This window comes from Camelus bactrianus, chromosome 18 (genome assembly GCF_048773025.1).
Source record: "Camelus bactrianus isolate YW-2024 breed Bactrian camel chromosome 18, ASM4877302v1, whole genome shotgun sequence".
Classification (NCBI taxonomy): Eukaryota; Metazoa; Chordata; class Mammalia; order Artiodactyla; family Camelidae; genus Camelus; species Camelus bactrianus.
Genome location: NC_133556.1, coordinates 27,446,159 through 27,501,217, shown reverse-complemented (window position 1 = coordinate 27,501,217; position 55,059 = coordinate 27,446,159). Strand labels below are relative to the sequence as shown.

General features: G+C 59.3%; 3 protein-coding genes, 1 long non-coding RNA gene and 1 other non-coding gene across 15 annotated transcripts; 2 read left to right on the top strand and 3 right to left on the bottom strand.

The window, feature by feature from the left end:
- Positions 1–1,304: 1,304 nt before the first annotated feature.
- RAB26 (RAB26, member RAS oncogene family) lies at positions 1,305–9,675 on the top strand. Of its 2 annotated transcripts, XM_010949882.2 has the most exons (10): positions 1,306–1,461; positions 2,792–3,861; positions 4,882–4,992; positions 7,441–7,482; positions 7,570–7,636; positions 7,837–7,889; positions 8,264–8,329; positions 8,430–8,486; positions 8,577–8,653; positions 8,765–9,675. In XM_010949882.2, exons 2-10 carry the CDS (start codon positions 3,667–3,669, stop codon positions 8,865–8,867), a joined length of 771 nt encoding a protein of 256 aa, XP_010948184.2. In that variant the 5' UTR covers positions 1,306–1,461; positions 2,792–3,666; the 3' UTR covers positions 8,868–9,675. The 2 variants fall into 2 exon arrangements, with proteins under 2 accessions (XP_074202623.1, XP_010948184.2); XM_074346522.1 differs by having other exon boundaries at positions 1,305–1,461; positions 8,430–8,653.
- Positions 9,676–9,933: 258 nt separating this feature from the next.
- LOC123615292 (uncharacterized) lies at positions 9,934–17,414 on the bottom strand. Its single transcript, XR_006722886.2, has 3 exons — positions 17,122–17,414; positions 15,123–15,460; positions 9,934–11,724 (listed from the first exon to the last, which is right to left on the bottom strand). It is a non-coding gene; the product is annotated as an uncharacterized LOC123615292 (long non-coding RNA).
- Positions 16,990–17,072, bottom strand: LOC123615302 (small nucleolar RNA SNORD60). Its single transcript, XR_006722896.1, has one exon. It is a non-coding gene; the product is annotated as a small nucleolar RNA SNORD60 (small nucleolar RNA).
- Positions 17,415–17,712: 298 nt separating the features above from the next.
- TRAF7 (TNF receptor associated factor 7) lies at positions 17,713–36,112 on the top strand. Of its 7 annotated transcripts, none has more exons than XM_010949877.3 (22): positions 17,780–17,868; positions 23,035–23,251; positions 25,403–25,539; positions 25,778–25,835; positions 27,412–27,503; positions 29,992–30,108; positions 30,516–30,608; positions 30,795–30,828; positions 31,464–31,647; positions 31,751–31,879; positions 32,534–32,751; positions 32,827–32,900; positions 33,088–33,136; positions 33,220–33,347; positions 33,506–33,588; positions 34,320–34,359; positions 34,486–34,602; positions 34,697–34,819; positions 35,020–35,139; positions 35,230–35,361; positions 35,444–35,563; positions 35,734–36,112. In XM_010949877.3, exons 3-22 carry the CDS (start codon positions 25,441–25,443, stop codon positions 35,746–35,748), a joined length of 2,025 nt encoding a protein of 674 aa, XP_010948179.1. In that variant the 5' UTR covers positions 17,780–17,868; positions 23,035–23,251; positions 25,403–25,440; the 3' UTR covers positions 35,749–36,112. The 7 variants fall into 7 exon arrangements, with proteins under 7 accessions (XP_010948181.1, XP_010948178.1, XP_010948179.1 ...); XM_074346521.1 differs by having other exon boundaries at positions 17,783–17,868; positions 25,403–25,521; XM_045512796.2 differs by having other exon boundaries at positions 17,783–17,868; positions 31,751–31,885.
- Positions 36,113–36,336: 224 nt separating this feature from the next.
- On the bottom strand, positions 36,337–54,177 carry CASKIN1 (CASK interacting protein 1). Of its 4 annotated transcripts, XM_074346516.1 has the most exons (20): positions 53,783–54,177; positions 47,988–48,039; positions 47,783–47,880; positions 47,455–47,600; positions 47,277–47,372; positions 47,020–47,150; positions 46,426–46,534; positions 46,234–46,342; positions 46,049–46,143; positions 45,763–45,880; positions 44,672–44,773; positions 44,496–44,584; positions 44,335–44,419; positions 44,158–44,249; positions 43,253–43,363; positions 43,078–43,179; positions 41,589–41,727; positions 39,447–41,510; positions 38,395–38,812; positions 36,337–38,029 (listed from the first exon to the last, which is right to left on the bottom strand). In XM_074346516.1, exons 1-20 carry the CDS (start codon positions 53,874–53,876, stop codon positions 37,933–37,935), a joined length of 4,347 nt encoding a protein of 1,448 aa, XP_074202617.1. In that variant the 5' UTR covers positions 53,877–54,177; the 3' UTR covers positions 36,337–37,932. The 4 variants fall into 4 exon arrangements, with proteins under 4 accessions (XP_074202617.1, XP_074202619.1, XP_074202620.1 ...); XM_074346518.1 differs by having other exon boundaries at positions 46,049–46,342; positions 53,783–54,115; XM_074346519.1 differs by lacking the exons at positions 43,078–43,179; positions 43,253–43,363 and having other exon boundaries at positions 53,783–54,175.
- Positions 54,178–55,059: the final 882 nt, after the last annotated feature.

Here is a 55,059-nt window from a genome sequence, read left to right as displayed (position 1 = left end):
ACCCACCCTGGCCCGTAAGGGGTCTTCTCTCTAGATCTGAAGACCCGAGAATCTGGACATCACCTGGTCCAGCCGGAGCCACCCTCCTGACCATTCCCATCAAATTGGCCCCTTTTCCCCCTTGTGTCTCTATTCTAGGTATCTCTTGCTGTATAAAAGACATCCCCAAATGCTTGAGTCTGCACTGTGGGCAAGGCTCAGTGGAGATGGCTTACCTCTGTTCTGCATGGAATCTGCCAAGTTGTCCTCTTTACTCACGTGGCTGACAAATGGGGTCCTTCCCACCTGGGCTTCTCCATGGGGTGACTTGGGCTTTCTTACAGTATGGCAGCTGGGTTCCAAGAATGAGTGCTCCCGGAGACAGGAAGGGAGAGCTGCCAAAGTGTAAGGTTTGGGTCCTGAAACAGGCATAGGTTCACTTCTGCCGTATCTATTGCTCAAAGCGATCACAGCCCCTACCCTGACCCCAGGGCAAGAGATACAGATTGTCCCCATCTTGGGAGAAGTAGCAAAGAATTTTCCCTTTTTAATTCATCTCAGCACCCCGCTGTCTCTGCCACATGGGCTCTAACTCTTCCTTGCCTCACCTCTAGGCCTGCAGATTCTGCCTCTCCTGGAGGTTCCCTCTGTCCCCATTATTTCCCCATGGATTACTGCAATCCTCCTCAAACTCATTTCCCCATCCCCAGGCTGCACCATCCACCGCCTCCTGGCCACTCCCTATATTCCTAAAGCAGTGCCCTCTCTCTGTTGCCCTGCTCAGAAACCACGCATGTCTCCCTACTTCTCACTGAACACTTTCCAAGCTCCTAGGCAAAACATTCAAATTCACCTTACGATCTAGTCCCGTCCTATGTTACCAAATGGAATACCTCCCATTTCCTCCAAGCACCTGGACCACACTTTGGCCTCTTCTGCTCAAAGTTCCTACCTACTGGCACTCCAAGCCTGCACATATTCACTCTCGCCACCTGGCAAGTTTCTGTATCTCCACTCCTGTTGGACTCCTGCTCAATCTTCAAAGCCCACTGCAAATGCCCCTGCTCCACAAAGCCTTACTCTCATTACTTATCACATTAGTCTTATTTTCATTGCATGTTGAGGCATGTTCTGCCTTAAATCCTCATTAGCAATGACGTGTTCCCTTGAAGTTGGGCCCGTGTTTCTAACTCATATTTCTTTCACCAATTTAATTGTTTATTGAGGCCTGGAGCCAGCTGCTAGGGATATGACAGTAACCAAGACAAGCTGCTTCCTGTGTCCAGAGAGCTTACATTCCAGAGGGTGAGACAGATGGCAAATAGAAGAACCAAGAGACATAATGATCAAAGATTAGGAGATCTGCTGGAAGGCAAGAAAGGCAGGCGGGGTGCTGTGACCCAGGGACCCAGAATTCCCTCTTTTCAAGAGCAACCAGAGACCTGGATTTCTACATACTCTCCTAATTTTAAAGGTTGCAAGGTAAATTTTTTCTCCTCTGCTGCTCTCAGCTTCCCTCCTTTCCTAGCTTCTCACTCTCTCTAGAATGCCTGCTTCTCTTCTTCCTAGTTACCCCACCAGCACTCCTCCCCCAACTTAGGGTGCCCTACCTGCAGCACCACCCCTAAGACACTCAAACTCCTCTGTGGCTCCAAGGCCCTGGGCATGCTCTGGCAGCAGCTGGCAGGAGGATATCCGCAGGGAACCCACTGCCTAGGATGCTGGGGTCAGTGAGTATTGGCTAGCTGAGATCCTGAGCCAGCCACCCTGAAGTTGGCCTCCTGGAGGTGAGACACCTGGAGTCCCCAGGGCCACAGCATTGGGAACCCAGCATCCCGAGGCCTCTGTAGACTAACTATACATCTAAACATCGGCCTGGAAGAAGTGGGGAGCCAGAGGAGTGAGACAGGAAAGGAGGTGGAGGGCCCTCAGAGGACTTCCTCAAATTGGCCCCCCTGCTCTGATATGGCCATGAGGGATAGGTCTCCACCTTTAGGGAACCCCTGGGCAAACCCTGCCAGGGGACATTTTATGCTCTCCGGAGCCAGTTCCCAGGTACAAATCCTGGCTCTGCCACTTCCTGGCTGGGACCTTGGACAGCTCCCTCCCCCTCTCCAGGCCTCAGTTTCCCATCTGAAGATGGGGAATCATAGCAGCACCCACCTCACAGAATAGTTTTAAAGATGACATGTACCTATCACACAATGGTGCTTGGTAAAGGGCAGCTTTCCACAGCCTCTCCTGTGCAGGGCCCTGCCAGGCCCTCTCGAGGAATTGCTTTGCTGAGCAACATCCTTCCATCTATGTTTTCCCAGACCTCTGAATCTGAGAGGTAGCTTCTGCCCATTGTAATTATTTTGGCTCTGGGCATTGCCAGCTGAGAGAGCTCAGGCCTCTGAAGGGCCCAGGATCCTGGTGACAGCTGTCATGTCTCAGGCCGGAGGAGTACAGAGCAGGGGTGCTGCCCTTCGTCTGCACCTGATACTCCCAAGCCCTAGGAGAGGGGCATCTTGGCTTACCACTCCCAGGATTGCAAGACCAACTCAGCCTCATTCTCAAAACCCAGAGCATCTTGGGTGGGAGTCCTGGTACAGAGCCCCAGGCAGCCCAGGTAGGGAGCTGGTGTCAGGCCCTGGAGAGGGGTTTGGATGATCAGCAATTGGAAGCACTAGAAAGTTAAGGGGCCAGCCACAGCCCAGCCCAGGGGCCTCCGATCTCCTTCACCTCCCAGACCCCCGAGGGCAGAGCCCCAGGGGAGGGGACCCTCAGAGGGCAGGCTGCTAGCTGTGACACTGACTTCCCTTTCCCCAAGGATCCTGAAGCTTCAGCCCCGCGAGCAGAATCTGCGGGGGAGAACGCCCTTCAGGCTCATCCCTGCCGCTCAGCCTGGCCGCTGTGTCCTGTCCGTGATAACCAGCTGTCAGCAGAGCCCTAAGTGGTGGGGCGCACCCGGGTTTGTTTGCCAGGCTCGAGTGTTGGAGCTTCGTGGACCCGCCTGCCCTGGAAGAGAGTGGGGCGGTGCCTCAGCAGGCCAGGTGGCATCTCTGGTTGAGAAGGGACAGAACGCCAGGGTGCCCACCCCATGCAGGCCCACTGCCTCACTGCCTCACTGCCCCCACCTCAGGGCACTTTCCTCGTCCCAGGCCAGGAGGGGATCCAGTGGAGGTCACTAGGCAAGGGGCAGCGCGGGGCAGAGTGGCGCACAAAAAGCAGAGAAGCTACAGAATGCCGGGTGCTCCGTCACCCAGGTCCACCGCCCCACACCCGCACCCAAGCATAGACTCAGCTATGGAGCTGCGTCGCGGCGCCTAGGGCGGGGCGGGAACTGCCCCCAACCCGGCAGAGGCGCTGAGATCCCGCGCACCCAGCGCAGAGCCTGAGCCTCCTGACCCCGCCCCAGGGGCGGCCAACTTATTAGCATGGCCCCGCCTCAGGCTGGCCATTGGTGGCGGCGGCGAGAGGCCTGTCCTGAGTGGCTGTGGGGTTGTGGGGCGGCGGGGGCGGGGCGGCGCTGAGCGGGGCGCCCGGGATGCCGCCGCCGCCGCCGCCGCCGCCGCTGACCCCGCCGGACGGCTTCAGCTTCGGGACCAGGTCTGACTCTGAGGGCGCGGGGAGCAGGGCGGCCCGGGGGGCGGCGGCTGCAGCAGGAGCGCACTGAGCGCCCGCCAGCCCGCCAGCCCGCCAGCCATGTCCAGGAAAAAGACCCCCAAGAGCAAAGGAGGCAGCGCGCCGGCTACCTCCGCACTGCCCGCAGCCAACGGGCCCCGGCTGGTGCGCCCCGGGACTGCGTGCCCCGGCTCCAAGACGTCGCCCAACGGGCTCCTGCAGCAGGGCCAGTCTCCGCTTGGCAGCGGCGGCGACTTCTACGACGTCGCCTTCAAGGTGAGCCGAGTACCCCTAGCCCCATGCGAGAGCAGCAGGTGGCGTCCGGCCCGAGCCGAGCGGGGAGGGGGGTCGCGGGAAAGGGAGCGGGGCCCTGCGGACCTTCAGCGCGGAGCTGGCTCCAGCAGCACCCCGCAGCTGGCACGGCTGGTGCGGTGCATCGCACGCACACACATACACAGCTGTCAAACCTGGTCTTGGGATACCCAACATCTGGCAAGGCCTGCCCCCTACCCAGCTGGCTGGGCGGGACAAGAGGTCTTGCGGAAGTCAGAGCCTGGCAGGTGTCCTACTCCTTAATACTCCTGCCCCCACCCAGGCCCGTCTCATCATTTCCCATATGCTGTGTTCTGTTACCTCCCAGGGTCTTTGGGTCTCCTCTTTTTAGTGGGAGAGACTAAGAACAGCTTTGCCAGCTGGGTGGGGAGTGCTAGGGCCTCTTTCAGGCCAAGGCAGAAGCTATTATGAATTGTGGGGGACTGGGGTGGCAGGACCATCTTTGGGTTTTGGAGATTTTGGCAACAGGCCAGGGGATGGGGCGGGGGGGAGGCCTGACTGCTCCTCCTTGTCCACAGACATGGCCTCGGCCCCTCCTCACACCAAGATTTGACCCTCATTTGGCAAATTCCTCTAGAGTCTTACTGGGATTGGAAGAAGCCTCCTGGCACAGAGGCCTCTCAGGAGGTCCCCAAGTTCTGCTCCCCACTAAGCCCTAAATGCTCCCCTTCTAGATCACGCAAGGTGTCCAGGTAGCGCCCTGGATGTAGGCAGCTGCTCCCACACCCCACTGATTGAGATGGGCCATTTTTCAGTACAGAGGGGATAGAACCTTCTAGAGGTGGAAACTGGAGGCCCAGGCCCTGTGTCTCCCCCAGGCCCTGCTGAACCTGCCAACCTAGGATACCTCCCTCTACTCCTGCCCCTCACCCACAGCCCCTCTATGATCAGGCCAGCTTTGGGAAGACTAGATACCTTTTGGGCCAGTCCCCAAGTCCTGTCTGCCCCTCCTTCGTGCCCCAGGTGATGCTGGTTGGGGACTCGGGCGTGGGGAAGACCTGCCTACTGGTGCGCTTCAAGGATGGGGCTTTCCTGGCAGGAACCTTCATCTCCACCGTGGGCATCGACTTCCGGGTAAGAGTGGAGGCTGATGTCTCAAGCACTGACTGGGCCCATCCATGCCCTGGGCCCTAACACCAGCTCACTGGGTTTTCACAACACCCCTGGGCATTTGGTTCTCCATTATCCCTGTGGCACAGACAGGCTCAAGAGATGGAGCTGGCTCCCACGGTCAGTGTGGTTGAGGTGGGACACCTTAACCACCAAGCTGCCTGCCTCCTGACACCCCAAGTGTCTTGGAGACAGGTGGTGGCTGTATCTGACTGAAGCAGAGATGATACCCCTGTGCCCAGGACTGGCATGACCTTGGGGGCTGTATCTTGTGCCTTGTGGGGAATGGGTGCTGGTGCCCCTACGGTGGTGGCTATCAGTGGGAACTCAAGATCCATATCCACTCAGGAGGACAGCATCACTGTCACATTGTATAGGGGGCCCTCAGGTGCCGGGTGGCCTGCCCAGGACCTAGAAGACAGGTGGCTCTGGCACTCAAGCACACACCCTGTCCCAGAGCTGGGGAGAAGTCCCTGCTCTTGGTTGGGTGAGGAGACTCATGGGAAATGCTCCCACCTGGCTGCTCTCCCCTGCCAAAGCCAATCACCACCTTATCCCCTGCCAAAGAGCCATGTCCTGGGGTCCTTCTGAGGGGTGACCCTGGACTCTTCGCTCCCCAAGAGCCACTCCAGCACCCCAAGCAGCCTGTGGAGTCACGGGGGAACGATGGTGGCCACAGCCCTAGGCCTGTGGGGCTCTGGCATCAGTCTTAATTCCGCGTGCCAAGGTGCTGGTGTGTTCTCAGCAAATCCCAAATTTGCATTTTTCTCACCCTTTAATTAGACCCAGTCAGCAGAAGGCTGGGAGGGAGGCCCATTGGGGGACTGGGAAGGGGGGTTCCCTCCAGTCTGGGGAGCTGCTCTCTGCCCTGTGTGGGGAGGAAGAGCCCCTCAAGTCCTCTCAGGTGAAGTAAGGGTTGAAATACCAGAAGGGGGAGGTGTAGGCCTGGCCCTTTGCCTGTTCTGGCCTCACCTCCCCGCTTCTCACTTCCCTCTTGGCTCTGGGGGCAGGTGGTGAGGGAGGTGAGGCTGTGTGGTTCACACCCCTACTCAGGGTGCCGGGGAAGGCGGGGTGTCCTCCCCAGCCTTCCTGCAGCTGGGCAGATGGCTGCTCTTGGTTCCCAGGAGACCCAGAAGCACCCTGACAGCAGGAGCTCAGCAAAGAGGGAGGTGGTGAGGATCCTGCCACCTGGGGCCTCTGCTGGTGGTTAGCAGCCCCCTGCCCCCACCCTGGCAGATAGGAACTGGGGTTGGGCCCCTCCCTGTCTCTAGTCTTGAACTGGGAGAGCCCAGTTAGGGAGCATCGCCAGCCAGCAAGCACATATCAAACATCCACTGGGTACCAGGCCAAGTTCTGGACTCTGCTAACTGCCTTGGGCCCCGTCCTCAGGGAGCTGCCTGCTGTCTGAGCTGGGAGAGGGGCTATTAAATCACAACAAACCCTTCAGCCCTACTCTGGGCCAGACTCAGTTCTCAGTGCTTTGCATATAGTAGATCTGAAAGTAACTGGAGCAGTCATACAATGGGCACCCTGTTTCTCTCCATTTGTGGGTGGGGAAACTGAGGCAGAGTGTTAGTAATGGGCCTGGGGTCACACACTGGTCAAGCACGTGGCTCTAAGCAAAAGGAGCAGCGCGTGCAGGGCTGTGAGAGGTGCCTGTGGCCTGTGAGAGGGGCTGGGGCAGGGCCTTGAGGCCTATGAGCGCAGGGGTCTGCATTCTGCACTGAGCACAGGGGAGAGGAGAGGTGTGTAGGGTGCAGCTGAAATGGGAAGTAGGCACAGGGAAGCTGGGCACCAAGGAGAGGAGGGCAGCTGGGGTGAAGGAGAGCAGGGGGAGGGGGCTGGGCTTCAGAGGCGCTGTGGGAGGTGGCACAGAGCAGCAGGACTCAGTGACTGATGGATGGATGGCGACAAGGGGCCCACAAGGGCAGTGGAGCTGGTGGGGCTGTGTGCCAGGCCTCCAGGATGGGCAGAGGAAGAAACACTTGGCTCAGAATTGGACACAGCAGGCCAGGGAGGGTGGCAACCTTCAAGTCCATCAGGATGACCATCTGAGCTGGAGTGGCTTGGGCACCCTCCATGCACAGGTCACCAGCAGGAGGTGTAGCCGGTATAGGGGGAAATCTAGGTGGACTCTTGGACTTAGATCCAAGTGGAAGCATTATTTGCAGGTAGAGTGCAGCGAACCAGGAGGTGGGCATTGGAGGCAGAGCCCAGCCAACTGAGGGACCCACAGGATAATGAATTCAGGGGCACACCAGGGGCCCCCTGGCATTGCCTGCCTCCCCACCCTATCCTTGGCCCTCCCGTTGCTCCCCCCTCCTCTGATGGAGGGTGGCATGGGTCTAGCTGCTGCCTAGGATGGTGCATTTGGCCCTGGGCCCTCACTGAAGCTGGCTGGTTGTGTTTCAGAACAAAGTGCTGAATGTGGATGGCACGAAGGTGAAGCTGCAGGTGAGGGGTGACTGGGGGGAGTTGAGGGTAGGGGGCACCTGGAGGGACTGAGCAGCCCTGACCGCTGGACCATACCCCTTGCCGCAGATCTGGGACACAGCCGGCCAGGAACGGTTCCGCAGTGTCACGCACGCCTACTACCGTGACGCTCATGGTGAGCTCGTGGGCATGCAGCCCCAGGGAATTGGGGCCATGCTCTGTGGGTGTTCTGCTCCCTAGGCTTCTGCTTGGAGGAGGGTGCCCAGGGTGTGAAGGAGGCAGAAGCGCCAAGGGTGTGACATGTGAGGGTGTGGGTGATGGATGGGGAGCCGCCATGGGCTCCAGGGGGTATCCTCATTTGCCCTCTGCCCCCAGCACTGCTGTTGCTCTATGATGTCACCAACAAGGCCTCCTTTGACAGCATCCAGGTCAGTGGCTTCCTTCCTGGTTGGGGTGACAGGTCATAATGGAGCTTGACCATAGATGGCATCAGGGTTCCAGAGTTCTGAGGGCCCTACTGATAGTGGGGAGGAGGAAAGAACCCTTCTTCATGGCCCAAGTATGGTGGCTCAGGTTGACCGTGAGCTGCAGGGGGCCTGAGTGACTTTCCAGTTCAGCAGCCCAACACCTGAGATAAGGTACCTGTTGGATTCCCTCCGGAACAGCACACAAGGAGCACTGGTTCTGACCCTCTTAGCCAAACACTGAGAGGCACCCTGTGGCACCCTGTGAGGTGTCCTGGAGGGGCCAGGGGTTGCTGGGAGCACTAGCTTCCAGCCTGGCCTCAGCTCTTCCCGAACAGGCCTGGCTGGCAGAGATCCAAGAGTACGCCCAGCACGACGTGGTGCTCATGCTGCTGGGGAACAAGGTGGGCACCCCAGCCTGTCTTCTCTCCCCTGGCTCTGCAGGGGGGAAGGGTGGTAGGGAAGTGAACCCGGGGCCAGCTCTTACCCAGACTCTTGTACCAGGTGGACTCTGCTCAGGAGCGTGTGGTGAAGAGGGAGGATGGGGAGAAACTGGCTAAGGTGAGTTGGGGTTTGCAGCATGGCCAGGGGGTGCCCTTGAGGCTTCAGGGCTGGGGCTGTCCCCATCAGTCTGCAGCTGGCTGTTTGCAGGAGTACGGGCTACCATTCATGGAGACCAGCGCCAAGACGGGCCTTAACGTGGACTTGGCCTTCACGGCCATAGCAAAGTAAGTCCTGCCAGTCACCAGGAAGAATCGCCCCCCCCCGCAGACCTAGGGTCTGAATCCCTTTGTTGGAGGCATAGGCCACCCTGTTCCATGGTCATCCCTGCCCCACAGGGAGCTGAAGCAGCGCTCCACGAAGGCCCCCAGCGAGCATCGCTTTCTGCTGCACGACTATGTCAGGAGGGAGGGCCGGGGGGCCTTCTGCTGCAGACCCTGAACCTGGCTGGGCACAGCCACTGGGGTATCCTTCTGGAAGGCTGGACAGAGTCTACATGTCCCTGATGTCATCACCCAGCAGTCAACCCCAGGGTATCTGTTTCTAACAAGCCCACATCTGGGCAGCCATCTAGACCCTTGGTCCCAATAAATGGGCCTCAGGAAGCCAAAAGGTCCACAGGCCTCCTTCACCTTCTCCTGCCTGAAGGCCTTGCCATCAAGGCCCTCACAGAAAAGCAACCATCTTCTGCACCAGATGGGCCCCCACAGTGTATAGACTGCCGGGTGCCTCCCACCATGGCACTCTGCTGCCCCCTCCTGGGCACGCCCAGCTCTGAGGAGCATGCATCCAGTGCCTAATTGCCTAGAAAGCCATGTCTTCTGTTGCATATGCTGCCCAGGAAGGAAAAAGCCTAATTCCTGTCCATGCCTGGGGCAGCGGGCCTCACTGCAAATAACATCATGCATCTGTGCTCCAAGGACCAGAGCGGCCTGCTCATGGCCCACCCACTCGGAGGCCCCGGCTGCCAACAGGGTCTTTCACGTTACCTTGGAGGATGCCAAGGCTGTGGCTTTGTAATGCAGTGAATTGCATGTGGGAAGTCACAGAAATGTCAGGGAAACTAGGACTGCCAGCCTTCACCTGCTGCCCAGGGTACCGTACTGGGCCCGGCCCACAGCTGAGGCCAGTGCTTGCTGCGGTCAAGCGAGGGGTGGGCAAGGAGCTCCACCTTGTACTAAAATCTTCAAGTCAAGTCTTCTGAGAGCTTTTGTTTCTGGTCCTAGTGAATAAAGTTGTGTCCAGTGGAGTGCCTGCCTTGTCCATTGAAATAAAGCGACTGTTCAGGTCCTGTTACTTCATGGCCCACCCCCAGGGCAAAGGCACAAAAACTTATTTTTTGGCCTCAGGCAAAAATAAAGAAGGCACTCCAAATAGGTGGGAAGTCACTGGTATGAACTTCCATCTTCATGCCTCTACCCCTTACTGAGGACTGCCCAGAGATAAGCCAGTCATCCCAAGGAGCCCTCTGGGATGCAAACAGGTGTGAAAATAAAGACACATGTGCTCTGATCAACTCACTGCCTTTGCTTTATTAAGCTCTTCAGATATGGACTCCCACCTGACCCCCAGGCCCCTGGAAAGATGTAGACTTACCTCAAGGTCTTCAGCCAGGTCACTGATGGCTCTGACATTAGTGGGCCATGTAGAGACCTTACAGGGCCCAAAACTTAGATGGGATCTTGCCTACCACCCAAGAATTCTCAGTGGAGGCAGGAAAGGGAAAGTGCTCCAGAGGGAAAACGTCAGCTAAGGCCAGTCAAGACACCTCCAGCTCCCGGCTGGACCACAGGGGCTTTTACTGGAGGGTTCTGCCGTCATGTCTTCATTCCAGGTGTGCTGGAGACAAGTTTTCCTGAGCCCTTTTAACGCTTCTCCTTCCACTGAGTCCAGCCCTGTAACAAAAAACTTTGTGGGGAAAGAAGGAAGAAAAAATGCTGGGCTTTCTATCATGTTTAGAATCAAGGCGCCAGCTGCAGAACAGAAAATATTCTCAAGGGTCTAGGGAGGGGTGATCAGGCAGGCTTACTGACCCTGGCTGATTAGCAAATGCCAGGCTGTTTTCAAAAAAAGTTGTTTCTCTTACCCTGCAGCTGGCTCCTTGGTTTCAAGGACATAACCCCTCAACAGAATGTTTCTATCCAAGGACATAGCCATACAAGATATTTTATGTTCCACAATGGCTGCATCAATTCCAAGGATACTCCAGTATCTTTTTGTTCTCTTTCCCACCAAAGTTTTAGGGCTGAGCTCCACAGGAGGCAAGAGTCCACAATAGAGGCTGACTAGCACCACTGAATTAATGACAAGTCTTCCAGTAACAGTCTGACCAGGGGCTGGCGCTGTCTTGACCTGGAGAAGGGCTCCCTGCTTTATAGTGTTTTCCCTTGTCTGAATATAAGAGTTCCTTTTCACTGTCCCTCTGCCTCTAGTGAAGATTTAAACTGGCAGACAAGGACCCACACACTTGATGGGCTTTCCAATTTGGTCTCTGTCCGCTGACTAACTGGTACTTCTGTTAATAAGCCAAGGTGAGTCCGCCTAACCACTCACCTTCCCAAGACTCCATACTTGGGGAAGTGAGCTGAGATGTCTATTTTCTGTAGGTTTTTCCTGCTGTATGGGGGCACTGGCCAGTCTAGCCAGAGTAGAGGTCTCTATCTGTTCTGTTCAAAATCTAGATAATCTGACCCCAAGGTGGGCTTCCAACCACACAGCAACAGATTTTATTTTGAAGTTGTTGGAGATGATTTGAAATGAAGTATTTTAAGTAAGCATGGTCCAAAAAGTAGGGCTAAAAGGGTAGTCACAGTGGGGCCAAGAAAAGGCAAGAGCCAAGGCAGGCATGGGGTCATCACCAGCCAAGTTCCTCACCCGTTTGTTTGCTGCCTGTTCCAGCAGGCCTTTCATCTCTTCCGGCACCCGCTTGTAGTAAAATGTTCCCTCCTGGCTTGCAGTGAGATCTAAGGCACCATGGTTTTGTAAGACCATGGCCACCAGGGCACTGGGATTGGCTAAAGGTCTGGGCAGTATAGCTAGCTGAGAAAAGCATGCAATCCAAGTCCTCCTGTGGCCAGTCCTGCTAGACCAGGAGACCCAAGAACAGTGGAGTGAGGGGCTGGCTCTATTACCTGGCAAGTGTAGACTAGAAGAAAAGTACTGTTGTCCCAAATTGTCTGTGTAGTAACATATCCTTAATGAGGTCTTCATCTATCCTACTGGAAGAGGCCCCCAGCTGTGGGTCTAATTTAACTGTCACGTCGGGTGTGCCAGAGACCAGGTCCCCATCCATCTAGCACTGCGGACAGAGCAAGGGCAATGTTTAAGCTTTTAAAAGTGGTCCCTTGTGCAGCCAGGAGGAAATGGATGTAAGTGTTGCATGGCATTCAGGGCCTTATCCCGATAGAATACTGCGCTTGGACTCCCCCAACGGGGTGAACTTGGGAGGGGTCTGGACATTTGATAAGTTAACACTCACTGGAGCTTTTGTTTTTTGATTCAGGAACCAGGAAACCAGTATGTTAGGCCACAAAAGAAAAAACTGAGTAGTTAATGTGGCCCATGAGTTTTTTTTCCGGTCCCTGCCTCCTGAGTTTCAGCAACTTACAAGTCCCCAGGCCGTCATGTTTTCACATCCGTGAGACCTGGAAAGTGGCATGGCAGTTGGCGTTGGTCAGTTCCCCAACAAGCATTCCCCTTGCATGAGGGCTGTAGATATAGTGGGAAGACAGACTGGGGGGTGAGGACAAAGTCACCCTTACTAGCAGGGAGGTGGCCACTGTAGGACAAGCAGGCCATCCTCTAGCTACGTCTAGTTGTTTGGCGACAGGCTGGCCCAGTTTACAGGGCCTATCTAGTTTGGGTAGCCCCAAAGCTGGGGCCGTGATCACGGCTTTTCATTGTTCAAAAGCTCGGGTGCATGCATGCTAAGTCCCAGTCGAACCGTCCCTCTTAATTTCTCAGAGGTTTGGCTAGTTGGCCACAGGATGGGACCCAAATTCGGCAGAAGCCAGTCATACCAAGGAACCCTTGCAGCTGTTTTCAGGTTTGGCGGGATTCAACATTTTCTTTCCCTCACTGATGATGAACCCAAGTATTTTACTTGAGTACGGCTGATCTGGGCCTTTCCTGGAGACCCAGTATCCTCTTTTAATAGTGTCTTCCCTAGAGGCCTTGAGGGTGAGGCCGGCTATAAATAAATCATCCACATATTGTATCAAGGTGCTCTGGGTGTGAGCTCCTTCAGGTCCTGTCCCAAAGGGTTTCCAAAGATGTGAGGGCTGTCCTGAAACCCTACAGGGAGCCAGGCCCAGCAAAGTTAGGTGGATTATGGCAGTTAGAAATTCGGAAGAGGAATGTAGAGAAAGGCACCCCTTAGGTGCATTGAGAAATACAGCCCCCGCCGGGAACCTAGGCAAGGAAGGTCTACGGGTTTGGTACAACAGGGTGTTTTGGTATGACTGCCTCACTGAGCCCCCAGAGGTCCTGTACAAAAAGGTAGGAGCCACCTGGCTTTTTGACAGGTAGTATAGGGGTATTACAGGGGGACTTACAAGGTATGATTATTCCTAGTTGCTGGAACTTGGTAACTTAAGGGCCTAAGTCCCCAGAGGGCCTCAGGTTTTAGGTGGTTTCACTTCTTCCAGGCTTAAGATTAAGAATTTCTACAGGTGTGGTGTTTTGGGCAAACCTGGGCTACAAGTGTACCAGACTCGGGGGTCCCCTAGGAAGGAGGGTCAGAGTCTACCTGCAGGCAATCAGCCAGCCACTGGACAGAGGTCTCTTCCCAATAGGGGACCCGGACACTCCAGAATGTAGAGGAAGGAATGGGTTCCTTGCCAACTTCCCAACTTGCAGAGGGGTTTAGTGAGTTGGCAGGGTAGAGCTTCCCTTTCTACTTCTATTAACCGACCTGCTACCATCAAAAGGTCTCGAAGGGGAGTACAGAGAAGGCAGACCCCATACCCTAAAGGAAACTAACCTCCTTACCTTCTACACCCATGGGGGCTTCTCAAGCCAATAGGCGTCATTTCTGGTCAGCCATGACAGAGGGCCTGGGCTCAGGAATTGGCTGCCTTCCCTCAGGGTGACTGGGACATTCCCCTTCCCAGTCTCTGTCTCCCTTGCCACATGCACACTGAGTGTGCGGTAGCTACAGTGGTGTGTGGGGCTTAATGCCAGGTGGGAAGACCACAGCCCCAGTCTTGGCCTGCTAGTTTGCCAAGAGGCTTCTCTATCCTATCTTTCCGGGCTTCTCTTCCCTCCTTCCTTCTTCCTCTTGGTCGTGGTTCAGGAAGACCTTATTTGCTTCCTCCACCATCTCAGCAATGGGCGTCTCAGGTCCTTTATCGAGCTTTTGTAACTTTCTTCTAATGCCAGCTGTGGCCTGAGGAGAGAGCTAACAGGCCTTTACCCTCCAGGCTTTCTAGGTCAGTTAGGGTTTAAATTTTAAAAGCCTCCATGAATCTGCATATGGAGAGGGCTGGGTTTAGATGTGACCCTGGGTAATTTATCTTGTTATAGTTCATAGCCTTTGTGATCCCACGGGTCATGCCCTGGAGAGAGCAGGAAACAAAATAGCTAAGGGCCTTGTTGCCTGCCCCAGTGTTGAGGTTCCAATCAGGCTCAGATAAGGGTATGGTTTCTCCAGGGCCCAAATGAGCGTCGGCCTGTAGTCTCTCATCTGCCACCTTGAGCCTGGTCTAGGATTCTCCCCCTTTCCTCTTCATTGCAGACACAACTGAGTCAAAATGAACATAATGTCCCTCCAGGTAAGGAGGAAACTAAGTGTCAGGCACTCAAATTCATCATGGGACTTCTGGGGGTTTTCTAAATACGAGCCCGGCTCTTCTCTGCACTGGGCAAAGTCTTGCACTGACAAGGGCATGTTAACTCCCATGGTTCCCCTCACCCTCGGGCACTTCCCTTAGACAAATTTTTGCTTAGTTCAGCCGCTGTGGTGTTTTGGGACACAGCTGATTTTCCAATCTGAGCCCATGGGAGAGGGGGCACATGGCAGGGTGGCCTGTCCTGAAGTACTCTCCCCTGCCGTTTCTGACGGGGTGGAGGGCTCTGGGGAACTTTGGCATCGCCAAGGGGGGATTAGCCTCTGCTTTTGCCAGGACTCTAAAAGAACATTTATGAGGATCTGGGAGTGGACATTTCCACCTTGATCAGTCCTGATAGCCCCGAAATCATGGATATAGGGGACCTTGCCATCTTTGTTTTCATGTCTGCATTATAAACTGAACAGTATTGATGGCCAGGCTGCCAGAAGGGGGCCATCTTTCTCCTTCCTCTAGTGGGCAGGCAGGGCAGTCCTATGTGCAGCACTGAATTAATTTCTTTCTCTTTAGCCTGTCCAATTGACAGATTTCCCAGAGAGGTACGGTTTATGTCCCAATTATCGAGGGGCCTATGGCAGGAGGAATGCCTTGGTTCCAGGAACAGAAGGACCTTTCCTGATCCCAGGCCACCTGGTTGTAACTGTGCTGGAGGGTCTTTACTGGCAAGGACAGTTAAGGGAGCCAAGGAGGGGTTCTGATGGGGGAGTTAATCCCCATACAGCCCTCTAAGGTTAGAAGTCTTCAATTCTGGGCTCACCCCGAGAAGGTGTTATAAACCCAACTCTCCAGCACTTTAGACAGATACAGACTCCAGCCTAACCACCAGGCCCCTGGGCTGACGTTGACTTACCTAGAGGTCTCCAGCAGAGTCACTGACAGTCCTGATGTTAGCAGGCTGGGTAGAGACCTGTTATAGGGCCCAAAGCTTAGGAGGGATCTTGCCTACTACCTAGGAAAGAGTTCTCAGCGGAAGCCAGTGCAGGGGCAGTGCATACAGTTGCCTGATCCCTTAAGAGGGAAGGAAACTGACAGGAAGCCAAGATGGCTGATCAAGACAGCTCCAGCTCCCTGTGGGGCCACGGGGGCTGTTACTGGAGGATTCTGCCGTCATGTCCTCATTCTGGGTGTGCTGGAGCCAATCACCCTTCTTGAGTCCTTTTAATGCTTCTCCTTCTGTTGAGCCCAGCCCTGAAACAAAAATTCAGCAGGAAAATAGGAGAAAAAAATTAGAAAAAAATGCTAGGTTTTCTATCGTGCTTAGGTCGCTAGAATTGTAACCTAGAACGACCCTAAAAAGGTTCTCCTGGAACAGAACCAACCCCCTCCATGTTCTCTGCCTGCCTCTTGTCTGCAGGAAAACTTTAGTTTCCTAGGCTTCTCAGAGTTCTAAAGAGTACATTTAATCAGAGAAGTGAGAATAGAAAGGAAAACAGTCAAGCAAGACAATAGTAGTTTAGCCATTAAACAAAGTCAAGGAACTTTAGTTCCACCCCGATGTGCTATATATCCTTGGAGCTGTCTGGCAGACACTGAAACCCTCACCAGGCGAATTAACTACATGCTGCCCACAAACACGTAGACCCCAGACCGGTTGGTGATGTTAACTCCTGATTACCTCACCACCAGCCAATCAATAGAATGTCCATGGGCTGATCACATACCCCACAACACTCCTCTCTCACCTTATCTTTAAAACCTTTCCTTGAAAGACTCTGGGAGTTTGGGCCTTTTAAGCACTAGCTTCTTTGTACTACTTGCTCAGTGCCCTGCAATAAACACTGCACTTTCCTTAACCACAACCCGGTACCAGTAGATTGGCTTTACTGCATACCGGCAAGTTTGGTTCAGTAACAGAACTGAGGCAGGCAGGGAACTAGCAAACTGAAACTCGGACCCATCAACTAGAGACTTCTTGAAAAGTTTAAAAGTAAAGAGTCACCTAGAAGGAACAGAAAGTCTTTACTAGATCTAATCCTCATGACCACATTTTTTAAGGGTCTTGCTCAGTCTAGCCTGACCACATTGTTTTAGCTTGACTACAGTCTTTGAGGGTCCCTCGTTACCGGATTTTGTTTGTCCAGTGTTTGTTCCAGGGAGCAGAAGCAGCAGGAACAAGCAGTCAGTGGAAAGAGGGCAAGAAACACCAAAGACAGATAAAAGGACCGCATTTGTAATGGGAGAATTCAGCTGGCGGGGAGAAACAGACAGCACGCACTTGTAGGATCAGAAAAAACTGGCTTATTCCACACCGGTGCTGGCCCAGCAGAGTCACCTCCAAAGGCCGAGCCCCCAGCTCGGGCTTACATTAAGACCCCAAGAGGGGGAGTTCTTGCACTAGGTCACCCTGGCCTGCAGCTCCCCCACCCCGCCTTTCTCTTGGGTAATAAAGAGCAGCTTTTTCACTATATCCTATGTCTCCACTGTTAATCCTTTCACCGTACAAAGGCAAGAGCCTGCGCTTTGGGGTTTTTTTCCCCTCTTACGGGAGGCCCCTGTCCGCTAACAGAATCAAGGCACCAGCTGCAGAACATAACGTTTTTAAACGGCCTGGTCCTTCTCCATTGTTAATGATAAGCCACGGTCGGCAAAGCTGCCTCATCACCCCCGTCACTGAAAGTCAAGACAGCGTCCAAACGTAGACAGAAGCCCAACCCTGCCATTTCCGGCAAGACCTGTTTTCACCCCACAAGCCCTTCCAACAGGGGGAGGGAACCCCGAAGCCTCAGTCTTGCAAAATAATCAGACTGCATGTGCAGTTTTCATACGAGGTGTCAGAAATTAAAGGAATTCATCATAGGCTCGGAGAGGAATGGGGAAACCAGGCCTGGCCCAGTCCAGTTCGGCCTTACCTGTAGGAAGAAGTATATCTAGAAATTCAGGCTTCCCCGACGAAACTGGCAGGAGCGTGGGGAAGAAACGCACAGAACGTTGAGGACCAAAGAGGAGTTCAGGCGGAGGCTGGACCAGCGAGCTCGAGCTGACTGTGGGTTTGGGACACCTCCCTAGCCTCACTCGGCGAACACTTTCGCCCCAGATCGTGGGGCATGCAACCAGCAAAAACCCACATTCCCAGGTACCACCTGATCCCAAAAGACTAATGAAGCGTGAGGCTCGAGCTTTTATACAAACTGCCCACCTCTGCGATTGGGCGATCCCCGCGTAAGGATCTGCCTTCGCTTACTGCTGATATGCTCCGCTCTCTACTCCTCCTGCCTCCGCCAATCGCGCCTTGGCATTTCTTCTTGGGGCGGTCTCTCGAACCGGACACCCAAAGCTCCACCCTTTTGCAGAGGCCATTGAATCTAACTGTGAGCGACGGATACACATAGCCCATCAGGCTCCGATCTGCAACATAGAGTGATTCTGAAGCCACCAATCCCACCCCGCTACGTCGGAGCCGCCGGAAGTCGTAGTTTCTGAAGAGTCTCGCGTAAGGCGGCCGCCGGGGGCTGGGAGAGCCTGGCAACTACAAGTCCCGGCGGACACAGCGCCTGAGTGCTTCCGGCTCGAGCGTCCTGTCCCTTTCCCGGCCAGGGGCCGAGGGGGCACGATGAAACGGGGGGGTGGCGCTGCCGTTCCCGAGCGGCCACGGGCGGGTGAGTGTCCGCGCGGCGTGCAGGCCTGGGGCTTACGCCTCGGTGCCGCGTGGTGGGACGGGGGGGCGCGTGTTGGGATCTGGGGAGGGGGTCGGGCCTAGGGGGCGGGGCTGAGGCAATCCAGGGTCTGTCTTGTAGGTACGTCTGTTTATCAGCTGGTCCATCGCTCGCTCGCTTCCTTCATTCTCTCCTTTATTCAGTCCTTTTTCCTGCGTTTACTGATCGCCGCCAGGTGCCCAGCACGGTTGGAGGCTCTGGGAGACTGTGGTCCCAGTTCTCCTTGGCTTGTCTCGTGCAGGGTTTCTCAACCTCGCCACTCTTGACACTTCGTGCCCATCATTCCATGCTGTGCTTTTTAGGGTGTTGAGAAGCATCCCTGGTTTCCACCCACTAGATACCAGTAGCCTCCTCACCCTCAATATGACAACTAAAAATGTCTCCAGACATTTCCAAGCGTCCCCACTTTAAGAACCGGTGATTTAGATTTGGGGGAGGGATTGACAATACACAGACATGATCACGAGAAATTGTGATAGGTGCTATGAAAAAAGAAACAGGGCATTGAGAAAAAGAGTCCTCAGTAGGGGACTCCTGAATGGCTTGGGGAGGGAACACCTACAGCAAGCAGCCTGTCTTGAGAAGAGCAGTGTGTCTTGCTGGAAGAGCTTGTCGGGCAGAGGTAGAAAGATACGCAAAGGCCCAGAGTGAGAAAGCTTGGTGTACACCAGCGAGTACTGTTAAAGTGGTGAGAGGTGAATTGGATGAGGCCAGACTAGGGTGCAGGACGTGGATAGTCTTGTGCTTACAAAGGAGGCAGTTGGAGGACTCAAGCACAGGAGAGCGGCATCAGATCTGAGTCTAATAAAAACCTCTGGTTATATGTGGAGGATGGACTGCTGGCTTCAGTGGGGAAACAGGAGAGAGTGAGGCTAGCTTGTGTGCAGTGGAGATTGGGGTGGGGCCCTCATCTCCGAGTCCTCACTGGGTCTGGCTGTCTGGGCCTGGTTGTCTTGAGCCAGGTCAGGGCGGTGAGCTGGAGCTGAGTATGGTGTCCCGCTGGATCACACCCTGCGCTAGGGGGAAGGGTTCCACCCTGCTTTGCTGCATCCCTTGCTTAGAGCTCTGTGCTGCCCAGCCTGTCTGCCCACCCTTCTCCTATCCCGCAGACCCCTACCCCCCAACACAGGCCACCTCTCCTGGGGGCTGCCTGCCCCTTGGCCTTGGCCAAGCATGTGGCCTCCCTCTCATTCCTTCTCTTTGGGCCTCTTCCTTCCCACACCTCTTCTCTCTGTCATAAATCCCCACTTCCACTTCTCTGGGCATTCAAATTTCTCCATGGAAACCCCAGTCCCTGTGTCTCAGGGTGCCTGAATCCTATAGCAGCACTATCTCCAGAAAACCATAACCTCCTTCTGGGGGAAAGCAGAGAATGGACAGCCTGGCTGAAAGAGACGACTGACCAGGAAGGAGGGACTCGAACTTAGGGTCCCTATGGAGTTAATCCACTATGGTTGTGTGTCACAATCTTCCAGGAAATGAATGAAAAAGATCGGGGTCTTCAGAACTGACTTAGGAGGAACAGGCCCCCACAGAAAAGTGCCTTTGTCATGTTGAACAGAGCGTAGTAGTACTTCTGACCCTTGGCCTCCCCCACCAGGCTCCCAGCTTCTCTAGGGTCAGACTCATGATTAGTTGTCACCACGTCCCCTCTCTCTAGGATAGGGCCTGGCAGGCAGTGGGTATGACCCTTGGCCAGTTGGCAGGACAAAGGAATGGACAGTTTGGGAAATGGAAGAAGATGCAGTTGAAGAGCCGAGGTTGGGAGGCTTGGGCAGCCCAGACACTGTGATTCAGTTGCTGGCTAGCATGCTGAGTGAGGGGCTGGCTTAAGTGCACAGTGGGGCCTCGTGGTTTGCTGGCAGCAATGGAGTGACCTCTCACTGGCTGTATGTCCCTGGCATGGGCTCTCAGCCTCCATCTTCAGTTCTCCAAGAGAAGCTGCTGTCAGCGGAGCCTTCACTATTGACTCACGTGGCGTCTCTCACAGTTCCTTCCAGACCTGGTACATCCACTCCATTTTTATGGATGAGAACTCTGAGGACCACACAGGCAAGCAGCTGGCCCAAAGTCACATAGCCGTTAAGTGGCAGAGGTGGGATTTGAACTCAGGTCTGTCCATGGGTGCGCACCTAGGCCTTCAGGCCTCAGGCCAGCTTATGCAGGAGGCACCCTTGAAGACAGGCCCACCAGTCCCTATAGACAGATGCCCCCAGTGTCCCTCATGCACTGGCTCTGGAGCAGAAGAGATATGGTCACTCCCTGGAGGAGCACGGAGTCAGGTGGGGCAGATGAAGCAGAAAATGGGCCCTGGGGGCTGGGGCTAAAGTCATGGTGCACACCTGGCACTTGGCCACCCTGGGCAGGAGGAAGCAGGCTGTTTGGAAGCCTTTTAGGGGGTGAATAATCCCAAGAGCACCTTGGGAGGGCATCCAGGTGGCAGGAGCCGGAGGAATGTGCCAGCTGGAGTGGTGATGGGGCAGCAAGGGCTAGATGACGTGGGCTGGACAGAGGAGTGGGCAGGCCAGATTGTTGTCCTCTGAGCTCCTGGGGCACCTCCAGACCTGGATCTGGCCCAGGGACTGGGGCTGCATTCCCTGACTTCTCCAGAGAAGCAAGTAGGAAGACACACAAGCGACAAGCCACGCAGGAAGCAATGAGAAAATGGCCAGGGGGGCTTGTAGGTATAGACCAGGCCTAGCCACTGCCCGCTACTTGGCTCTTGGGCAAAGGCCCAGGACCTGTTTTTATGAGTTTAGACCCCTGATTTAGGACAGCCAGGGACATGCTTCCCAGTTCTGCCCCTGCAGTCAGGGCTAGGCTGGGCACTGAGTTGGAGGGAGAGTGTGGGCAGAAAAAGCAGCCCTGCAGCCAGGCACTGAGATAGGAGGATGAATGCCATCTCTTCCCAGAACATTCCCTGCTCTGGATCTGGCCAACCCCTTCCTCCAGGAAGCCTTCTGGATGTCCCCCAAGCTGGGCCAGGTCTCCACCCTGTACATGGGGAAAAAAGGACAGGGAGATGAGGCTGGCCCCAAGGGGCAGATGGGGAAGCGAAGGCATTCCAAGTAGGGATTAAGGCCAGGCCACAGAGCAGGAGAGACCCCCTCCGTCTAGCAGAGGTGGCCCTGGGTGCTGCAGAGGCTGGACCTGGACAGGAAAGGCCAGGAGGCTGGGGGAGGGTACAAGGGGGCAGAGCCCTGGGGAGGGGAGGCCATAGCAGTGTCTGGTCAGGCGCTTTGAAGCCTCCATGGAGTCTGGGCTGTGGGTCCCGAGGGAAGGATGCAGAGGTGAGGGCAAAGGCCTGTCCTGAGTGCTGGGAGGGAGGGGAGGCCCGGCAGGCCTCAGACCAGGGCCTGCTGAGGTTCTGGGGGATCCCTGACAGCACACTCTGCCTGTTTGGAATGGAAAAAGCATATTAAGGGGACGCCAAGGAACTGCTGAGGGAAATGTGTTTGGCTTCACTATGGCAACCAGGCCTGTCTCTGTAGGATTTGGCAGCCCGGCCTGGGCTTGGGCCAGGGGGTCCCAGGCAGGGGATGACCCTGGGGCTGTGCGGTCTGCAGGTGATGTCAGGGCTGCACTTGGAGCTCTGGCTGCAGTCCCGCCATTTGGCCACCCAGGGCCGTGGCAGGAAGGGCTGAGGGTTCCTGAGCCATCCAGGCTCCTTCCTGGGGTACTTATCCCAAAAGTGTGCCCTGACTATTTATAGGGCAGTCTACCCCTCGCTGGCTCAGCATGTGCTATTCAGGGGACCCCATCATGCCTGCTGTTGGGAGAGCTGCCTCAAGGTGCCTCTGGCCTGGCTTGGCTCTGCCTCTGGCCACCCCACTTCCCCCAGCTCCAGCATGGCCAGCCTGGGTCTCTGCTCCTCTGGTGACAGCCTTGAGGCCAAGTAGGCAGAGACCCTGGCAATGTCTGATCTATACCACCTCTGGGTACTTCCCGGGGGAAAGGAGGGCCATGTCCCACATTCCTGAGAGTGAGGCCCCAGCAGATCCCTTTGGGCTCCCTCCAGGGGGTGGGCTGAGGAGGGTTTCGAAGGAGCTGGGCTGCCCTCCTGTGCAGGCTACTCAGAGAAGGGAGCTGGTGGGGGGCTTTCCTGAAAAGGGGCTCAGGATGGCTGGGGCATTTCAGGCAGATCTCTGGCTCCTCACTGGGCAGTCAGGGCACTGCAGGCCCTAGAAGTCCCTTAGACATGGATGTGAGTGGACAGAGACTCCTGGGCCTTGACCCCTGGCTGAGGTGAGGTCTGCACAGACCCTGAGCATCCAAGGGTCCCATCCTCCCACTAGCCTTACCCAAGGCAGACAGCCTCATCTCCATCATGGCCTGGGGTCTTTTCTCTTTCATGGATAGAATCCTTGAGAGTCCCTCCCCTGGGTTCTGCTGAGGTACCTGAGAACCGACAGGGGTGGCCTTGGCAGGGAGGGTGGCAGGACTGTGGGGGTGGGGGCGGGGCCTTTTCTCACCCTGCCCCACACCAGGTCTTCCTAGTCTGCACAGCCCATGGCTTTTCCTAGTTTGGGAGAGGCCGGGCTCTGGGATGGGTAAGGAATCTGGCTCTAGTTGACAACTTCCTGTCTGACTGAGAACCTCAGGCTGACTGTGGGGAAGAGGCCTCTTCCCCTGGGGGGCCAGGGGACACCCCCAGGACAGCTGGGCCCAGCTAGGGGAGCGCTGAGCTGTGCTGTTGTGTTCCTGGGGTTTTGGTCTCCAGGGCCAATAGATACTGGGGAAGACTGTTATTGCAAAATGCAGCCCCTGGGGACCTCCCTGAGGGCAAGGGAGGGCTGAGGGCTTCTTGCTCAATTCTGAGATGCTCTGGATGAAATCGCTGTGTTCCGGGTGGGCGGGGTGCACAGTGTCCCGCCCACCCCTGGGTCCCTGGCTAGGGCGACACACTGAACCCGTGTGAACCGGGAAATGGTTCCCTCCCTCCTTCCCTCACTCAGCTTAACTCCTCAGCCAGTCTTGTACGTCCCCCATCGGGTCGGGTTGTGTGTCATCGCTGTGGGCCTGACCGCTATTGGTCGTCTGGGGACTTTCCGGCCCGATTTGCATGTTGCCCTGCGAGCCCTGCGTGCCTTTCTGTTTACTTCACTTCAGAGCGCAGGACAGCCAGACGCCTGCTCTCCCAGGCTGCAGCAACAGGCACTCGGGCACACGACACCCACGGGGGCCAGCAGGCTGGCTCCGGTCCTGTGGGGAGTGCCTGCTGGGGTCCTGGCCACCCGGACCATGGGTGTTGCTCACTGAAGCCAGCAGCTGGCCTCTTGGCCCTGGGAGCTTGCAGTGAAGGGAGCAGATGGATTGTAAAATCAAGGTCAGTGTCAGCCAGTGGCCTCCCTGTGATACCCACCCCTCCTGGCACCCCGTGGTGCTGAGGCTGAAGCCAACCTCGGGTTTCCCCAAAGGGCGGAGCTTTACGTGCTGATGGGGCGATTCCTGGAGCTCCCAGGTTTTCCGCTGTCTAGGCCTCACCCCACCCCGGGTGTCCTCACCCCAAGCAGGGCAGCCTCCGAGACTTCCTGTTTGGCATGGAGACCCACAGTAGCGCTGGGAGTGGAGCTGGAAGTGAGGCTTCTGGACAGACCAATTGCACACCTCTGCCTGAGGGCTCAGCCCTGCCCAGTCTCCAAAGCCCCTCTCTCTCCCCTGAGAGGATGGGCCACCAGGGAGCCTGGGCTGGGGCACACAGCCAAGCCCCTTGAGTCATAGCAGGGAGGGTGGTGGGCAGGAGAGGGAGGCTTTAGCCAAGCTCTCAGGACACCCTATCTAGGCAGACCCACAGGGCCCTCAGAGCCCTGAGGCGGGAGGCGCCTCATGACAGTGCCAACTGCGGGGGCCCAGAGCCGCCCTGTTGAAGCCTGAGTCTTAAAGTTTGGGAGGGTGGCATGCAAGCAGTGTTTGAAGGGGTGACCAGGGAGGGAAGGGTGAGGAGACAGCAGGGGATGAGCCCACCACCTCCCTGCAGACCCGTGGGCCAGGTTGGGGGACTGCTGGGTGGACCCCAGGTCACAGTGCATGGCAGTGGTGCACTTGGTGTGGGGAATGGACGCTGTTAGATGGACCAGGTCAGGAGGGCCTGGTGGGGAAGGTACCAGAACTAGCTGGACTGTGCAGTTGCTCTCTGCTGGACTCACACTGGGTTGGAGCAGAGAGCATCTCCTGCCTTCTCCTACAGTGCAGGGGGCTTGGCAGCCCTTTCCACCTGGAGTCTCTTGCAGTCCTGTGGGACCTCCAGACCACAGCAGGTGGACCTCTGCCTGCCATGCTGCTCCCGGGAGCAAAATGAGCCCAGCCTCCCCCAGGAGTTCCTGATGCTGGTTCTGATGGCTAGGCTGGGTGGCGGGTGATGAGCCCATAGTGTGGTGTCCAGGGGATGCTGCTAGGGGTCTCCTGAGGCAGGGACCCCAAGTTGGCCTGGTGGCAGTGTTCCTGAGCATGTGGCCTTCCTCCCTGTGGGGAGTTTGGCTTCAAGCTGGGGCCTCTTGGCACTAAACACAGCCGACTGCCATAGAGGGAGACGGTGCTCCTGGCTATAGACTGCTGTGGATCCTGCTATTTGGAAGACTGCTTGGAGCAGGTGCCTGCTGATAGGGCCACCGGAGGGCGGGCGCTGTCTCGGCAGTGGAGCAGCTCTCTGGGGTTCCGTCCTCAGTGTGAGCTGCTGCCTGTGTCTCCTCTTCTTTCTAATCTCTTCCCTAGTCTATGGGTACACCTGGGCTGGCCAGCTCTCCTGGGGCCCACCTTAGCTCCTTCCATCACGGGGGGTGGCAGTCACTGGAGGCCTGGGATGATTCCCCTTGTGCCTTCTCCCTGTCACCCTAGCCCATGAGACATTAGTCACACTGAGGGGGCAAAAGGGCATCCTTGGTTCCTGGGTGAGTGACCTGCACAAGGTTGAGAATCTGAGCTCATCTCTCCTCCCCTACCCAAAGGGGCTTTCTCTGTGTCCGGAGGCTGGTGAGAGATGGGGCTCTGGTCATGTTACCGGGCAGGTTCCTAGGGTGTGACCAGTATCTCCACCATCCTGCAGACTGGGACTAGCTGGGGCCTGACCACACCTGCCCTGGCATGTGGCTTGGTCTTGCTGTGTATACCCAGCCTTGGCCCCAGGGACATCCGGACCTTGGACCCAGAAGAACAGACAGAGCAGGAGTGAGGGGCTCTCTAGCTCTGAGGCAGAGCTGGTGGGCTTTTCCAAAGGGCTAAGCCTTAAAGGAAGGTAGAACTGAGTGGTAGCTGCCTTCCTGCATCCGGGGCCTCCTCCTTTCCTCTGGCCTGTGCACACCTGGGACAAGAGGGCGGGGAAGGGACTTCGACCACATGGACCCACCCTTGTTATTGGTGGTAGAGGGCGGCCAGAGCAGGCCTGCCCATGGGGAGCAGCCCTGCCCGTGGCGAGCAGCCCTGGCCAACTGACAGGCTTGGCTGCTGTCTCTAAAGCCCCTCATTTGTGCTCCACCCACAGGGGACGCTGCCCGAGGACCCTAGATGCCTCTCTAGAGCATGAGCTCGGGCAAGAGTGCCCGCTACAACCGCTTCTCCGGGGGGCCTACCAACCTTCCCACCCCAGACGTCACCACCGGGGTAAGGGGACACCCTCAGGTGAGGGTCTCCCTCTGTGCACACCCCCACATACCCAGAGCCCCCAGAAGAGCTTCCAGAGCAGTCCCCTCCCAACCTGGAGGTCCCTTGGATGGGCTGGTGCTGTGTGTGTGGTCAGTGTGTCCGAGTGTATGTGTGTGTGTAGGCGCGTTGGTGGGAAGGCCTGTCAGTGCACGTCCACGTGTCTGTCCATATTCTCTGTGGGGTCAAGGCCAAGTCTCATCCATTCTCTCTCCAGACCAGAATGGAAACCACCTTTGGGCCCGCCTTTTCGGCTGTCACCACCATCACAAAAGGTGAGCCTGTGAGCCCAGGCCAACCCGGGCTGGGCCGGAGCCCGCCATCCCGCTCCCTGCGGCCGCATCCTCCTCCCTCAACCCTGGCATCCCCTTGCACCTACCTTCTTCCCTGAGCCCTGCCTGCCACCCCTCCGGGTGGGCTGCCTGACTTCCCGGCATCGCATTGGACACCCATCCCTTATCAGGTGACCCCTGACTCGTCCACCCCAGGCTCCTGGCAGCCCCTGAAAGGTCAGGACTAGGGACCCTGCCAGGCATGGGTAGGTGGTAAGAAGTACTCACGGGCTCCTTTTTCGAGTCTGGTCCCATGACTGAGGCTCCAGCACCGTGTGTTTGAGGGGGCGGTGAGGAACTAGCACACACGGCCACGGCCTCTTTCCTGAAGACATGAGGGTGAGGGCCCTTGGGTCAGGGCTGCTGGTTCTGGGGAGCAGCGTGTGTTCTGTTGCCTTTTCAGAACTCTGCCCCCTCGTAGGAGGACACCAGCTGCTAATTAGTTTTTTAATTGCTTTTCCACTGGCTTCTTTTTACTGCTGTGACCCCCTCGGGGGCTGTGAAAGAGTCCTCTTTTTTTCTTAAATACTCCTTTCTGAAGAAAAAGCAAACAAACATCCCCCCCATTCGCATCACCCAAGTAATTGTTTCTTAATTTCTCATCTACCTTTAGAAACCGTGTAGCACCCTGTCATGGCAGTCATAAGCTCGGTGGAGAGTGACAGAGGCCTGTCTCGCCTTTGTCCCACCCAGCAACCTCCTCAGTGGCAGGGGTAGTCAGAGCTAGTGACCAGGCATGAACAATCGCCTCACCCGGGCCCTCTCATTCCAGACAGGGAAACTGAGGCCCAGCCACAGGGCAGCCAGTTGAAGCCTGGACCATGAACCCAGGCCTTCAGGGCTGGTTGTTGTGACATCTGGGCCTGGCTGCGGCCTAAGACGAGTGGTGGCCACTCTAGGCCTCTGGCTGTCGCCTGCAGGGCCTATGAGGGTCACTTCTGTTCCCACATGGACCGTGACCAGTGTTTTCTCTGGGCAGCTGGGGTGACATGCAGGAAGAAGAGGGTGCATGCCTCCAGCAGCCTTCCTTGGAGGAGGCCAAGAAGGCCTCTGGTGGGCTCCTGGTACTGGCCACACCAGGGGAGGAGTTGGTGGAAGAGGCTGCCATCCTGGCCCCACCACGTACCCACTGAAGGGCCTTGGACCTTTCAGCCTTACTCCTTTTCTCTGGACTGAGGCTGTCAGAGAACCCACCTGGCAGGGTTACCTTGAGGGTCAAAGAAGACAATGTCCCTTGTAGAGACTGAGAGAAGACCCCTCCACCCTACCCATGGCCTGCCTGGGAGTGGCAGGGCTGTGGCTGGGAGCTTCTGGGCTCAGCGCTGGGACTGTCCAGGGCAGGCCAAGCCCTGTGGTTGAGCTCTAGGTAATGGTTAGACCTGGGAAGACAACCCAAACTTTCCCTGACACCCAGTCCAGCCTCTGTCCCCACACTGGCCCATCTGTGAAGGAGGTCACGGTGGTCAGGCTTCCCCCGACAGCCCACGCTCACAGCATCTCGGCCGTCTTTTTCTTGCAGCCGATGGGACCAGCACATACAAACAACACCGCAGGACGCCCTCTTCCTCCAGCTCCCTTGCCTACTCCCCGCGGGATGAGGAGGACAGCATGGTAGGTCTGCGTCTGCTCACCCTCCCCACCCCACAGGCAGGCAAGGGATGGGTTGGAGGGGTCTTCTCTCTGCCAAGCCTTCCTTCCTGAGGCCCAGGTCTCAGGAGGGGCTGAAGGTGGAGGCTCAGCTATGAGGAGCACCCTGAGCTCAGGTCTGAGGGTGAGGTGAACTACTGAGGTGGGAGGGTCTAGCACGTGGGGACACCTTGAGGCCTAAGCACCCACAGCAGGGTTTTGAGTGGTGGCAGGAGGGGACGGCACCTGCATGCCAGAACAAGGCACGTTTGGCTCCATCTTGGGGAGTTAGGAGCCACAAAAGCTTCAGACAGGAGGGTAACAAGATCAGATCCCCAGTTTTAAAGTGTCCTCTGTGGCTGAGTAGAGGACAAGTGGGTGGGTTGCTGGGTAGAGGCAGGGGCTCCTAGTCTGGGGGCCCTGACAAGGGAGATGGGACTCAGCAGGTGGGGAAACATGGACAGGCCCAAGCTGGGGGATCAGCACAGGGGGCTTGTGACGCCTGTGCTGACCATTGAGGAGCCAGAGAGTTCCCTGTCGCCAGCTCTGTGGAATGAGGAAGGGGTTCAGGGCAGAGTTGGGGCTGGCTGTCAGTGCCCTGGCTGTGTGGCCAGTGTCACAGTGACCATTCCCTGTTTGTCCACTGGCCCTCCTCACTGGGCCCTGGGATGGCCCCGGGGAAGCAAAGGCCGGCCCAGCTGGCGGGGGTGGGGACATGGGCGCTGCCCCTGACCTCTCCTGGGGCAGCTTTCCGCTCTCCCTCGGAGCACCTGACAGACTTCGGCTGGCTCTCGAGCCCTCCTAGCCTCCCAGCACCGAAGCCTTCTCATGCAGGATGGCCAAGCCTTTGTTTCCTGTTTAATAGGAAGAAAAAAACTATTTTTAATGATTTGAACAAGTACACTCGTTTGCCTAGCGCTGCACTGGGCCCTCTCTAAACACCAGGCAAATGTATTATGCCACACTCCCTTGGGTTCTACCTGCCTCAGTCTCCGCGTCCTTTGAGCTGCCCACTGGAGTGTGGCTGAGAACACAAGGTTCGCCAGCCCACTCGGGCTTGGAGGGAAGTAGTTTCTGGAATCCTTGGGTTTGGGTGGCTTTAGGAGGTAGGTGTGCTGTGGCCACCTGGGCACCTTGTCTTTGGCTATTGGGCACCCACAGGCCACCCCCTCTGCTTGCCCCGAGGAGCTGGGCCTTCTCCTAGCCCCTATAGTTTGGGGCTAGCTCCCCTGCCCCCAGCCCAGGCCCGGCAGCATCTGCCCTGTCACTTAGGAAGAGCAGAGCCCCTCAAGGGGCAGGCGGGCAGGCGGGCAGGCGGGTGGGGAAAACATCTGGGCTGGGCCCCACGTGCTTGGCCCAGCTCCCATCTGGTCCTGCTCTCACCCTCTGGTTTCCATCGCTGCCCTAGGGATGATTTGACTCACTTCCTCTGACTTTCCCCTCTCATTCCTCACGTGGCATTTCCATGCAAACGTGCCACTCAGGATGCTATGATGGCGGGTGGGCACTGCCCTGGTTTGGGAGGTGCCTTTTGCAGGCATGCTGGGGCCCAAGATTTCTGCTGCCCCCACTCAGGGAAGCCAGGCCCTGAAACTAGCCAGGCTTCTGTGTGGAGCTGGCACTGCCCAGCCAGCCACCCTCTGCCCGCAGTGGGTCCCCTGGGCTGGCGGGGAGGGGATTTTTCCAATGGTCCCCACACCCACAGAGGCTCAGACAGGCAGCTGGGCCCCAGAGCGGCTGGGACCAAGAGGGGACAGATGGGTTGAGTTTCGAGGCAGGAGGTTTATGGCGTATGAATGAGGCTTTGGGGTGGGAGGGGAGGAGTGTGGGGAGCGATTGCTCTTGTCAGATCTCTTCTGGAGGGTTCTCGCCCCAGATGGGAGTAAGGGACAGTACCCCTTGCCCTGGGACTCCCCCAAATCCATGTCTTTGGTGGCTCAGGCAGAGACAGGCACTCGTGGCCCTCCCTCCTGCAGTCAGAAGCTTGGCTGGGGTTTGGTGATGGTGTCTCCACTTTCCCTGGGAGCCCCACTGGCCTGTGCTAGTGTCCCTGGCCAGGAAGGCCAGGTGGGCAGCAGAGACCAGCAGGCACGTAGAGCCCTGCAGCCTCTCCCAGCCAGCATTCCCCTCCTTTCCCTCCAGCAGTCTGGGGGCCGTGGCTGCCTGGGATTGGCTGGTGGAAGTGCCCCCTCTGCGGCCCACATTCCCTCACGGGAAGCAGGAAGCAGGCCTAGTGCGTCCTCGTAGAATTGAATAGCAGGAAGTCTCTCCATTTACACAAAGAAAATTGGCAGATGTGAGCAGGCGTCCCCACAACAGGGCCGGGACCGCCGGGCAGGCGGGGGCCTAGGCACGGCACCGGCTCCCCAGGCACAGGCGGGGCCCGGTGGGCAGAGTGAGCACCCACAGGGACGGGGTGGCCCTGGGGCCCCACCCTCCTGCTGGCTGACAGCCACCTGTATCTGCACCGCAGCCCCCCATCAGCACCCCACGCCGCTCTGACTCGGCCATCTCTGTCCGCTCCCTGCACTCGGAGTCCAGCATGTCCCTGCGGTCCACATTCTCGCTGCCTGAGGAGGAGGAGGAGCCGGTAGGTGTGGTGGCCCAGAGGGGACCCTCACTGTGCTGGGGCCCTGGTCCACATGAGAGACTCAAGGGACCAGGCCCAGTCCCCCAGGCATGTTCCTCTCACTCCCCACCCCAGAGGCTGCCCAGAGAGTAGCTTTGGGAAGGTAAGGTGGGGCCTCCATCCCAGGGACGGGTAGGTGCTAGCCGGCCGAGGGCATGGCTGGAGGGGTTCTTCCTGCTCAGGTCCCCTGGAACTCAGGCCCACCCCTGGGCCTCACTAGGCTCCTCTCAGGGCATAGCCCAGTAGAGGTGCTTCCGCCCCCAGGAGGGCAGTATGGGCCTACAGGGGGTGGGGCTGGGCGCTCCAGGTGCCCACACCCATGTCAGTTGCCCCGGGCCCCACCCTTACCCTGACCTGCTTGGTTCTAGGAGCCGCTGGTGTTTGCTGAGCAGCCGTCAGTGAAGCTGTGCTGTCAACTCTGCTGCAGTGTTTTCAAGGACCCTGTGATCACCACGTGTGGGGTGAGGCTGCCCTCCCCGCCCAGCCTGCCCTCTCCCCAGCCTGTGTACCACTGTGAGGCCAGTGGGCTGCCTTGGCCTCCGTCACAGGACAGGCCTGGTCTGGCCACCCAGGAGCTGCTCTTTGCAGTGGGCATGGGGTCGGGGCAACTCTGAGGTTGCATCCCAATCTGCCCATTGTCTCCACAGCATACCTTCTGTCGAAGATGCGCCCTGAAGTCAGGTAGGTCCCTCTTAGCCCAGACTCAGCCACTGTGTTCCCAGCTCGGGGGAAGGTCCCTCCGCAGAGGTCCCGGCCCAGGCCCAGCACTGATTGTGCCCCTGGCTGCAGTGTCTCCGCAGTCCTGCCCATGGTGGTGGTTTCTGGATGGCCGCTCAGGCCGGGCTTAAGATGAGCTCAAGACCTTGGCGAGCAGAGCAGTGAGACGCACAAGCAGGGCCTCCCAGGCTCAATGCCCTCCCCATGGCAGGTGTGGGCGGGCTTCCTAGGCTTAGCACCTGCTCTCTGGCAGTGCTGCCCTCACTGTCGAGGCTGTCTGCCTTGCCGCCTCAGGCTTTAGCAGCTGGGCCCAGAGCTGGCCGTCTCCATACTCTGTCTCGACCTGCTCACCCGCTGGTCAATCTCAGTGGCCCAGCTGTGCACCCCTTTCCTATTCTGCGTGCCCCAGATGGGAAGGCAGATGGGTGTGCTAGGCCCCTGACAGAGGCTCAGCCCACCCACTGGGTGAGCAGTTCCAAGCCTGCCAGTCACCAGGGAACAGTCTCTCCTAGCGCAGCCTGGCCACAGTGCCTGGGGCAGAGCTGCCAGGAGAGGGGGTGGCTGGGTGGGCTGTGGGGTCATCATGCCCTACTCCCCAGAGAAGTGTCCTGTGGACAACGCCAAACTGACGGTGGTGGTGAACAACATTGCGGTGGCCGAGCAGATCGGCGAGCTCTTCATCCACTGCAGGCACGGCTGTCGGGCGGCAGCGGGTGGGAAGCCCACTGTTTTCGAGGTGGACCCCCGAGGGTGCCCCTTCACCATCAAGCTCAGTGCCCGGAAGTAAGTGCCTCCCTGGTTCCCCAGCTCCCCACCCACCAGGGGTACCGAAAACCAGTACCTCTGGGGACTCAGCCCGTGCCCCACCATGTCCCACCTCCCCTAGGGACCACGAGGGCAGCTGTGACTACAGGCCTGTGCGGTGTCCCAACAACCCCAGCTGCCCACCCCTCCTCAAGATGAACCTGGAGGCCCACCTCAAGGAGTGCGAGCACATCAAGTGTCCCCACTCCAAGTACGGGTGAGTGGGCGGGGGTGGGTGCACGGGGCTGCCCCGGGGTTGCCCCCAGGGTGGGGGCAGATGGGCTGGAGGGGGCGGGCAGGCCAGGGCTGGCATTCACAGTCCCTCCTTCAGCAAACCTTGATTGAGATCTGCCTGTGTGCCGGGCGCTGGGGAGACGACCTTAGCGGGAGCCACACTACCGACTGTGTAATTACAACCCGAGGTACAGGTGCCGAGAAGGAGACCTGAGCCCCATGGGAACACAGAGGGGACAAAGCGGTCAGGGTGCTGGGGGTGGTCCGGGAAGGCTTGAGCTGAGAACTAATGCATGTGGGGGCAGGAGCCGGGCAAAGACCTGGGTGTGAGGGCTTCCAGCAGAAGGACCAGCACAGGTGGAGTTGAGAGCAGAGGGGAGGTAGGGGTGGAAGAAGAGGCAGCAGCTGGCTCTTTAAGGCAGAAGCCATGAGGTGGGGGAGGAACCCTTGAACAGGAATGAAGTGATTGGATGGCTGGGTGGAAGCAGGATGGATGGGCGGGCACGCAGGTGTGGAGAGTTTGGCACTGAAGTAGGATTCAAGAGATTCTTGGGGTTGGGGAGGCAGAGGGAAGGGTCCCACTGGGTGGGCAGGTGGGCAGGTGGACAGGGCAGCCGTTCTATGCCTCCAGGTGCACGTTCATTGGAAACCAGGATACGTATGAGACGCACTTGGAGACCTGCCGCTTTGAGGGCCTAAAGGAATTCCTGCAGCAGACAGACGACCGCTTCCATGAGATGCATGTGGCGCTGGCCCAGAAGGACCAGGAGATCGCCTTCCTGCGCTCCATGCTGGGCAAGCTCTCGGAGAAGATTGACCAGCTGGAGAAGAGCCTGGAGCTCAAGTTTGGTGAGAGCCTGGCCTGGAGGGGGCAGGGTGAAACCCTTCCTCCTGGTCCCTGACACCCTCTCCCCGGCTGCTCAGATGTCCTGGATGAAAACCAGAGCAAGCTCAGCGAGGACCTCATGGAGTTCCGGAGGGATGCGTCCATGTTGAACGTGAGCAGGCAGGGGTCTCAGGCGGGGCCAGATGCAGGGAAGTTGGGTGGGGTGGGGGACATGGGACTGTCTCAGCTTGGGTCCCAGCGGGAGGCTTGTTCCCTCTCAGGATTAAGTGTCTGTGCTGGGGAGGGCTACTGCTGCCCCTGCCGTGCCCCCACCCTCTGTTCTGCTCTTGGTCTTGCAGGACGAGCTGTCCCACATCAATGCACGGCTGAACACGGGCATCCTAGGATGTGAGTACAGGCCCACTGCTGCTCCTGCTGCCGTCCCCGAGGCCCCGACAGGTCCCTTACCAGCTCCCCCTATCTCTCTGCAGCCTATGACCCACAGCAGATCTTCAAGTGCAAAGGAACTTTCGTGGGCCACCAAGGCCCTGTTTGGTGTCTCTGTGTCTACTCAATGGGGGACCTCCTCTTCAGCGGCTCCTCTGACAAGACCATCAAGGTGGGCAGGGTCCTGCCTGGAGCTCGGCAGACTGGCAGGGCAGGGGTGGGCAAAGGCCTCCCCATGGGCAGGGCTCTCTCCCCTCCCCCATGCCTCATGTCATCCCTGCCATTGGGCTCACGCCTCTGGGACCTGGCCTGATGCCCCGGTCTCTGCAGGTGTGGGACACGTGTACCACCTACAAGTGCCAGAAGACGCTGGAGGGCCATGACGGCATTGTGCTCGCACTCTGCATCCAGGGGTGAGTGCAGGCACAGGTGCAGCCGCTGACTGCAGGGCCCTCGTGCTGCTGCCCCATGGACTGCAAGCTGAGTCTATGGCAGCACATTTCCTAGAGCGGCTGTGTCTGCCCCTCCTGTGAGAAACCCTTGACCCTGAGTGGGGCAGAGTCACTGGGTGGCGGCATGTGGGCTTCTCATCTCTGAAGTTGTACATTCACAGAGCACAGCTCCGGCCCTGGAGTGCCTCAGGCAGCCACAGACAGGTGGGACTACCAGAGAGTGGAGGCAGGAGCTTAGCTACTGCTGGCCTGTAGCCAAAGCCCAAAGGACACTGCACCACAGAGCAGCCAGTGCGGGCATCCTCTCTCCCCCAGAGTGTCCCTTCTAGACCTTCCCTCTTATCCCGTGTCAGGAGGCTTCATGTTGTGGGTGTGTGAGTGTGTATGTGTGAGAGAGAGAGATGCTGGCTCACAGGAAGTAACAGCTTGACTGCCAGCAGCGCTAACGGGTAATTACCCCCCAGCTCAGCTGTCAGACATGTGCCAGGCAGGCACCAAGTGCTGGGCCTCCACTTCCAAGGTCTCCTCCCTGAGACAGTAAAACCCAGGATGGGCTCAAGAAAGCAGCAGTGGCCCTGGTACTGGCCCAAGCTGCTGGTTCCTGGTGGCCAGCACCACCTTAGCCTGGCCAGGACAGCAACAGCAAGAACACTGGCTTCTCGCACCCCAATGCCTTGGCTTTGCTTCCCCAGGTGCAAGCTCTACAGTGGCTCTGCAGACTGCACCATCATTGTGAGTGGGGCCAGCGGGCAGGCGGGTTCCGGGCCCTGCCCATATCTCAGAGCCCCAGGCTCGCTGTGCCGCTGGGGGCTGGGCTCAGGGCCAGTCCCTAAGGCTTCCCGTCCTCCCTCCTGCTAGGTGTGGGACATCCAGAACCTGCAGAAGGTGAACACGATCCGGGCCCATGACAACCCAGTGTGTACGCTGGTGTCCTCACACAACATGCTCTTCAGCGGCTCCCTGAAGGCCATCAAGGTCAGGCAAGGAGGGGTACACGTGTGCGGGGCAGCGGGTGGGGATGCCTTCCCCCACCCCCTGACCCAGCCTGTACTCATGGCTGCTCCCATAGGTCTGGGACATCGTGGGTACTGAGCTGAAGCTGAAGAAGGAGCTCACCGGCCTCAACCACTGGGTGCGGGCCCTGGTGGCAGCCCAGAGCTACCTGTACAGTGGCTCCTACCAGACAATCAAGGTATGCCCCTCCCGACGCTGGCCTTTCCCAGGCCCACTTCCAGGGGCTCTGCCTGCCCTGCCCTGACCCAGCCAGCACTGGGAGACCCTCACACACACCCTGGGTGGTAGGTGGGTTGCCTACCTACGGTGTCCAAAGCCCCAGAGGCCCAGGGGATGAGACACCTGGCCTGGGACCAAGTGGCCTGAGCTTGCCCATAGATCTGGGACATCCGGACCCTCGACTGCATCCACGTCCTACAGACGTCTGGTGGCAGCGTCTACTCTATTGCTGTGACGAATCACCACATTGTCTGTGGCACCTACGAGAACCTCATCCATGTAAGAGTGGGTGCCGAGGGGCAGGGCCTGATTCTGGGCCCCTGTCCTCCCCTGTCTGTGTCTCCAACCTGCCTGTGCCACCCTCCTCAGGTGTGGGACATCGAGTCCAAGGAGCAGGTGCGGACCCTGACAGGTCACGTCGGCACCGTGTATGCCCTGGCAGTCATCTCAACGCCAGACCAGACCAAAGTCTTCAGCGCGTCCTACGACCGGTCTCTCAGGGTGCGAGATGGCCTAGTGACAGTGGGAGGCCTTGGGCAGGTGGCCAAGCCTGGGCAGGTCCTCATGTCCTGTGTACCCCTAGGTCTGGAGCATGGATAACATGATCTGCACACAGACCCTGCTGCGGCACCAAGGCAGCGTGACGGCACTGGCAGTGTCCCGGGGCCGGCTCTTCTCAGGAGCTGTGGACAGCACCGTGAAGGTCAGCGCCTTGGCTCAGACCATCCAAAGGGCCGCATGTGTGGAGCTGGGGAGGAGGGACAAGGAGCTAGCAGCCCTGGGCGGGTGGAAGTGGAGGGCAAGTATGAATTGCAGGTGGCTTTGGGGCTGGATGGCCAAAGGGGAACCTGAAACAGAGCCTTTCCTCTGCAGGTTTGGACTTGCTAACAGAATCCGGGCTGGGTCTTGTCTCCCCTGGGCCCAACTTAGGCCTGTCCAAGTCAGGCTGGCCACATGGCTGGTCTCGGGGTCCCTGCCTGCCCTGTGGGACAGGCAGGCAGACTCAGCCAGCCAGTCAGGCAGTGCCCTCCCTGCCCTGCGCCCAGGGACCCCCCCCTGCTTGGCCCTGTCGTTGTCACTGCCAGGACAGTGCCCAGCCCTGCTCTGGGTGCCAGGTACGACGCTCACCAGGCCCACTCTCCATCCCCACTCCAGATGGACTGCAGGCCTTTTTACTCACCTTTTCTACTGTTTTTAGACTGTATATAGATTTGATTACTTCTTGATTGAAATAAAAGCTGCACAGACTGTGGCTGTGAGTGGGGAAGGCTGTTAGGGGGAGGGGGAGGCTGCCTGAGAACACTGGGATACACAGGCCCCAGCAGCCTGTGGGGAAGAAGCTGGGGAGGGACCACAGGCAGCTCCTGTTGACAACCCCAGGAGCAGGCTTTTTGGTGAATTCTCCTTGCCAGGAACAGGCTAGCCCTCAACTTGCCCCCAACACCCCCGCCTCAAAAGTGATCCAGGCAGCAGTGATCCATTTTCTGCTGTTTATTGACAGCTGACAGTAGTTCCCTGCCCGGACCCCCCTCCCCACCTGCTGGCCCTGGCCTGGGCCACCCACTGAGGAGAGGCCAGGGAGATGGCCAGGCACTCCACCTGGGGAAGTGTCAGGATGTGACTGCTGGAAGGGGCCCCACATGCCCAGACACCACCTCGGCAGAGCCCTTCCACCTGCCCGAATCACAATCGCTGGTTTTCGGCGTTTTTTAATTCTTTTTTTTTTTTTTAAAGAAATGTCAAAGTTGTGCCCAACACACGTGAATCAGCAAAGACGATAGAGGAGGCCAGTCAGTATTTTTTGGAGGGGGTAGAGGGAGGAAGAGAAGGCGAGAACGACCACACAACACGGCCTTGGACCACGAGCAGAGCGTCCGTGGGAACTCAAATGGGGGTGGGCTGGCTGCAAGGAGCCAGCTTGGGGACCCCAGGGAGGGAGAGTCGGGTACACCCTCACATGAGCCACACACAGCCTGGCATGCACGCCTCGCACCCACTGTTGTCACCCAGCTGACACACCCACATTCACCACACTGTGTACACAGCTCCCCTGAAGCCCAGGGGCACCCTCATGCCAGCACCCCCAAGAGAGGAGGAGCCCTCTCCATTGTCTCCACCGCGTGGAGGACACAGCCCAGCAGCGAGCAAGGCACATCCTTCAAGTTCTTCAGATGCAGAGAAGTTAGGAGAGAGAGCAGAGGGGAGGCCCTGGTGGAACATGGAACCCTCCCCAGACCCCAGCCTCCTGTTTGTGCTACTGGGCCAGGGGTCTGGCCACTCCTGGATGGAGGGAGGGAAGGACACACAGACAGATGGCCTGGGCCTCTAACAGCTTTTGTCTTGAGCTAGATTCCAGTATCCTTGCAGTTGGTAAATGGTTTTCTATAGAATCAATAATATTTTTTCTTTCTTTAAATATATATTTGTTAAAGTTATAACTTTTTGTTTCTCTGGGGAAATCTGCCTCAGCTCATTCCCAATAAATTAATACTCTTCGATAGCTTATATTCTGGGGGGTGCAGTGGAGCAGGGGCCCCAACCCCAGCCCCTTGTGCTGCGCCAGAGCGGCTGGCAGAGGACCCCCAATGGGCAGTTCTGTGCTGGGCTTAGGCCTGTGCTCTGCCACAGATTGGGGAGGGGACTACAGCGGCTGCCCCACTCCCGCTGCCTCACCTGGCAGGGGTTTCAGGGGCTGCCCCTCCTCCACCCACAGCTGGCAGAGCTTGGTGGTGGGTGGGCAGATGGCCCAGCAGTTATTGCACAGGGAGCAGCAGATAGGGACGGGCACCCACGGGGCAACAGCATCTGCCCAGAGCCCTTGGGTCCCCCAGCCAGGCAGTCCTCCCGGCTAGGCTCAGGGGGCAAGAGTTGTGCTTGTGCAGGGGCTGGGCAGCACGGCCTACCCCCGCCTCGTGCCTGCAGCCACTTGGAGGGCTATCCCCTGCGCCCGGCTCCCCTTGGCCCGTCGCCCTGCTCGCTCGCGCCACGCCACGAGGTGCCCATCCTGAGGTAAAGGTCAGTGTGCGGGCCAGAGCCCATGCGGCGCGGGCGGGCCCGACGTGGGCGGCCGCGTCACTCCAGCATGGCGTCCAGCTGGTCGGCCAGGTCGTCAAACATGCTACCAATGTCATCCAGGATGCTGCCGGTGCTCTTCTCTGCTGCCGAGGGGCTGGGGGCGGGCGCGGCGTGAGTAGACGGGGTCGATGCAGAATGTCCCGCCCCAAGTCCCGTTCTTCCTCTCGTTGAGGCCACGCCCTCGCTTCGGGGCGGGGCCAGAGTAGTTCACGCCCCCACACCATCCACCCCGCCCCCGAATCCAGCCCACGCACTGCAGCCTGGTGCGAGGACTGGGGCAGCTCGCAGACCCCGCCCAACCAGGGCCCCGACCCGCGATGTATGGGCGGGGCCTGCTCCAGACCATGCCCCTTCAGTGCGACTCGGCTCCGCCCTCGCAGGGCACCCTTGAAGCGCTCTCAGGCAGCATTCTCATGTAGGCCCTACCTACGCCCACGCAGGACCCCGTCCCGCACCTACCGTGAGCCCTGCGCGTCCTCCTGTCGGATCTTCTCTTCTACGGCCTGCAGCGCCGCTGCCAGGCACGCGCTCGTTTCCTCCAGCTTCTGCCGGACGCTGTCCCCAGGCGAGGCACCGTCGGGCGCAGCTGGAGGCCCGGTGGCGGCGGAGGCGGCAGCGGCGCGCGGCGGCTTGGCGGGCACGTGCAGCGCGGGTGCACCTGGGGACGGGGGCCTGGCGGGGCTGGCGCTCAGTGAGGGCGGCGTGCTGGCCGGCTTGGCGAGGGCGGCGGGCGGCTGGCGTGCCGGCGAGGGCGCCGGCGACGGACTGGTGCTGCCCGACTGCAGCCCCGCCGCGGCCTTGGCCGGCTTGGGCGCAGTGGGCGGCGGCGGCGGCTTGGGAGACACAGGCGGCGGCGTGCCATGAGCACGCTTCACCTCTGCGGGGAGGAGGAGACTCGCACCGGGTGGGAGGTAACGAGGAGCGCGCGCTGCCCACCCCAGCAGAGGCCCTGCCGCAGCGCTAAGGTAACACCCTCTGCACTGCTAAGGCCTCATCCCTCCGCAACCCTCAAGCCCTGGGCCTCCCTGAGGCTGCCAGGGGTCGGGCTTCCCAGTGCACACCTGCTTAGGTGACTGCCTCCAAACCCGGGCCAGCCCACCCCCACCTCCATCCCTCTCCAGGTGTGGCCTACTGCAGCCACTGACCCTTCAGTTGCTTGAATGCTACAGGGCCTTTGCACCTCTGATCCTTATGCCTGAAAGCCACTCCCCTCCCTCCTGTGCTGGGGTTACTCTCCAGCCAGGTCAGAATCCTCCCTGACCCTTCCAACCTCTTTCTTCCACAGGTGCTGCTATTCATGGCTCACTGAGCAATGTGTGGATTCATCTACCCTTGTCCCAGCTCTGGGCTGGTGGAGCGGTCCAGTGGGTGGATGGATGGATGAGAGAGAACACTTTCCTACCCCACTTCACCTGGTCTTTATCAAATCCAAGAAATGGAAAACCCCTCAGACCATGGAGTGGGGAGCTGGCAGCGGGGTGAGGGTTCCCTAGCAGGCTCCCTGCACCTACCTGGGCTGCCCGGACCTGGCAGCGGCACCTTCTTGGAGGCAGGTGTGGGTGAGCCCTGGATCTTGGGCACAGGCTGAGCCAGAACGGGCTTGGGAGAGACAGGCGGCTTGGTCAGCTTCCGGGTGTCGCTGTCGGGCGGGGGCAGCGGGGGCAGGTGCATCAGGTCAGAGGGCGGGGGCTCAGCGGGCGGAGGTGGAGGGGGCAGCTCTGGGGGCCCAGCCTGCTCAGAGGCCGGTCGGCGGCGCACAGTGCCCATTCCATTCTGGTACACAGACAGCGGTGGGGGTAGCTCAGGACCTGCCTCCCGCTCCTTGGCTTTGGGCCGGCGCTTGACAGTGTCGGACTCAGTTAGGATGAACTTCACGTTCTCCTGCTGGCTCTGCTTGGCTCGGATGCGCCTCTTGAGTGTGGCACTGGCCTCCACCCTGGCCAGGGGCGGTCCCTCTGCACTCGCCTCGCCCTTGGCTGGACCTCGAGGCCTCTGCCGGGCAGTGCCATCTTCCACAAACTGGCCGTGATCTGCAGGGGGCCCCTGCTCTCCTGGACTACGGCGAGCAGTGGCCAGAAGTCCTGTGACGGGCCCACTCAGCGTGCGGCGCCGGTTCACCACCTCACCATCAGGCCCAATGGCCTCCTTGTGTTTCACCGAGGCCAACACTGTGGCCACCCGCCCTGGCTCCGGGCTGGCAGGGCGAGGTGTGGGGTGGCCCTCGGGGGGCCTGCGGGCTGCCCGGCCCCCACCCCCAATGGACGACAGCTCGAGCATGGCTGCAATGCTCTTCACGCTGCCAGCACTTCCTGTGTCCACACTGCCAGCCAGATCACTAGCCCGGCGGCGCTGTGCTCGGACCCCCAGCCGGCCGTCCTCAGTCCCAGCCCCCTCGGTCTCCACATCTGGCACCGACTCATCGGCCAGGTTGGCACTGGCCATGGCTGAGCTGGAGCGCTTGGGCGGGGGCGGTGGGGGCCCCTTCTTTCTCGGTCGCACAGCGAATGACTGGCTGCGGTTAACGTTCTTGTCGGCACCAGCAGGAGCCCGCACCGAGTGGCTGCGTCCCACACGCCGCTGGACCGTGGCATAGGGCCCTGCAGCCGCCGGCACCAGCAGCTCGTCCCGCTCCGGCTCACTGTCAGACGCTGCGTAGCGATTCAGGCTGTGGGCACGCTTCTTGGGCCGCTCTGGCTCCACATCAGCCTCGGGGGGCAGGCACAGCATGGGCACAGTCGTGGGAACAGCCGCAGGTGCAGGCCCCGGAGCAGCCGGCGCTGCCTCGCTCTCCACGGGTTGGGGCAGCACATAGGCAAAGCCACGGTGTGTGGGTGACTGAGGCAGCGAGCGAGGTGACATGGGTCGCTCTGCTGGTGGCAGCAGCTGGGGGGTGGGCTTCACCTTGGCTGTGGCTGGGGCTGGGCCATGAGGCCCCCCCACAGCCTGGGGGGAGCTTGGCCGGGCTTTTGTGGGTGTCTGCGGGGGCGTGAAGTGGCTGGCACCTGGTGGAAGGACCTGCCGTGGCTTGCCAGGCACTGGGGGCACGCTGGCCCGCTTGATGCTGTGGCCGTGGCGGCTGGGCCGCGCCTCCTTAGGGGGGGTCCCTGGGGCTGGCCCCTCATCCAGCAGGTACTCCTGGCTTCGTGACATGGGGCTGCCAGGCCCAGGGGGTCCATCGCCCAGCAGCTCCTGAGAACTGCTCATGTGCCGAGCCCGCCCACCCAGGCTGGGCTCTGGCCGCATAGAGGCCCTTGGGGTGGGCGGCAGGTGGTTGGAGGGCTTCTCGGCAGTGGCAGCGGCAGTGGCAGCGGCAGTGGCAGCGGCAGCAGCCCCTTCGGCCGGGCCAGTCATGGCAGCCTGCAGCTCACCGCTGAGCTCACTGTCCTGGAAGGTGGTCATCTTAGGAGACTGGCAGTCAGCTGGGGCAGGCTCAGGTGGGGGTGGCGACTCTATGGCCATCACTTCAAGCGACTGTGGTACCTTCCGGCGCAGGGGTCCCCCCTCATACTTGGCATACTCTGCCTTCTGTAGCTCCGCCAGTTTCCTCACTGCCAGCATTAGCTTCTTCTGGTGTCCTGAGTAGGGCACAGGGAAGGTAAGGCCAGGGAGGGTGGCAAGGACCAGGAGGCAGCAGGGGCCGGGTGAGGCCTCACCCAACTTGGTGATGCCGATCTCCTGCAGATCCTCCCAGGTGATGTCGGTGATGAAGTCAATATTCTCATAGCCGTTGTCCACCAGCACCTTGTAGTACTGGGCCAGGCCGATCATGGACAGCCACACAGCCAGGTTAGCCTACGGAGCAGGGGACACAGAGGGCAGCCCGAGCTGGCTGCCCACACCCTGCCCACCACTTGGAGCTGTCAGAGGAAGGGGCACCGGGCCAGCCCCGCACAGACAGACAGAAGGACAAACAGACAGGCCAGAGGTGTCAGCTTTGGAGACAGGGCCGCCTTGACAGGAGCCCAAGGCCAGCTCACACACGCGTGCCAACACATGCAAACACACACAGGGGTGACCCTTTCCTCAGGACACCCTTTGGGGGAGAGCAAAGAACGTGCTTCCTCACTTGCCCAGGCAGCCACAGGGACAGCACTCAAGAGGACACACCCCACACATCGTGGACGCAGACACACAGCACCAACCAGATACGGGTATACACACGCCTTGCATCTCAGCCACACACGGGCACTGACACCCTGCTGAGTCACGCTCACCAGTTCCCCACCAGCGCAGGCACACCTCATATACCATGTCACACGCATGTGCAAGCGTCTGTGTTGGTCTTTACCCAGAACCAACTGGTGGCTCCCTGAATGGCATCCACCTGTCCACACACTCCCAGCTCAATGTCACTCACACACCATCACGCAGCACACTTGATCACCCCCTGGGTGCAAGCACAGTGAGGCCCATGGGACCCAGATGTGCTGGCTGGGAGGGGCCCTGAGCCGCTGACTGAGTGGGGTGAAGCAGGGTGGACAAACATGAACCTGCTTGTCACCAACCCACAGCATCTCCCTCATGGATGTGTGGGAGCCTGAAGCACAGCATGAGGCCCAGAGAGGCAGCAAGGATGCGACAGGCCCTGGGCCCACCTTCTCCCAGTCCAGAACCTGTCCCACCACAGGGGTGCCTGTCTGTGACAGCACGGCCCACTGCCTATGTGGCTGTCAGCCATCAGGGCAGCCAGCATGTGCAGTCATTGATTGGCGCCCAGAGTGTACTTAGTGCACGTGTGTTGCCTGTGTACACGAAGCACACACGCACACATCTCCCCCATGTGTGTGCCTGGGTGTGTGCGAGCATGCCCTGTCAACACAGCCCCTCTGCAGTGTCTGGGTGAGTGTGCAATGGGCAGCAGTACAGGAGTGCCCGGTGGCGCCGGTGTCCTCGTGTGGCAGCCTGAGTGTTGAGCACGTAGTAGAGATGGGGACTCTCCAGGCTTCCAGCTCCTTTTGCCCTGACGGCCCTCAGAGGCTGTCCCCTCTTGCCCCTGCCCCAGTGCCCCTGACGGAGGGACAGGGGCCATCCTCTGCTCTCCTCTCCCTGGATTCCCCAGAGGGCAGGGGAGGGCTGTAGCCAGGGAGGCAGTCTGTCTGTCTGCCCATCCTGGCCTGGCCACCGGGGTGCAGGGGGCCTTACGGGTTTGTGCTCAGGCAGCCAGTCAGGGATGCTTAGGCCACTGATCTCTGCAGTAATCTTCTTCCGGTGGCCCGGCTTGGTGACCCCAATGGCCGTGAGGTCCTAAGTAGAGGAGAGGCCTGTTAGTTGGAGGCTGGAGGCCCATCTCTGGGTGGCCAGGCTTCAGGTAGCTCACCTCAGGGGTCATGCGGCTGATGGTGGGCAGGTCGTAGCCAGCACTGATGAAGTTGGGGGCGTAGAGCTGTAGCTGGAACGTGGCAAGCCACTGGCTGACAGCCTCGGTGCTCTGGAAGACACAAGGCACCCGCTGCAGGCTCGCCCGCCCGCTCACCTGCCAGGCATGCATCCCAGCCACTGCAGTGCCTCGTTCTCTGCTCAGCCGAAGACCGTGCAGTTCAATCTGCTGTCCACTGGGCCATCTGCAGCCAGGGCCCGGTCAGCCTGGCACCGCTGCTCCTCCTCACGCTGTGGTCTTGGATGCTGCCGTCTTGAGCATCGTCCAGCACTTCAGCCTCCTTCTATGATCTCCACCGGGAGGGTCCAGCTGCTGTCCACATCATAGGCTTCCCTGACAGTCCCCCCCATTCCTGTCCCAGGGACACCCTGGAGTGTGGTCCCATGGGAGGGGCACTAGGAATGGGGCCTCAGGTAGGGGCACCTAGTGCTGCCCCTCCCCACCCTAGTAGGTGGGCTCTGCCCAGAGTTCTGCAGAGGACTCAGCCAGCAGCTCGCCTCCCCTAGCACACAGGTGCAGCACACCGGACCTATCTCACCCATGCACACCCACTGTCTAGTCTCACACCCCTGCCCATCCACACGCACACATATGCATACACGTGCCCGGCTTGCAATCAAACCAGCCACACAAGCACACCCCCCAGTTCACTGCACACCTGTGTCACACCTCCTAGACACACAAGCTTACATGCATAGCCCATACAACAGACAACACCTATACACACAGACAGATGGACAGAAGGACGGGCCTGGCCTGGCCTGTCAAGGGCCCTGGCTGAACTGTGGCCAAGCCAGGCAGGCTGCCCCAGGCGCCCCTCCCTGCGGCCGGCCCAGCCCCTGTACCTTGCCCTCTGATGCTGCCTCTGGCTTCTTGGGTGGCTGTTCCCCAAAGACCTGCCCAGCATGGGCCACTGGAGGCTGGGACCGGGTGGCACCTGGGGACAAGAGGGTGTGGTGGGGCAAGGGCTGCCTGGGGGCTACCTCCCTGCCAGGCCAGCAGTACCACGTCCTTGCTCTTACCTGCGGAGCCCTCCGGAGGCTTGACAGGGCTGTCCCCGGGGCTGGAGTCGGAGACAGGCTTCTGGGAGAGCACTGTTGCCAGGAGCTGCAACCCAGACAGGCCAGCTGGCCAGGGCTGCTCCAGCCAGAGGCCACCCCAGTCCTGCCACTACCCCACCTACCTTGACCCCTTCAGAGCCTGCGTGTAGGGTGTGGCCCCCACTGCTCCGGCCACCAGCCACACTGCTCAAGCTGCCACTGCGGTCCCCACCTGCCAGCAGGAGGGAGCATCGTCTGCCGGTGCTGGCCCGGCCTAGTTCGGTGCTGCCTTACAGAAGTGTGGCTGCCTGCCACCTACCTGCAAAGGGCTTTCTCAGCACCCAGATCTCCTCAGGGGGTGCAGGGGTGCCTGATGAGCTGCCTCCCTGGGGTGGGCTTGGTTCGGCACCTGCACGGGAACCTGTGAACCAAGCACAGCCTTCCTGAGTCCTGGACCAGCTCTGGCCTGGGGCATTCCGTGGCCTGGCCCCTGAGCCTGCGCAGAGCAGAGGCCGAACACACACGCCTTAGGGAGTCGGCACCACAGCCTCCTCCTGCCCTGGCCGTCTCCAAGGAGCTGAGAGACCCTCAGAAGACCCCTCCCAACCCGGAATTTTTGAGAGCATGGCAGAGAGGGGCACAGGCCAGGCTATCCTGCCAGTGGCTCTGTGGTCCTGTAGGTGGGGGAATTGCAGGAGGGTGCAAATCCCTCTGTGACAGGGTAGCAGGGAGAGGGAAGAGGCCCCCAGGAGCCTGGGACCAGGGTCCTCAAACCAGGGACCTAGAGGTCTGTGGGCGGGCTGGCTTCACCTCATAACTGGCCCTCCTCTGCCCTCTCACCCCACCTGTCAATCTCCATGTCCTTGGTATGGGGTAAACCGATCTCCCCATGGCCCTATGGCCTTGTCCTGTGCCCCTCTTCTCACCAAGTCAGCCACACCAGCCTCCTTTGGACTCACTAATCACACTCTTTCTTGCCTCCCAGCCTTCACACACGTGGTTCCCACTGCTGTTTGCTGCCCGCGGCCAGCCCCTCCTGTTTCTCAGGGCCTTCTCTGACCGCCCTGTCTACAGCGGTCTCCATCCACATTCTCTGTCAGTGGCTGGTACCTTCTGTGTTTATTCCACTGTCTTCTGCTTCCCTCCCTCCCCAAGGGCAAGCTCCTGGAGAGCAGGAATGACGTCCATCTGGGTCACCGTCTATTCTGAGTGGCTAGCCTGCAAGGTCAGCTGAATAAAAGAAGTGGGTGTGGGGACACAGATGAGGGGACAGCTGGCAAGACACACTGCTCGACCCCACTCCAGATCCTACACCTAGCAGTGGCTAGAGCTTGGTCCTTGCCCTTTCAGCTGACACATCCGTGCATGTGCTTCCTTCTGGCCCGAGCTCAGGCCTGGAGGGGGACTTGCCTGCTCGCTTGACAATGGCCTCGCCCAAGGAGGACGGGAAGTAGCCCACACGGTCGTTGCCTGTCCTGTTGTCATGGATACAGCCCTTCCACCGGCCATCTGGATGCTGCTCAAGGACCTGGCCAGATGAGGTGGGGGAAGTATGCTCAGGGAGACGCCCCTCCAGGTCAAGCAGCTGGATGGCTTGGGCCTCCTGCTCAGACTCCCATGCCCCCCAAGTTCTGCTGGGTGTTGTGGGGTAAGCATCCCGCCCCTCCTGGCTCCAGCAGCCCCTGGCCATCCTTACTGTGATAATGTCCCCTGCTTTCACATTGAGGCTGGTCAGGTCATAGTTGTTGCAATAATCCTTGGTCGCCCGGACCTGCAGGGCCGCCGAAGCCTCTGGGGACACAGGAGGCAGCAGACCCCCCAGTCCTGTGAGCCGGCCCGGCCCAGGCTCTGCCCCTGCCCACCTGCCCTGCCCGGGCCCACCTCGCAGCAGCTGCTTGATCTCCTTGCTGGCCTGGGAGGTGGTGAACTGGTGCACGATGTCCAGGGCCGTCTGGCTGTAGGTATTTCTCACATGGGCATTGATCCCGCTCTGTATGCCAGAGGGCGAGGCCCATCAGAAGCGCCCCCCCGACACCCACATGTGACCCCAGATCCCCCAGCCCACTGACTCACATCCAACAGCAGCCGAACCACTTCTGTTTTCCCGCAGAGTGCGGCCTCGTGCAGGGCTGTGCCAGACTTGGTCTGGCGGTTGATGTCAATGCCGGCTTGGAGGAGGAGTCTGGTGAGGAGGTAGGAGTAGCCAGCAGGGTCTTACACAGGAGCCCTCCACCCCAGCACCCCCAAGCCGGGCTCCAAGTCCTGGGGGCCTGAGAATAAACCAACCCTGCCCCACCTCCCTGACAAGACAGTGATGGAGCACTTGTAGAAGTGCCCCTCCCTGGACGAACCCTTCACGCTGTTATCTCTTCTCATTATAATAGGAGTGCTGCTGTGATGCCCACTTTAAGGATGGGGAAACTGAGGCTCAGAGAAGTTCAGGGCTGCCACAAGATGACCCAGCAAGCAGCATAGGCCGTGGGGCTGTAGAGGCCAACCTCGCAGCCCCTTCTGGTACATTCTTCATGTGGGTGGCTGGAGGCATCCTTCGCACCCGGAGGCCTGACCACATCCCCATGGCTCCCTGGCTCCTCCTGTCTCATGGCCCAGCCAAGAGCAGGAACCTGGAGGCTGAGTGCTCCTTACCCCGCCCCAACACGGCCATACCTGATGATGTCGATGTGGCCATTCTTGGCTGCCAGGTGCAGGGGGCTGGTGCCATTGGGGTCGGTGGTGTCCCCAGGCCGGGGCTCCAGCAAGGCCGCACACATGTTGCTGCTCAGAAGCAGCTGGACCACCTTGAAGGAGGAGTCAGAGTAGGGGGGCCCAGAAATGGGGTTGGGGGTTGCAGGTGTGTCCCACGATTCCCACCTCAGAAGAAGGTGGAGCAGGTGCAGTCCCATTCAGCTCTCTGGGAGACTTACCCCAACACGGCCAAACTCACAGGCAAGGTCCAGGGGTGTCTTCCCCGAGTTGTCCACCATGCACGGGTTGGATTGGTGCTGGAGCAGCATCTCAGACTGCAGGGACCATCAGGCCTGAGGGTTTCTGTGGGGCTCATGCTGCCCCAGGTGCCCTGTCAGCCCCCAGGGTGGTCCTTACCACGTCATAGTGACCATGCTGGGCTGCCAAGTGCAGGGGGATGTGGCCCTCATCAGATGGGATGTTCACCGCTGAGCCTGCCTTCAGCACCAGCTTCATGGGCTCCTTCCGGCCCTGCCAGGCTGCATAGTGCAGCGGCCGCATGCCTGGGGGCAGGTGGGAGCCGCTGGGAGCTAGCTCCTGACCCTGACCCCAACCCTGACCTCCAGGATGCCGCTCCCACGAGAACCTGCCTCTACCCAGACCACGACCCTGGGCTGATCCTCCAGGGACCCCACTCCTGACCTTGACCCCCTGCCCCAGCTCTGAGGTCCCTAACAGGCCTTGCCTTTGTTGTCCTTGATGTCCACAGCAGCCTGGGCCTCCAGCAGCAGGGTGATTAATTCCGTGTTGCCATTCAGGGCCGCGTGGTGCAAGGCAGAGAAGCTGGGGTAGGTGACAGATACGTATGGGCAAGGACCAGGGCACCCTAGATGTCCCCAGAAGTCCCTAACCCCCATTCCAGACTGGCATCTTCCTGGCTGAGAACTCACCCATCTGGGTCTTGGAAATTGACATTGATCTTCTTGGTGGAGCCCAGGAGCTCTGGGGGTGGAAAGGAGACACAGTGAGGGAGGCTCTGCCCCTCTACTGAGGCCTACCTACCTGCCCTCTCTGGGAAGCCTCAGAACAGACAGATAGTGACTGGCTGGCTCCCTGGTAGGCTCAGGGCCAAAGCTCCCTGGGTCATTAGTCTAGAAACATTCATTCATTCATTCAACTCTATTCCCTGCACTCAGGTCCAGGTACCAGCTTTCAGATCTTGGCTTCCCACTGAGCTAAGATGTTGGAAGGTTCACAGGGCCTGTCCTTGCCTGGGGACAGAAGCCAGGGCTGTGCACCCCCACAGGCACACACATGTGCACATGAACCCCCTCCATTGGGACGCTGGCTGAGCACCTGCCAATGGTGGGAGGGAGAAAGCCAGCCCAATCTGTCTCTCAGAAGGGCCCAGATGGGGCCGGGGGTGGCCCAGGAAGGCTGGAACACCCGGAAATGGGGGTATCTCTGGGAAAGATCTCAATTTCCAGGGTGCAGCCTCCCCCCACTCCCAGCCTTGGGCCTGGCCAGTGTAGTTGAGCCCGTATTCGGCAGTGTGGGAAAAAGGCAGGCAAGTGGGTCGGTGCCTCTGAGTGACCACATGAGAATGGCCACCTTGTCTACAGGGGGAGGCTCAGGATCAGTCCACCTGAAGCCCCAGGGGCTCAAACCCTCCCTTTGGGGCCCCAGTCTCCACCAGCTGCCTACCAGAGGAAGGGAGCCCACTGATGCCCTTCCCATGGGCTCAGGTCCAGCCGGACTAGGGCCAATCCCCTGCCTGACTGGGCCATGGTTATATAACCCATTTGTGGGTCAGTCACTCTGGGAGGGAGGGGCTGGCGGGACAGAAGCCCCTTTGTCCCGGCCCAGGACGAGGGTGGGGGTGGGGGGCTGAGGGAGTCAAGTCACAGGGTGGGCTGCTGCAGGGCCTGCTTCGTGACCCACAGCAGCCCCGGGCCCTCCTGCCTTGGTTCTCAGCTGCTGGATGCAGGGTCTGGGTCCCTCAGTGGCCCACGAAGCCCACAAAGTCAGACAGGCCTGAATTCAAATATTCCCTCCGCCCCTTAGTGGCCCTGTGGCCTTGGCCCTGAGCTCAAAGGTTCTAACAAGGCTGGCCTCACAGGCCTAAGGGCATTTCCAGACAACACAGGAAGGGTCTGGCACACAGTCGGCTCAGTTCGTGACAATCACTAATGTTAGCTCTATAGGAGTCCCACCCCCACCCTCTCCAGTGCAGGGCTTCTCTGGCACAGAACGGAGGCTCCAGAAAGAGAAGCATCTCCACTCCCCTGCCCCTCCCCCTCCGCTCAGACACTTCACTGTGCTGATGTCCGCCTAAGTTGGCAGCAATGCCACCCTTCCCCTTGGTGGTCTAGGCCAAAACCTTGGAATCAGCCCCAGGTTCTTTCTTAAGTCTATCTTCTCCATCAGCAAATCCTCTTGGCTCTACCTTCAAGACACTTCCAAAGCACACTCAGAATCCTACCATCTCTCGCCAGTGCCAGCACCACCACCCTGGGCCAGGCCAGCATCTCTCGAAGAATGATTGCCATCACCTCCTCACTGGCATCCCCACTTCTACCCTGCCCCCTCCAGTCTATGCCTGTGAGGTCAGGGGGATCCCGTTAGAACATGAGTCTGTTCCAATTGCTTCTCTCCTGAAGACTCTTCTGTTGAGCCCCTGTCTCACTGAGGTTGGAGGCCAAAGCTGGACAATGGCACTGCATGAGGTAGCTCCTTTCACTTTGAGTTCCTCATTGCCCCTGTTCCAGCCACATGAGGCTCCTTGATGGCACTCCAACACACCAGCCTCCTCTGCCACAGGGCCTTTAACATGCTGGGGGGGGGGCGCTATTCTTCCCTCTGTTATCCCCGGGACTTCCGCTTCACGTCCTTCAGCTCTTTATTCAAGACCTGCTTGGCAAAGCCTCCCCCACTCCCACCTAAAACGCTTATCCCCTTTCCACCCTGTATCTGTTGTATTTTTCTCTTTAGCCCCCATTACCACCATTTATTTTGTTTATTGTTCATCTGCATCACTAAACTACAAGCTCCAAGAAGACAAGTGACCTGGTGACTAAAATGGTACTGGGCGCATACGAGGTGCTCAGTGAACTGGTGACTGAATTGATACCCTCATCTCATGCACTCCATCCACCTGCCACAGCCAGCTTCAAGTATGTGACCTGTGCAGCCACTCTGGAGAGTCCCAAGCATGGTTGGATGCTCTGGTGTTGCTATCTTGAAATTCTGATTTTTTGGACAAGGCAGCCCACATTTTCATTTTGCACTGGGCTCTGTGAATGATGCAGCTGGGCCTGCCATAGTCCCCTGTCATTAGGCTGAAGGGAGCACAGACATCACTGTCCCATGGCATCCCCCCAACCCTGCTCAGGGCCACACTCAGCACGTTCTCCCACTGGAACACTCAGCCCCAACTCTAATGGTCGCTGTCCCCCCTAACTCTTCTTAGTTCCAGTGTAGCCAGTTCTCAGCTTCTCCCTCAAGACTTCCCAGGCCACATTCCTCTCCTCATTCCCACAGCTGGGCGCCCAGGCAGCTGCCAAGCCATGTGTCCTGAGTGGAGCCTGTGGCCAGGCTCACCTGCCTGCATCTACTGGAGCTGAAATTTCAGAGGGGTTGGTGTTCAAGGCCCAGGAACTGACACAGACACCAGTGAAGAGGTGGAGTCTCCATCCAGAAGGGGACCACTCCCCACATGAAGAGGGGCATCATGTTAAGGTCATCCCATCCCTCCCCACTGTTGGTCTCTTCCAAGGCAAAAAGAGCTGGGGGAAGGGTAACAGCTCATTGGTAGAGTGCGTGCTTAGCATGCACCAGGTCTTGGGTACAATCCCCAGTACCGCCTTTAAAAAAAAAAAAAAGAAAAGAGGAAAAGAGCTGGAATTGGATGGAGGGGAGCTTGAGGTCTTGGAGCACCCCCAGTTCCTATGGGGGACACTGGACACCTGGGAAGATCCCAGAATGGAAGCCTGCCTGGGGCTGGGGAGGCTGCATCTCAAGGAGACAGGAGCTCTGAATAAAGAAGCAGAGCATGGCTGGAGGGCCCTGGGTAGGTGGGGAGAAGGGGGCAAGTGGGAACTAAACTGAAGGCCCCAGGAGCCCTTTTCCCTTTTCCGCAAGGGCACTAAGTCCTATGGATTCCCATCAGTAATAGTGAGTAAACCCGTGACTTAGGCTCTCTGGTCTCTTGTGCCCCCCAGCTCTCTAACTGCTTTCCTGTGACCATCCTTACCTTTGAGGTCAGCTCCAACTCCAGCTGCAGAAGCCCTAGGGGAGCCAACCCCAGACCCTGTCCCACCCTATCCTCATGGCCTGCCTTCACGCCTCTGCCCAGGTGCTCCTCCAACCACGGAAGCCACTCACAGGCTACTTTCACAGAGCCATATCTGTCCCCTACAGGGGTGTGTGGTTCTGACCCATCTCAGATTGGCTGAGCCTTGTAGCCTCCAGCCGGGCAAGGCACATTCTCAGCTCCCCCAGGGCAGGCAGCTCTGAGCCAGATGCTGGAAGGGAAATCTTAGTGGGCCAAGGTGAGAGAGCACAGGAGCGATGGCCTGCCTCCAGTGAACTTGGGGAAAGGGGAGGCTGAGCCAGGAAGAAGGGCAGGGTGTCCCCCCACACCCCAGAAGATCAGCCCCTATCCCTGAATTTTCCCTTCCAAGCCGTCTTGTCTCCCTTCAAGGACAACAACTGCTAGGGTGCTGGTGCTGGTGCATGTGAGGAGAGGCTCCCTTCAGGCAGGAGTGGGGCTGACAGAGCCTGGGGCGACACTGGGAGGTTGAGGAGACAGGAAGGTGTCAGTGTAGGGAGGAAAGTGTGCATCAAGAATCATGGAGACACCTCTGGAGTGGGGGAGCTCCCTAGGGAGCACTGCTGGACACCACCCACCCCATGGCCCAAACTCCAGCTGTACTTTGCTGAATCAAAATATATCTTACTCCAAAGCAGGCCAGTGTTGCCATGACAACCGAGCTAATTCATGGAGGGATTTCTCTGTCTGATTTATTATGCCTGCCCCTGTGAGTCAGAGAGCCCAGATTCGGGGGCCAGGGCAGGTGTCTCTCCTGCCCAGAGACCAGGCCATGCAGGGGTGAATGTAGAGACCCGGGTGGAGACACAGGTAGAGGTAAAAGTCCCCACACCATTCCCAGGTGGCCAGAGGAGAAGTGAGGAGGAACCCCCAAATCTGATGCCCCTACTTCCTCCGCGCACCCGCCCTGCGCAGTCTAAGGAAATGGCCATAGTGAGCACTTCCTGACCACTTACCAAGCGCCTGGGCTTCATGCCCGCACTCACTGCTCTTAGACAATGCTACAAGGCAGGGACCACAAACGCCCCCATCCTACAGATGAGGAGACTGAAGCCCAGAGACTGTCTATGCCCAAGGTCGGATTGGCCACTAGGTGGAAGCCTTTGCCTTGCCTTCCACCTCTCAATTCCTGCTCCTGCTTTTGAGGCTCAGTTGAGGCCGCCTCTGCCTGAAAGCCCTCCCTTTCTGAGCCCTGAGGCCCTGAAACCAGCCCCAACTGGCAGACTGTCCCTGCACCTCGGGTTTGGAAGGCAGGGCCAGCCTGTGTGTGTGAGCTTGTGAGGCACGGATGTGCACCTCTCTAATTGCACAGAGCAGATTGGAGCAGCCAAGCAGGGGCTGTAGTGGGAGGGGTCCTCTTGGGGCTCAAGCACCTACCCCCTACCTGCCCCAGAAGCAGTCTCAGCTCTCAGCATCTCCCTGGAGAGAGGGGAGGGAGGCCTCCCTGGCTTACATACAGTTCTGGGGCTGGGTGGGGCACCCAGACTCCATCTGCCACCCATCAGAGCCCTGCTCGCACCCTCACAGGTGCCCTGACACACTGACACAGCCATACGTGCGCAGCCGCACACGCGGCTGGTCCACACGCCCATCCATCCATCTCCTGTGTCCCCGGGGGAGGCTCCAGGCTGAGCTGGGATGAGTGCTGGGATCAGGGCTCCAAGCTTCCAACCATACCCCCGGGCCCTCAGAGCGCAAGCTCAGGATGGCTCCTGGGAGACCCCCTCCTGCCCCCCAGCCCCCCAGCCCCCATTCCCAGCAAGGAAGCCAGAGAGGACCAGGGTCTCTACTGCAGGGTCTGCACCTGCCTCAAGCTCAGCCAGCTCTGGGCGACCTTGGGCCTCTGTTCCCCCATCCGTAAATGGCCCCCAGCCGGCCATGCCTGGGCAGCCACACCCCCAGCATGGTCCTGCCTCCCACTCCCCTGCCAAGCCTGTTATTAAACACGGTGCGGTGACGGGGTCTGACAGAGACTGTCAGCTCAGTAGTCGCCCCTCACTGCAAAGGGCCCCTCCCTCTCTCCGTGGTGTCGGGGAAGAGGGGGAATCCGCCTCGCCCTTTAAAGGCCCAGCAGAGACCTCCAGCTGTCAGTCCGCAGCCCAGGAAAGGAGGGGGACGGAGGCAGGGAGAGAGGGATGCGAACGCCTGCGGTCAGGGAGGTGGGTGCCGCCAGTTACCCGCTGGGGGCTCGAGTGACGGCAGGGCGCTTAGTGCTGCCCCTCCTTCAGGGCTGGCAACGGTGGGGTGCGGACCGAGGGTCTGGGCGCTGCTGGCCCCGCCCCGCCCCCGGGGACCCGACAACATCCCCCTCCCTGCCCTGCGCTGGGCGGGGTAGGGGGTTCAACGCTGGAGACAGCCCCCGGGCGCGCCGCAGCTCCCGCCCGTCCCCCGCGCGCCCCGCGACCCCGCACTCACTGGCCTTCCCGGGCCGCGGCCTCTGCAGCAGCCTCTGCGCGGTCCCCACGTCCTCCGCCTTCACCGCCTGCACCAGCTCCTGTTCCTTCCCCATGGCGCGACCGGGGCCGCAGCGACGCGGCTGCGCTCCGTGCGCTCGGCGCGACTCAGAGGCGGCAACGGCGGCCCCGCTGCACCGGCCGCATCCTCCTCCCTCCCCCGCTGCCTCCTCCTCCGCCCGCGCCCCTCGCCGTCCTCCGGCTCCAGCTCCCGGCGCGGAGGGGGCGGGGAGCGCGTCAAGGGCGGGGGGCGGCCCGGGGGCGGGGGCCGGCGGCGGCGGGCGCGGGGCGGGGGCGCGGCACCTGGCACCGCCTCCCGGACGCCAGGGTCCCGCTCCTGCGGCCGCTGACCTCCGGCCGCCCGCGCCGGTCGCGCGCCCGGCTCCTTGGCTCCGCCCCTACATCAGGCCGCGTCCTCCCGAGACGCCCCCTCCCCACGTGCTGGCTGTGCGGCTCACGCGGGGCCTCTGCGGACACCCCTCGGCACCGGGCGACTGCCAGGGGCTGGGGACAGCAGCCGCCAGGGGCTGGACACTGAGCCCCGACACGGCGGCGGCGCCAGGCAGAGCCTGAGAGAGGCTTGCAGAGGCTGCGGGACCCACGGAGGGAGGGACTCGAGGCAGTGGGCGGGCGGGGACCCAGGCATAGAGAGACCCGGGCACTGGCGGCACGGGAGCCCGCCCGCCGGAGGCTGTCAGACATTTCTGGCCCGTGGTTCCCGTGGGAGGTGTCGAGGGATTGTGAAGAGGAATCTCCCAATAATGAATTCAGTGTCAGGGAACCTGCCCCCCGCCCACCCTACCCCCGCCGCCGCCGCCCCCTCTCTTCCACCAACTGCACCTTCTTGCCTTACAGCCTCTGGCCCTCTCCACAAACAATGCAATAGACCCCGCCTCAATCTGAACCCCAACCTCAGTGCACCCGCCCAGTACCAACGGGGGTGTTACCTACCCCCACATCTACCACCAAGAAGGTCTCAGCTCCTCCATCCCCAGCACCAACTGGGGTGTAACTCTTCAGATCCACCACCAAGGGGGCCTCAATCCCCCGCACCCAGCACCTATGGGGTCACAGCCCTGCCCAGCACCAATCTGAACCTCCATACAAGCCTACTCACCCTCTAGCCTCCAGCCACAGTCTCTGGGAGCCCTACACAGGACAGACCTTCCCCTACAGGGGTCTCACCCTTCTGACCTCTTGGGTCTCAGTCTTGAGTCCTTGCCTTGTTATGGCTGCAAC

Excerpts from the sequence above, each read along its gene's own strand:
- TRAF7 (XM_010949876.3), top strand. The coding sequence starts at position 25,441 with ATGAGCTCGGGCAAGAGTGCCCGCTACAACCGCTTCTCCGGGGGGCCT. Across the intron at positions 31,648-31,750 it reads ATCAAGCTCAGTGCCCGGAA|GGACCACGAGGGCAGCTGTG; the intron begins GTAAGTGCCTCC and ends CACCTCCCCTAG. Across the intron at positions 33,589-34,319 it reads CTCGCACTCTGCATCCAGGG|GTGCAAGCTCTACAGTGGCT; the intron begins GTGAGTGCAGGC and ends TTGCTTCCCCAG.
- CASKIN1 (XM_074346518.1), bottom strand. The coding sequence starts at position 53,876 with ATGGGGAAGGAACAGGAGCTGGTGCAGGCGGTGAAGGCGGAGGACGTG. Across the intron at positions 48,040-53,782 it reads GCCGCGGCCCGGGAAGGCCA|AGCTCCTGGGCTCCACCAAG; the intron begins GTGAGTGCGGGG and ends TTCCACCCCCAG. Across the intron at positions 41,511-41,588 it reads GATCGGCATCACCAAGTTGG|GACACCAGAAGAAGCTAATG; the intron begins GTGAGGCCTCAC and ends TGCCCTACTCAG.
- RAB26 (XM_074346522.1), top strand. The coding sequence starts at position 3,667 with ATGTCCAGGAAAAAGACCCCCAAGAGCAAAGGAGGCAGCGCGCCGGCT. Across the intron at positions 3,862-4,881 it reads TCTACGACGTCGCCTTCAAG|GTGATGCTGGTTGGGGACTC; the intron begins GTGAGCCGAGTA and ends TTCGTGCCCCAG. Across the intron at positions 7,637-7,836 it reads CTACTACCGTGACGCTCATG|CACTGCTGTTGCTCTATGAT; the intron begins GTGAGCTCGTGG and ends CTCTGCCCCCAG.